This window comes from Ovis aries, chromosome X, assembly GCF_016772045.2.
Source record: "Ovis aries strain OAR_USU_Benz2616 breed Rambouillet chromosome X, ARS-UI_Ramb_v3.0, whole genome shotgun sequence".
Classification (NCBI taxonomy): Eukaryota; Metazoa; Chordata; class Mammalia; order Artiodactyla; family Bovidae; genus Ovis; species Ovis aries.
Genome location: NC_056080.1, coordinates 114,666,032 through 114,737,177, shown reverse-complemented (window position 1 = coordinate 114,737,177; position 71,146 = coordinate 114,666,032). Strand labels below are relative to the sequence as shown.

At 43.8% G+C, this 71,146-nt stretch overlaps 4 protein-coding genes and 1 non-coding gene across 9 annotated transcripts; 1 reads left to right on the top strand and 4 right to left on the bottom strand.

Moving 5' to 3' along the window:
- Window positions 1–5,681: 5,681 nt before the first annotated feature.
- SOWAHD (sosondowah ankyrin repeat domain family member D) lies at window positions 5,682–7,498 on the top strand. The gene has a single exon (XM_042241846.2). It carries the CDS (start codon window positions 5,972–5,974, stop codon window positions 6,938–6,940), a length of 969 nt encoding a protein of 322 aa, XP_042097780.1. The 5' UTR covers window positions 5,682–5,971; the 3' UTR covers window positions 6,941–7,498.
- A 26,867-nt stretch (window positions 7,499–34,365) lies between these two features.
- Window positions 34,366–37,720, bottom strand: RPL39 (ribosomal protein L39). Its single transcript, XM_042241689.1, has 3 exons — window positions 37,668–37,720; window positions 35,979–36,082; window positions 34,366–34,589 (listed from the first exon to the last, which is right to left on the bottom strand). Exons 1-3 carry the CDS (start codon window positions 37,668–37,670, stop codon window positions 34,541–34,543), a joined length of 156 nt encoding a protein of 51 aa, XP_042097623.1. The 5' UTR covers window positions 37,671–37,720; the 3' UTR covers window positions 34,366–34,540.
- LOC121818385 (small nucleolar RNA SNORA69) lies at window positions 35,037–35,168 on the bottom strand. Its single transcript, XR_006058445.1, has one exon. It is a non-coding gene; the product is annotated as a small nucleolar RNA SNORA69 (small nucleolar RNA).
- Window positions 37,721–41,108: 3,388 nt separating the features above from the next.
- On the bottom strand, window positions 41,109–42,932 carry LOC121818350 (vasculin-like protein 1). Its single transcript, XM_042242353.2, is given in 3 exon segments — window positions 41,109–41,186; window positions 41,577–42,240; window positions 42,242–42,932. Coding segments are annotated over 3 exon segments (1,176 nt in total). The 5' UTR covers window positions 42,676–42,932.
- An 8,690-nt stretch (window positions 42,933–51,622) lies between these two features.
- On the bottom strand, window positions 51,623–68,022 carry UPF3B (UPF3B regulator of nonsense mediated mRNA decay). 5 transcript variants are annotated; one of them, XM_042242450.1, is made up of 11 exons: window positions 67,767–68,022; window positions 66,799–66,905; window positions 66,530–66,636; window positions 62,712–62,810; window positions 61,102–61,212; window positions 59,612–59,655; window positions 58,998–59,180; window positions 58,577–58,615; window positions 56,589–56,749; window positions 55,960–56,254; window positions 51,623–52,724 (listed from the first exon to the last, which is right to left on the bottom strand). In XM_042242450.1, the coding sequence occupies exons 1-11, from the start codon at window positions 67,920–67,922 to the stop codon at window positions 52,575–52,577; spliced, it is 1,452 nt and encodes a 483-aa protein (XP_042098384.1). In that variant the 5' UTR covers window positions 67,923–68,022; the 3' UTR covers window positions 51,623–52,574. The 5 variants fall into 5 exon arrangements, with proteins under 5 accessions (XP_042098384.1, XP_042098389.1, XP_042098387.1 ...); XM_042242455.1 differs by lacking the exon at window positions 66,799–66,905 and adding an exon at window positions 66,960–67,009 and having other exon boundaries at window positions 67,862–68,022; XM_042242453.1 differs by having other exon boundaries at window positions 67,862–68,022.
- Between the last annotated feature and the right edge of the window lie 3,124 nt (window positions 68,023–71,146).

Here is a 71,146-nt window from a genome sequence, read left to right as displayed (position 1 = left end):
CATCTTTGCATGAAATGTTCCCTTGGTATCTCTAATTTTCTTGAAGAGATCTCTAGTCTTTCCCATTCTCTTGTTTTCCTCTATTTCTTTGCATTGATCACTGAGAAAGTCTCTTATCTCTTCTTGCTATTCTTTGGAACTCTGCATTCAGATGCTTATATCTTTCCTTTTCTCCTTTGCCTTCTGCTTCTCTTCTTTTCATAGCCATTTGTAAGGCCTCCTCAGACAGCCATTTTGCTTTTTTGCATTTCTTTTTCTTGGGGATGGTCTTGATCCCTGTCTCCTGTACAATATCATGAACCTCAGTCCATAGTTCATCAGACACTCTATCTATCAGATCTAGACCCTTAAATCTATTTCTCACTTCCACTGTATAATCATAAGGGATTTGATTTAGGTCATACTTGAATGGTCTAGTAGTTTTCCCTACTTTCTTCAATTTAAGTCTGAATTTGGCAATAAGGAGTTCACAATCTGAGCCATAGTCAGCTCCCAGTCTTGTTTTTGCTGATTGTATAGAGCTTCTCCATCTTTGGCTGCAAAGAATATAATCTGGTTTTCTTAATGTCTAATAATAGTTGGAGCGCCCTCTTGTGTCTCCACATGGTAACACCTCAGGCCTCTTCAATGAGGTGATATTTTTCTTCACCGTCAGTAAAAGATGTAACGGAAATTTTTTTTCTTCTCACACTTCATGGCCCACGCTTGACACTTGGACTCCAGTTAAGCCATTACAGCTCGAGTCTTAGGCAGGCTTCCTGCTTACACTCAGGCCTAAAGATTTCTTTCTGCTCCCTGCCCACATCTTTCTCTTCAGTTACTTTGAAAAACCGTGTTCTCATCATACACAGATTTCAGCTTGGTCTTACCACCTTCTATTATTCCAAGCTTACCCAGCTCCCAAAGTAAGATCATACTTTTTTATAAAAGGGGAAAAAAGCAAATCCAAAACACTAAAAAGAGGATGTTTTAAGTGTTTACTAAATATGATTTGTTCTATAACCTAAGGAAAAGATATTCAGAATGTTAAACCTTTCACAGGGATCCCTTCAGAGGCCCTGACACTTGGAAAGAGGCAAATGACAACCAGAGGCAGTGATGTCTGTCAGTGTGTGCACATGTGCACACACACATGAACACACATTTACACACTCACAGTCAAGCTCTTTTGCTCAGTGAGAAAGAAGCTTTCTCTCTTACTGAGAATCATGTGGTGATATCAGCACAGGTCTTTGGAGGAAAGGAGACTTATCATTGATATCTGGAACCTTAAGAATGTTCCCTGCTCCTGCCCTAGGGAACTTTACTTCTCATATTTCACACAATCTGCTCATATCTGCTCTACATTCATGGATTTCTTAATATCTATATTTATTTATTTGACTGTACTATGTCTTAGTTGTGGCATACAGGATCTAGTTCCCAGACCAGGGATCAAATCCAGGTCCCCTGCATTGAGGGTGTGGAGTCTTAGCCACTGGACCACCAGGGAAGTCCCCCCATGAATTTTTCTGAATCCATGAGCTCCATTGGCAAACTCCACTGTGAGCCAGATACACACGCTCTTGACTTCTCCTGGGGTGAATTTGTACACCTTCTCCTGTGTGCAAATTAAATTTTTGTAATTCAATTATGATTTCCCACCAGCCTCCAATAAGATTTCTGAGCTGTACTCCTCATCAAGTTTGATTTTCAATACTTCAGCTTAAAGTTTCTCTGCGTCCTTCCATCCTCTCTGACAGCTAAACCTTATCTGGAAAATGAAAACCCTGACTAAGGAAACATTAACAGTTCTTATAGTTTGAATATTCCAGGACAAATAAACAAACCCCCAGAAACACTGGAGAGGCTGCCATTTGGAAAAGATACCAAGTACCACCATTTAAGGGCTTCCCCGATGGCTCAGTGGTAAAGAAACCACCTACCAATGCAGGAGACACAAGAGACATGGGTTCGATTCCTGGGTCAGGAAGATTCCCTGGCGGAGGGGTAGGGGGTAGGGGGTGAGGGGGTTGGGGGTGGGGGGAATGGCAACTCACTTCAGTCTTCTTGCCTGGGAAATCCCATGGACAGAGGAGCCTGGTGGGGTAGTCCATGGGGTCTCAAAGAGTCAGACACAACTTAGCAACTAGAACAACAACCACTACCACCATTCGAAATCCAAACCTTCACCCTACATCCAACTTTTCAAGAGGCCATCTCCAAAGGCTTTAAGGGTTTTGCCCCATTCCCTTGGAGGGGGAGTAGCTGCCTCAGAAGATGGGCATTTTGGGCTTAGGAGGGTCTGTACTATCTCTTCTGCTTTCTGCTCTCTTCACCCCACTCCAGAGACCTGTTGATTGAAGAAAAACACACAACCTAGAAGTTGCAAGTTCCGTCTTATTCGGGGGACTTACTGAGGACTATAGCCCAGGAGATGGCCTCTCAGAGAGCGCTGAGGAACTCTTTCAAAGAGGTAAAGGAGGAGCCAGGATATATGGAGCTCTTGAAGAAAAAGTAAAAGCATGTGTTTGAATATCAAAGATTACTGCTAATCCCCCCCAAAATAGATATCTCAAACTAGTGATTTTAGCCCTTTCCTGAGTATGGCAAGATGTAAGAGCCTGGGCTTATTGAAAGTATTCCTTATATAAGCATCTAAACTCTCTGGGGCCAGTATCCTTTTTTTCTCCATCCTGAGTTTCAGTCAGAGCACACAGGGTGGAGGGATGCAGGGGGTCATCGGCTGCAGTGGCCAATGGCTTGATGGCATTTCTTTACTGGAATGACAAGCACATTCTTTGTCCACAGACCCTGTCTACTGAAACAGAGATGGGCGCTGTGGTTCTGCTGAATCGTGTATGCAATTGGTGACCTATACAAAGCACTTACTAAGTAAAGAGCTGCTAGGGCGGCACCCTGGCTTTGGTCTCTGGCAACAGTTAAGCAAGGGCACGTGCATCCTGGGTCTGTGCCTTTGCGGTCGTTGAACTGGAACCAGAGATAATGTTACTGCTGATAGGGAAGGGAACTACCTGCTTAGTGGTGAGGAAAATTAACAGTTCAAGCATTCTTCCATCCTGCATTCTCCATGCTGGCATTTTGATTAAAAAAAAACACTGTTGCAGCTGTTTGCATATTCTGGAAGTGTGTGTGGTTTGGTGTTTACAGATTTGAGGTTGTGGAGGGAAGTTTCTAGAGCAACGGAAGTAGCTGCTTGTCAGTCAGGGTTCATTTTGAAAATGAAAGCCTGAAAGCTTGGGGCCCACTCTGGGCCTGGTCTCTGAGGAATCAGCAAAGGTCACGAGGTGGCTTTGGTTAGCTTAGTGAAGCAACCACTTGTTCACCTTTTGCTTCTGTTTCACGAACTGACCAAGTCTATGAGTTGCTTTAGGTGTCCTGCAGATTCAGTCTGGGGCAGAGATGCGGGAGTGGGATCCCCCCCTCCAGGTTCTGCGGGCAGACACCTCCCCCAACACGGGTGCATACAATGGTCCCACCCCCACCCCAGCCACATATATACACAATTACATTTCCCCAGGCTGCCAAACTAAAAGGTGGTTAAAGTATTTCTCACTCACCTACTAGGTGCACAAGGGCAGCACAACAGAGTCATCAAAGAATTTAGTTTGATTGGCATGTCAGAGCTAAGGGAGAGAAATACAACCCAGGGCAGTCTCTTCTGGCTGCTGAAGGAGTAATCCAAATAGGTGGCTGGAGGACTGAAAAGGATCATTCTGGGCAGGGGTAATCAGAGGAGGCTCAGTGGAGAAGGTGGCAACTGAGACCAACCTTGAAGGGCAGGGGGAAGAACTTCACCAAATAGAAGCTATAAGGGAGGACATTTGGGTAGAGGAGGGTGAATTCAAGATATGCTCAGGTTAGGACAAATGCACTCATTTGGCTGGAATTTGGGACTTGTGTGAGTGATTTGCAGTTGATAAGCTTGGTTTCAATGCCAGGTCCTCTGTGCCAGAACAAAGGCTATGGTGTCACCCATACCTGCTCTTCTACTTCCTTCTGGGTGACCTTGGGCAAGTGGCCTAACCTCTGTGCAAAGGGAGGATAGTAACAATACTTAGCTCTTGAGATCTTTGGGAAGGTTAATAGAATAACACATATAAGCATTTGGCAGAGTGGCACATGAAAAAAATGTTCAAAAAATGGACTACAAAGGCATAGGGTGTCATGAAGGGAAGCTCCAGATATTTAGGACTGGTCTCAAATATTTGAGGGTTAAGGTGGAAAAGCCTCTGGTACCTTCCATCACTGTGAGACCCAGTAGAGGGGCCTGGCTTAGCCTCCCTTTGGCCTAGACTATTGGAACTGTCTCCTGGCTTTCTGCATCTCCCATAATCATCTTCCTTGGTGGTGGTGGTTTAGTCATTCAGTCATGTCCAACTCTTGCGACCCCATGGACTGTACCCTGCCAGGCTCTTCTGTCTATGGGATTCTCTAGGCAAGAACACTGGAGTGGGTTGTCATTTCCTTCTCCAGGGGATCTTCCCAACCCAGGAATCAAAGCCGGGTCTCCTGCATTGCAGGCAGATTCTTTATCAACTGAGCTATGAGGGAAACCCCTAATCATCTTCCTTAAACCTACCTTAATCATAGCTGTGTCTATGGCTCAAGAACCTTCTATGGCTCCCCACTGCTCACTGACTGAACTCCCTAACATGGGGGAGGGTGTGGGAGATGCAAGAACTAACGTTTATTGAGAGAAGAAAAGAACAAAGAGGAGGCTGTTAGGAGTGAAAAGGTAAAACAGCCTCCTCTTTTAAAAACCCTAAAACAATGAATTCCCAGAAATCAGCAGGTCCTTCTAGAAGAGAGCAGGATACATCTCCCAAGAGGGTAAGGCGTTCCTGGCCAATGACTGATTCACCTGCTTCTTCACGGCTAGTCAGGAAAGGTTAAAGAGGAGATGAGGACAGAGAGCTGGGTAGGGAGCCCCCGGAGGAGAAGCAGGATAATACTGTTGTTTAGTCGCTAAGTCCTGTCCAGCTCTTTTTTGACTCCATGGACTGTAGCCCACCAGGCTCCCCTGTCCATGGGACTTCGCAGGCAAGAATACTGGAGGGGGTTTTCATGCCCTCTTCCAGGGGATCTTCTCGACCCAGGGATCCAGCCCACGTCTCTTACGTCTCCTGCATAGGCAGGCGGATTCTGTACCACTGAGCCATCAGGGAAGCCCTAAGCAAGGGCTCAGTTCCCTGAAAGGGCTCCCGCCTGGACCCTTTCCCGAGTTTCTCTGCAGGAATCGGGGCAACTGCGGGAAGGGGTCAAGGCACAAAAGGGGAGTGCAAGGGAACCCTAGTCACACGGGGCAGCCAGGCCACCTCCCCGAATGCGAGGCGCGGGACAAAGGCGGCTCAAGGACAAAGTGCACGGAGACTTCTGAGGAGATAAGAGGGAAGGACGAAGGAAGGGGCGGGGAGCTAGCGCCCCGGAGCCTTAAAGATCACGCTCCCGGAGGCCTGGGCTGGAAGCCGAGCTCAGTTCGCCGGCGAGGGGGTTCCCTGGATCCTCTTCACCCCGGTAGCTCTGGGGATTCAGAGAACCCTGCGTTTGGAGCAGCCGGGCGGCTCCGGGCGGCTCTCGAACCCCGCTCGCAGCCCGCCCCCGCGCCCGCCCCAAGGTTGCCCTCGCCGGGCGGGAGGCGGGGCCGGCAGCTCACCTGGCCGTTTGGGGCGGGGACGCCCGAAACCTGGGGGGACCGAGGCGGCGGCTGCACCCCGGGCGCTGGAGAGGGGCTCGTCCTGGGGGCCGGGCCGGAGCTCCCACCCCTCCGCGTCGCCCCCACCCCCGCAACGCCCGGGCCCTCCCTCGGCTCGCTTGCGCTCTCCCTCCCTCTCCTCCCTTCCTTCGCTCCCTCCCTCCGAGCTCAATTGCTCAAGCTGCTTCCTTCCCCAAAGCCAGCGCCAGTTCCTCTCGGTGGGGCCCGGGAAGGGCAGCCGACGCTAGACATTGGGACCGCCGCGGCGGCCGGACCATGGCCGAGCCCCGAGGGGCCGCCAAGCCGGCCCCCAAGGCCTCCTTCGCACCGACCAAGCTGAGCCCGCGGAGCGCCCCGCAGCCCCGCCCCTCGAGAGTGGACGCCGGCAGCCTGAGCAGGTACCGGGGCAACGCCGCCGCCTCCAGGGAGCCCCCTTTCCTTGGCGCGCTGATGCCCTCGGGAACAGGCTCGGCGCGCCGGCGGGGAGCGCGGCTGGAGCTGCTGGGGCTGCAGGGGGCGGCTCCCGCCGGGTGGTTGTCCGAGGAGCGCCTGGAGGAGCAGTCCCCGGGCGGGCCGAACGGACTGGGCGGTAGCGGGCTGTGCCTGGAGCCCCGGGAGCACGCGTGGATACTGGCGGCCGCCGAAGGCCGCTTTGAGGCACTGCAGGAGCTGCTGGAGGCCGAGCCGGGGCTACTGCTGCGGGGAGACCCGATCACGGGCTACTCGGTGCTGCACTGGCTGGCCAAGCACGGGCGCCACGAGGAACTCATCCTAGTGCACGACTTTGCCCAGCGCCAGGGGCTGCGGCTCGACGTGAGCGCCCCGGGTAGCGGCGGCCTCACGCCCCTACACCTGGCGGCCCTGCAGGGCCACGATATGGTCATCAAGGTGCTGGTGGGCGCCTTGGGAGCTGACCCCACGCGCCGCGACCACAGCGGCCACCGGGCCTGTCACTACCTGAGGCCCGACGCGCCCTGGAGCCTGCGGGAGCTGTCGGGGGCCGAGGACTGGGAGAGGGCAGGCGGCCGAGACGGGAATCCTAACAACGCCAACAACAACAGCAGCAGCAGCGGCGCCGCCGCGTGGACGCTGAGACACGCCCCGAGTGCAGTGGGCGCGCAGGTCGTGGAGAAGACGGCCAGACCAGCGGTGGCGCCAGCCAAGGGGAAAGACTCCGTGGGCAGCCGGGTGGCGCAAATTCAAGGCTTTCTCCGCCATATGTTCCCCTTCTTCCAGGACCGTTGAAGGAGACGGAGACTGGAGAGCGTGGAGGGACCCCGACGCAGCGACGAGGCCTCTGTCCCGGGTGGTCCCGCGACCTGCCCCCCCACCCCCATGGGGAGGCGCCCGGGACTCAGCTCGAGCAGCAGCCATGGGCGCTGGGCCTGCCAGGAGCAGACCCCCTCGGTGTGGGTCTTGTACTACACCGGCCAAGAGACGCTGAAACCAGGCACCAAGCGGTCCTTGTGCCGAGTCCCCAAACTACAGGATTTAGGAGTTCGGGGCAGAAGCTTGGGACAAGGAAAGTTATGCTTCCAGTAGCCATTTCTTGGCAGGCAGAAGCTCTGGGTTTATTAGGAAACATGTGCTAGAAGAATGAGATAAGACTGTAAACCAGTGATCCAGAGGAGGTCTAACTGCAGGCCTGACTTAGCTATTAACAAGTTATTTTGGGGGATGAACCAGCCCTTGTCAACCTGCTCCGGAGACAAGCAGGGCTTACCGGTAGGGGACCCTTTCTAATATATCCCCAATGACTTCTTTAGCATATTAAAATGGAATGTTTTCCTTTCACATGATAAAGCTGTCATTTGAGTGACATTTTTTTTTTTTTTCATTAACCACCAAGGGAGAAGCTCCCTGTGTTTGCAGGGAGGAGGTCCAGAACAGACTCTGGACCTCACTCTCAAGAGAAAGTGGCCAAGCTGTACACCAAAGGAGCTACTTTCACCTTGGCTCTGAGTGGAAACACGCTGTTTACCTGTCTCCCAGACTCTTTGGCATCTAGGTCTGGCCTCCTGTGAGTCTCAGTCCAGAGGAGCTGTCTGCAGGGAGGTGTGTGTGTGTGTGTGTGTGTGTGTGTGTGTGTGTTGCTCAGTCGTGTCCAACTCTTTGCAACCCTGTGGACTATAGCCTGCCAGGCTTTCAGTCCATGGAATCCTCCAGGCCAGAATACTGGAGTGGGTTGCCATTTCCTTCTCCATGAAGGAAGCAGAGGGGAAGTAAAAGGAAAAAGCTTCCAGATATTTTTTTCTAATATTTCCTGGTGAGTCATGAATTTACCTTGACTTCTGCCCTCCAATGAGACACACCCCTTGGCACTTGTCTCCAAGAAAGGGCTTTAATCATCAGCATTGCGGATTTCTTTTAATTTTATTTAATATATAAGTTGTAGTTTGGTAAATTGCTCCCATTTAGAAATACTGTGAACTGAGTAGAATACAGGAGGGTTGCTTGATTGGAGCTGAATGGACGGAGAAGCAGTGGGTGTCTGGAAATCCATGCTGTCTTTGAGAACAGCAAATTTTTGAAATAGCACTGTATCCCTGGAGGCTTGGGTGGCCCTTGCAATGGACTGCTATGTCCTTAGCCCTCCCATCCCAGTCCTTGAAGGCCGGGAGGAACTGAGTCACCACCCCACACAGCCCAGAGACACCACCCTGAGTGCATCCGTCCAGGTTTCCATCTCTGCCTGGCAGGCCTGTTTGCCTCTTCTCAGCTCAAAACGTTCCCACCTGCCCTTAATAACCCATTAGACTCTTATCCATGAAATGATCCAAATTCTTCCTATTTATTCTCAGTCTGCCCCATGTCTCTAGTAACTATACCGTAAACATATTTACACAACGTTGCTGTTGTTCAATCACTAAGTTGTGTCCAACTCTTTGCAACCTATGGATTGCAGAACACTAGGCTTCTCTGCCCTTCACTATCTCCCAGAGATTGCTCAAACGCCTGTCTGTTGACTCGGTGATACCATCCAATCATCTCATCCCTGTCACTCCCTTCTCCTCCTGCCTTCAATCTTTCCCAGCATCAGGGTCTTTTCCAATGAGCTGACTCTTCCATCAGGTGGCCAAAGTATTGGAGCTTCAGCTTCAACATCAGTCCTTCCAATGAATTACTTCCAATGAATATTCAAGGTTGATTTCCTTTAGGATTGACTGGTTTGATCTCCTTGCTATCTAAGGGACTCTCAAGTTTTCTCCAGCACCACAATTTGCAAACATCAGTTCTTCAGTGCTCAGCCTTCTTTATGGTCCAACTCTCACATTCGTACATGACTACTGGAAAAACCATAGCTTTGACTATACGAACGTTTGTCGGCAAAGGAGCAAGTGTCTTAATTTTGTAGCTGTAGTCACCATACACAGTGATTTTGGAGCACAAGAAAATAAATTCTGTCATTTTCCACTTTTTCCCCATCTATTTGCCATGAAGTGATGGGACCAGATGCCATCATCTTGGGTTTTTGAATGTGAGTTTTAAGCCAGCTTTTTCACTCTCCTTTTTCACCCTCATCCAGAGGCTCTATAGTTCCTCTTCACTCTCTGCCATTAGAGTGGGATCATCTGCATATCTGAGGTTGCTGATATTTCTGTCAGCAATCTTGATTCCAGCTTGGAATTCATCCAGCCCGGCATTTCACATGATGTACTCTGTGTGTAAGTTAAATAAGCAGGGTGACAATATACAAGCTTGACATACTCCTTTCCCAATTTGGAACCAGTCCGTTGTTCCATGTTGGGTTCTAACTGTTGCTTCTTGTCCTGCATACAGATTTTCTAGGAGACAAGTAAGGTGGTCTGGTATTCCCACCTCTTTAAGAATTTTCCACAGTTTGTTGTGATCCACACAGTCAAAGGCTTTAGCATAATCAATGAAGCAGAAGTTTTTTTGGAGTTCGCTTGCTTTTTCTATGATCCAACAGATGTTGGCAATTTGATCTCTGCTTCCTCCGCCTTTTCTAAACCCAGCTTGTACATCTGGAAGTTCTCAGTTCATATGCTGTTGAAGCCTAACTTGGAGCATTTTGAGCATCACCTTGCTAGCATGTGAAATGAGCACAATTGTACTGTAGTTTGAACATTTTTTCACATTGCCTTTCTTTGGGATTGGAATGAAAACTGACTTTTTCCAGTCCTGTGGCCATTGCTGAGTTTTCCAATTTTGCTGGCATATTGAGTTGCAGCACTTTCACAGCATTATCTTTTAGGATTTTAAATAGCTCTGATGGAATTCTGTCACCTCCATTAGCTTTGTTCAAAATAATGCTTTCTAAGACCCGCTTGACTTCACACTACAGGATGTCTAACTCTAGGTGACTGATCACACCATTGTGGTTATCTGGGTCATTAAGACCTTTATGTATAGTTCTTCTGAATGTAGCATTTCTTTTTTAAAAGAAAATATTTATTTTTAATTGGAGGATAATATTGTGACAGTCTCTGCCATACATCAACATGAATCAGCCATAGGTATACATATGTCCCCTCCCTCTTGAACCTTCCTCTCCATCTCACCCCTCTAGGTTGTCACAGAGCACCACTTTGAGCTTCCTGAGTCACACAGCAAATCCCCACTGGCTATCTATTTCACACATGGTAGTGTCTGTTTCCATGCTACTCTCTCAGTTCTTCCCAACCCCTGCTTCCCCCTCTGTGTCCACAAGTCTGTTCTCCATGTCTGTGTCTCCACCACTGCCCTGCAAATATGCTCATTAGTATCATCTTTCTAGATTCCATATATATGTGCTAATTTTTCATCTTCTAAATGAACTTCTTTGGGACTTCCCTGGTGGTCCAGTGATTAGAACTCAGTGCTTTCACTGCAGGGTCCTAGTTTTGATCCTTGGTCGGGGTATTAAGATTTTACAAGCTGTGCGCCACAGCCAAAGAAAAAGAAAAAATGTAAAAGAACTTCTTTGATGTCCACAGTGGAAGGGCAAGCATCTCCTGCTTGTGGCATTTGGCATGGGCACCTGGTATAACCCTCCTCCACCCCCATGCCCATTTTCTAGATGCAAATTGGCTAACTGATGCAGGATGGTGGTTTCTGCTTCACAGCCTCTCCCAAGGTGGGTTGGGCTTGGTGAAGGCTGGCTGGGTGAAGGCCTTCCCTTCCTGCCACAGGGCTTAGAAAGAAGATTGGCATGTGACTTTGCCCCACATCCAAAGGACACTTCTAACAGTAGTCCGTTCTTATAGGAAAACTCTGAACCTCAGAATCTTAACTATAAGCAGATTCAGGGACCTACGACAAGCATCTGCCCTGTTCTGTCCAGAATGAAAACCAAGTCAGCTGGAAGATTTGAAAGCAGCTTTCTAGAGTTTTTTCCTGTCGTCAGCTATTCTTCCCACAAATTTTTTTCATCATGTGATGTTGCTTAGCCTACCTCCTCCATGTAAAATTGAGGTTTGGCTGCAGGGGACAAACTCCCATGCTGAAAACTCCGCATGCCGCACATCAAGCCATTGGCATTTCTGGTATGCTCACCCCAAGAGAAAGAACAAGTTCCCTGAGAAACTTCTTTCCAGGGGAGCAAAGCAGAGTTAAGCAGATGATGCAAATCTGCATTCTAGTGGGACAGATGGACAAGAAAAGGACGCTGAAGCAGGGCTGTAACCAGGTAAGCAACAGGGTTGGAGGAAGGGATCCTGCACAGAGGATGGGGCCTAACCCAGGCCAAAAGGTGCAGGAAAGGCTTTGGGGAGGAAGATCATACCTGATCTGAGGCTGGAGGGGTGAGCAGGAGTATGTCAGTGGAGACAGGGGAGCAGCCTCCTGGCAGGACCACTGGAGTATGTATCAGTGCACAGAGCGAGTACCAGGAGATGTGAGTCAGCCAGTTTGGCAGGAAGGTGGGAGCTGGGGAGTAATTAACAGCAACTCTGGAGAAGAAGTAGACGGGGGTCCAGATCACAAAGGGTCTTCAAGGCCATGCTAAAAGAGGAACAGAGAATTTTAACCTCGAGGTAGCTGGGAGCCATAGGTTTCTAAGCAGGGGAGAAACAGGATGGGATTTTAGAAAAATCACTCTTACAGTCCTGTGGAGGATAGATGTGTCAGGAGAGACAAGTGGGGGAAAACACATCATTCAAGCAGTGTCTTTCAGGAGAAATGCTTCAAGGAAAGCCAGGCTTCTGCTGGGAAGTTCAGAGACCCCTGTGGAAGGCAGTGGCCTTCAGACTTTGTTTTTTTTCTTCTCCATAGCCTTAGCTTGGGGCTTCCCAGGTGGCACTACCGGTAAAGAACCCGCCTGCCAATGCAAGAGATGCAGGAGGCGTAGGTTCAATCCTGGGGTGGGGAAGATCCCCCGGAGAAGGCAATGGCAACCCACTCCAGTATTCTTACCTGGAGAATCCCATGGACAGAGGAGCCTGGCGGGCTACAGTCCGTGCGGTCCCTAAGAGTCGGACACAATTGAAGAGACTTAGCACACACGCAGCCTTTGCTCAAATGAAGCTCACCTCAGAGCCCCAGATGTAAAACTGACAAGTGAGGAGCTAGTGAGGTGAATCTGGGTTGGACCTCGCCTCCCTACCCTGTGCATCCATCTTAGACCAGCGGAGGGCGCACAGTGGCCCTTGGAGCAAAATCGCCAAAAGAGCTGGAGTGGTCGAAAGCACTCAGTCTAACCTGGCTTCCAAACCTGCTACTGATTAGTGACGTTGAGCAAATCATTCACCTCTCTGAGCTGCAGTTTCCTCAGCAGTAACATGGGACCAATACAAGCTCCCTTGCAGGGATGTTCCGATGATTCGAGAAAACACAATGCACAACACCTAGCAATCCGCAGGACACATAGGAAATAAGAAATAACAGTAAATGTATTCATTAACAAATGTATTCAAGAATTTATTAGGAGACTTCCTTGGTGGTCCAGTGGTTAAGAATATGCCTTTCAATGCAGGGAACACAGGTTCAGTCCTTAGTTGGGGAACTAAGATCCCACATGGTGCCACTAAGACCAGATGCAGCCATATCAATCAATATTTTTTAAAAAGGAAAAAAAAAAAAGAATTTACTAACAAATTCTCATTTGGAAAAATTGAAAGGTACACAGCAGGTTCTAGTGGTTACCTGCATTGTCCCACCACCAAAATGTGTCCATGATTGCAGATTATTTTCCTTTTGTACTAGATGAGTGGCTGCTCCACAAAGGAGGTATTGGTTCCTCTGCTGATGTTGTTCACCGCCTACCCATTTTTACTTTAGACACAATCGAAACAAGCTCACTTACCTTGTTCTCAGCCCATAGAAGTCAAAGCAGCAACTAAGTAATTGCCCACCAGCTATTAAACAGGTTAGCTATTATTTCCAGAGAAAGTCATAAACTGGACTTAGAGCTGAACCTGAAATCCTCTGAAGAGAATAAAAGCATACAAGTTGCTCATCTCCTGATCCTGTTATCTACAGAAATGCCCCCTCCTATCCCAGCCAACATACCCTGCATTCCACACCCAGCCTCCGTCTTCGCTCTTTCCGTTCATTTTAATGAAGGGAAGGAGCATGCCTGTCTCCTTTCAAGAGGTAATACATGCTCTCAAGCCTGCCTCCTCCCACAGCCTAATTCCGTCATTTGTCCCTCTTCTGTATCTTGGAGAGCACCCTCAGTTTAGCTTAGTGCAATAAACACTTGTTGACCACCTACTAGGAGCCAGGCTTTTTGGGTGACAAACACTTCCCAGCCAAACTTTTTCAAAGGAAGGCAGTTCCCTTCACATCTCCGTTTCCTTACCTCTCTCTCTTTCTCTCTCTCTTTTTTTGCTGCCTTACAGCTGCAGGCTCCAGAGCACATGGGCTCAGTAGTTACTGTGCATGGGCTTAGTTGCTCCGCGGCATGTGGGATCTTAGTTCCCCGACCAGGAATCCCATGCATTGCAAGGCAGATTCTTAACCACTGGACCAGCAGGGAAGTCCCTCCATTTCCTCACCTCTTAATCACTCCTCTGCATTCTGGTTTCTGCCTCCGCCACAAAGGTCTCCCAGAATGACCTGAAGTGAAGTGAAAGTCGCTCAGTCGTGTCCTACTCTTTGCGATCCCATGAACTATACAGTCCATGGACTTCTCCGGGCTAGAATACTGGAGTGGGTAGCCTCTCCCTTCTCCAGGGGATCTTCCCGAGCCAGGGTCTCCTTCTGCACTCCGGGCAGATTCTTTACCAACTGAGCTATCAGGGCCCAGCTGCCAAAGAGAAGTCCTCACCTTTGTTCACTTCTTGGCAAGCATGCACGTGTGTGTTTGTGTTCAGTTGCTCAGCTGTGTCCAACTTCTTGTGACCCCATGGACTGTAGCCCACCAGGCTTCTCTGTCCATAGGATTTCCCAGGCAAGAATCCTGGAGTGGGTTGCCATTTCCTTCTCCAGGGGATCTTCCAGACCCAGGGATCAAACTCGCATCTCCTGCATTGGCAGGTGGATTCTTTACCACCCATCATTTCTTGACACCACTGGCCAGTGTGGACTACTTCCTCCTCCTTGAAACTCTCTTCTCTAGTCTTCCATGACTTCCTATGGCTTCAGTTGCTGGCACTTACCAGGCTAAAGTCCTGGAAAGTTCTCTTTACTTTACATTCTCTCCCTAAGACATTTCATTCTTTCCCCACTCAACCCACCCCCACTCTGCTCCAGCCACACAGTCCTCACTGTTCCTCAAAAGAGCTGTGTTCTCCTGAGCTCTGGGATTCCTATATGCTATTCCCTGTTTAGAAACACTCTCCCTCTATTCCTTGCCCCCTTTTCCCTGGTCTACTCTTACCCTTCAAATGTCAGTTTAAATGTCACCTCCTTGGGGAAGTCTTCTCTGACCCTCAGGCTATGTTTGAACTGCACCTTTGCTAATCCTTATCACACCTGAGACGTTATCCACGCAGTTATTAGACTGATATCTCCCCTGCTCCATGTATATGTGCATGCTCAGTCGTTCAGTTGTGTCCAACTCTTTGTGACCCTGAGGGCTGCAGCCTGCCAGGTACCTCTGACCGTGAAATTTTCCAGGCAAGAATACTGGAGCGGGTTGCCATGCTCTTCTCCATGGGAGTCTTCCTGACCAAGGGATCGAACCTGCGCCTCCTGTAGCTCCTGCATTGCAGGTAGATTCTTTACCCCTGAGCCACCAGGGAAGCCTAGTATCCAGAATATATACAGAACTCCTACAATTCAACAAAAATATAAACAGCCTGATATAAAAAGTGGCAAACACTTGAATAGACACTTCTCAGAGACATGCAAATTGCCAACAAGCACAGGAAAATGTGCTCAATGTCATGGCTGGTAGGAATGTAAAATGGTACAGTCACTTTGGAAAATAGTATGCCATTTCCTCAAAAGTTAAACATGGGATTATTATATGTAATACTGTGATTTATGGGGCTATCCAGGTGGTGCAAGTGGTAAAGAACCCGCCTGCCAATGCAAGTAGATGTGAGACTTGGGTTCAATCCCTGAGTCAGGAAGATCCCCTAGAGAAGGAAATGGCAGCCCACTCCAGTATTGCCTGGAGAATCCCATTGACAGAAAAGTCTGGTGGGCTACAGCCTATGGGGTTGCAAGCAGTAGGACATGACTGAAGTGACTTAGCATGCACTCATGCAATGGGTTGCCATTTCCTTCTCCAATGCATGAAAGTGAAAAGTGAAAGTGAAGTCGCTCAGTCGTGTCCGATTCCTAGGGACCCCAAGGACTGCAGCCCACCAGGCCCCTCCGTCCATGGGATTTTCCAGGCAAGAGTACTGGAGTGGGGTGCCATTGCCTTCTCTGAAAATTTATGATAAAAAACATGTATTTAGTCTTCAACCCCATTCCTGGTGCAGAGCTGCTCCTAAAACCCTTGGAATTTCCTACGATAAGAGTGATAAAGGTGGCTTTTGTATGTTAAAAGATGACTTTGGGGAAAGCCCTTAGGTAACCTAAAGTTAGGGGCTGGTTGCCAGGGGAACCAAAGGTGCGAGGAGGGGGTGGAATTTTCAGTACCACCCCTCCCACCAACCTCCAGGAGGAGAGAGGGGCTGGAGGTTGAATCAGTTATTGGCCAGTGATTTAATCAGTTGTGCTTATCTAATGAAGCTTCTGTTAGTGCGTGTGTGCTACGTCATTTCAGTCATGTCTGACTCTTTGTGACACTATGAACTGTAGCCCACCAGGCTCCTCAGTCCATGGGAATTCTCCAGGCAAGGATACCGGAGTGCCATGCTCTCCTCCAGGGGATCTTCCCCTGGATCTTACCTGCCCAGGGATTGAACCTGGGTCTCCTGCATTGCAAGCAGATTCTTTACTGCTGAGCCACCAGGGAAGCCCAATGGAGGACAGGGTTTGGAGAGTTTCCAGGTTGGTTAAACACATGGTGATTTGGGGAACATGGCACGTTCAGATTGGGCATGGAAGCGCTTAACCTGTTCTTCATACCTTGCCCTTTGCGTCTCTTCCATCTGGCTGTTTCTGGGTTACATCATTTTATAATAAACCAGTGATCTAGTACACAGGATGTTTCTCAGAGTTCTGTGAGCCTCTCTAGCAAATGAATCGATCCCAAGCAGGGGATCTCTGATTTATAGCCAGTCGATCAGTACAGGTAACAACCTGCACTTGCAACTGGCCTGTGAAACCCAAGGGGTGTGGTAGTTGGAAGCTCCCATCTGTAGCCTGTCAGTCAGAAGCACAGGTGAGAGTCTGGGGTTGTGACAAGCATCTGAAGGGGTGGGGCCAGGGACAGTCTTGTGGGATTGAACCTTGGACCTATGGAAACTGATGCTGTCTATGTGTAGTGTCAGAAATGAGTTGCATTGTAGAACACTCAGCTGGTGTTGGAAAATTGTTCGTTGTTCAGTTCAGTCAGTTCAGGTTGCTCAGCTGTGTCTGACTCTTTGCGACCCCATGGATTGCAGCATGCCAGACTTCCCTGTCCATCACCAACTCCTGGAGCTTACTCAAACTCATGTCCATCGAGTTGGTACCAGAACCTATTTACCATATGACTGAGCAACTCCACTCCTAGGTATCTACCCAAGAGACATGAAAATATAAACATATGTGAATGTTCATAGCAGTATTATTCATAATAACCAAAAGATGGAAACAATGCTGTTTTCTATCAACAGAGGAAAGGACAAACAAAATGTGATGTAGCCATACAATGGAATCTTATCCAGTCATGAAAAGTGATGAAGTACTGATTCATGCCAGCTTCCCTGGTGGCTCAGTGGTAAAGAATCCGCCTGCCAATGCAGGAGACACGGTTTTGATCCCTGGGTTGGGAAGAGTCCCTGGAGAAGGAAATGGCAACCCACTCCAGGATTCTTGCCTGGAAAATTCCATGGAGAGAAGGAGCCTGGCAGGCTACAGTCCATGGGGTCAATAAAGAGTCTGACATGACTTGGCGACTAAACCACAATTGATTCTTGCTATAATATGAATGATCCTTGAAAATATTTGCTAAGTGAAATAAGCTAGTCACAAAATTCCACATATTATATAGTTCCATTAATATGAAATGTCCAGAATAGGCAAATCCATAGGGACAGAAAGAAGACTAATGGTTGCCTAGCATTGAAGAGGATGAGGGATGGGAGGGGGGTGATAGCTAAAGGGTAGGACATTTTTTTAATCATTTTTTTTAATTGGGACTTCCCTGGGCCCAGTGGTTAAGACTCTGCACCTCCACTATGGGAGGCAAGGATTCAATCCCTGGTTGGGGAAATCAGATCCTGCATTCAGATTCTTTCCCATTATAGGTTATTACACGATTGCATATCGTTCCCTGTGCTGTACAGTAGGTCCTTGTTGTTTATCTATTTTATATATAGTAGTATGTATATGTTTATCCCAAGCTTCTAATTTCTCTCCATCTAATCCTCTTTTTTTCCCTAATTCTTTTTGGTTTGTTTTCTATGTCTGTGACTATTTTTGTTTTGTAAATAAATTCATTTGTGTCTTTTTTTAGATTCCACATATAAGCAATATATTTGTCTTTCTCTGTCTGATATACTTAATATGATAATCTCTAGGTCATGTTGCTGCAAATGGCATTATTTAGTTCTTTTTTATAGCTAATTTTCCAATATATATCTGTACTACTTCTTTATCCATTCCTCCGTTGATGGACATTTAGATTGCTTTATTATTACAAATAATGCTGCAATGAACATTGGGGTGCATGTATCTATTCGAATTAGAGTTTTCTCTGGATGTATGCTCAGGAGTGGGACTGCAGGATCATATGGTAGCTCTAGTTTTACTTTTTTAATGAACCTCCATACTGTTTTCCACAGTGGCTGCACCAGTTTGCATTCCTACCAGGGAATGCAGGGAGTGCAGGAAGATTCCCTTTTCTCCACACCCTCTCCAGCATTTAGTGTTTGTAGACTTTTTTTTTTTTTTGTAGACTTTTTAATGATGGCCATTCTGACTGGTGTGAGGTGATACCTCATTGTAGTTTTGGTTTACAAACTACAATGAAAAATTGAGTGATATTGAGCATCTTTTCATGTGCTTGTTGGTCATCTGTATGTCTTCTTTGGAGAAATGTCTATTTAGGTCTTCTGCCCATTTTTTGGTTGGGTTAGGTTTTTAAATATTTTTATTCATTTATTTGGCTGTGCCAGGTCTTAGTTATGGCACTTGGGATCTTCAATCTTTGTAGCAGCATGTGGAATCTTTAGTTGCATGTGGGATCTAGTTCCCTGACCAAGAACTGAACCAAGACGTCCTGCATTGGGACCATGAAGTCTTAACCACTGGACCAGCAGGGAAGTCTGACATTGGTTTTTTTTATATTAAACTATATGAGTTGTTAGCATTTTTGGGAAAATTAATCTCTTGTCAGTAGCATCATTTGCAAATATTTTCTCCCAGCCGATAGGTTGTCTTTTCTTTTTGTTTATGGGTTCCTTTGCTATGCAAAAGCTTTTAAGTTTAATTGGATCTCATTTGTTTATTTTTGGTTTTAATTTATTTCCATTACTCTAGGAGGCAGATCCAAAAATATTGCTGTGATTTATGTCAAAGAATGTTCTGTGTATGTTTTCCTCTAGGAGTTTTAAAGTATCCGGTCTTACATTTATGTCTTTAATCCATTTTGAATTTTTTTTTAATTTTGGGTTTATTTTTTGTATATGATGTTAGAGAATGCTCTAATTTAATTTGTTTGCATGTAGCTACCTAGTAGTCCCAGCATCACTTATTGAAGAGACTGTATTTTCCCCATTGTATTTTCTTGCTTCCTTTGTCATAGATTAATTGACCATAAGTACATGGGTTTGTTTCTGGGCTTTCTATTGGAAATTTCTTTTTAAGGTGACAAAAATGTTCTAAAATTGACTGTGGTAATGGTTACACATATCTGTAAATATACTAAAAACCACTGAACTCTACACTTTAAATGAGTGAATTGTATAGTCTGAATTGTACTTTAATAAAGCTGTTATTTAAAAAATAATTTTAAAAAAAAAGAAAGAAAGAGAAAGAACCAGAGACAAATATCCTCTTAGATTTGAGAGCAGTGAGAACACACACGGAGTTATTGAATTAATGCAAGAGAAGTGAGGAGGGGCAGCTTTCAGAAAGGGAAAGAGGAAAAAGTATATAAATAGAAAGCTGACAGAGGAACTAAAAGAGCTAGAGCAATGAATCCCCGGATGTGGAGATAAGGCTCCTTCCAGGCCTCATAGTCCCTGAAGCATCCCTGTAAGCTCAGTTCAGTGTGATAAACGGTGTTCACATAGGGGCCCTGGGTCATTACAACCAGACTAAATTGTTTAGTATCTCCACTGAAGAAGGCAGAGAAGTTTATGATGCTTCCTAAATAAGTAACAGTCTAAAAGCTGGGGTTCATCAGGGTATACTTCTCAGTCATCAAGAAAATGTACTTTATGGAACACACTCAACAGATAAGGTCCTCCTGGATTGATGGTCTTTTGATATGTCAACTTGGCAAGGCTACCAGTCATCAAACACTAATCTAGGTGTTTCAGTCAAGGTATTTTCGAGATGTAATTAAAGTCCATAGTTAGCTCACTTGAAGTAAAGGAGATTATTATTGATAATCTGAATGGGCCTGATTTAATCAGTTGCAAAGCCTCAAGAGAAATTCTTCTGTTAGACAGCAACTTCAGCCAGTGGATGGCTGGTGCCCATGAAGTCCTGTCTGCTTTCTTGAAGGCCTGCCCTGGGAATTCCCAGTTTGCCTCTTTGGTCCTCATAATTGCAGAAGCCAATTTCTTGCAATAAATCCCTTAACATATATCTCCTACTGGTCCTGCTTCTCTGGGTGAACCTTGACTCATACCAAAAGCAACTATGTTACTCCGGGATAATAAATTTGTGATCAAATTAAAGTTTATTCAGATAGAACACGTCTAATGCCTGGATAGTGGTTTCTAAATACCATTCTTCAATAAAAGGAATCAAGGTTTCTTGTTTTGCTTGAAGAAATGGCTGATTCTGGGCTGGGGGAGTATTGGATTATATCATAAGTATAAAATAAGCATCCACAAGTCCATCTTGATATAAAGAAATGATAGGATAAATAAATAGGGAATAAGAAACAAATCTCCCATGCAGAAAAATTTCAGATAATTTATGGAGATACTCAACCCTTGAAGAGTTAAAGAAGGGGAGCATAACTCCCCACTTCTTAAGAGACCTGCATGTGCTGACTTCCTTTCAAAGAGTACAGTTGGAAAGGGGGAAAATAGAGTAACTGTACAGTGGAGAAACCTGATCAACACTGCTTCAGCCAGTTGATCAAGGTTAATATCAACAGTGATAAATCATGGTGAGAGTACATACCCTTGAAATGACCTGATAAGAACAGCCCTTTACCTCTGTGATCTTCCTTCCCCAAAACTTATAACCAGTCTCATAATGAGAAACGCATCAAACAAAATCCAATAGAAGGGCATCCTACAAAATATTTGACCAGTATGCCTCAAAACTGTCAAGGTTGGGGATTTCCCTGGTGGTCCAGTGGTTAAGAATACACCTGTCAGTGCAGGGGACATGGGTTCAATCCCTGGTCTGGGAAGATTCCAAATGCCATGGAGCAACTATGCCTGTTTGCAGCTCTATAGCCCATGCTCAGCAACAAGCGAAGTCCTCGCACAGCAACAAAGACCCTATGTGCAACCAAAAATAGTCACATACTTAAACAAAACAACAACCTGTCAAGGTCGTGTTGTTGAACCCAAGTTCATGAGCCTGATACATAGGCCAAACCAAGCAAAGCATCAGTGTTTGGAACAGAGAAAGGTTTATTGCCAAGCAAGCAGTTCTGCTTTAAACTCAGATGTTTCGGCTTGTTAGGCCTCCCTGTGCATTGGGCCCACACACTTGGGTTCAACAACAGTCATCAAAAACAAGGAGAGTCTGAGACACTGTCACAGCCAAGAGGAGCCTAAGTGTGGAGCCCTATACCAAAGTTACAGGTGTGGAGCCCTATACCAAGGTCATAGGACAAAAATCTCAGGGAACTGCCCAGTTTAGATCTGGAGGATCGTGGCAACAGTTGCTATGGGACTTGGTCAGTTCCAGAGATTTTTGTCCTGTGAACTTGGAACAGGGATCCATGCTGAGACATAACTACCATATGCAAGTGGTGTCCTGGATAGGATCTTGGAGCAGAAAAGGGCAATTAGGTAAAAACTAAAAAAAATCTGAATAAACTATGAACTTTATATTATCCTCTCAGCTTTTCTGTAAATCTAAAACTATTGTAAAAATAAAGCTTATTAAAAAATATTAGATCAGGAAAAAATCAGATAAATACTTCTGAATATGTACTCTACAAGATTTTTTTTTTATGATAACTGAGTTAAATTTATTTTAGTTTTTGCTCACACTGTACTGCTTGCAGGATCTTAGTTCCCTAACCAGGGATTGAACTCAAGCCCACAGCAGTGAAAGTGCCAAGTCCTAACCACTAGCGTGTGTGTGTGCTGTCCCTTCAGTCGTGTCTGACTCTTGGTGATCCTATGGACCATAGCCCACCAGGCTCCTCTGTCCATGGGATTCTCCAGGCAAGAATACTGGAGTGGGTTGCCATTTCCCCTTCCAGGGGATCTTCCCGACCCGGGGAACCCACATCTCTTAAGTCTCCCACATTGGCAGGTAGCTTCTTTACCACTAGCACCACCTGGGAAGCCCTCTGACCACTGGACCGTCATGGAATTCCCTGTACTCTACAAGTTTTAGTACTAGGCTACAAAATGAGGAGTCATTCTGCTGTTTTCATTTTTACTTTAATTTAAAAGCAAGTCTTAATTGGTAACAGTGTGTACATGTCCACCCCAAACTCCTTAGCTATCACTTCCCCTCAACCCAACAAGGACCTACTGTCCAGCCCAGGGAATTGCTCAATGTTATGTGGCAGCTTGGCTGGGAGGGGAGTTTGAGGTAAATGGATACATGTATATGTATGGCTGAGTCCCTTTGCTGTTCATCTGAAACTATCACAATATTGTTCATTGGCTATACCCCAATACAAAATAAAAAGTTTTTTTAAAAATAAAAGCAAGTCTTGATGATTTAAGTGGCTGGTAGTCTGTTGACCCTCTGTTGATAGTGACTGTCCTGTATCCTATTCAATGCCAAAAGAGTGGCTTTTCTACCCCCCAGAAATGTTAGCAAGTAGCCCCCCAGTAGATAACCTCATTTTCTATTTCATCAAAAAGATAAAAACCACCTAAAAAGAATTTGTTCAACTTCGTGCAATCAAATCTATGAACTGACCTTCATGTGCACTCATTTTTCCCTTCCTGTGCTTTGATATAGTAATGACAGTTACCACTGATGCAGTGTTAACTGTGTGCCAGGCACTACAGTAATGTGGACCAAAAAAAATGTTGCCTGATGTTTTAGTAAATAAAATGTCGCCTGCCATCAAACCAGCAGCCACTGCAAACGCCTTGACGGCAAGGCGAATTCTCCCAAGGAGAATTCTGGAGAGAGAGAAACTGGATACTGGCCCTAGATAGTTAAGATGCATATCTAAGAAATGACTTCTATAGCCCACACCCGAATTTTCCCATACAGAGAAAAGCACTAAAATCATTAACTTGAGATGTTTTTGTGTGATTAGCAGTAATCTTTTCATGTTTGACTACATTTTCCCCCATTTTTTCTCCTATATATCCTGCTGCTGCTGCGTCACTTCCGTCATGTCCGACTCTGTGTGACCCCACAGACGGCAGCCTACCAGGCTCCCCCATCCATGGGATTTTCCAGTTAAGAGTACTGGAGTGGGGTGCCATTGCCTTCTCTGATATATCCTGGCTCCTCCTTTATTTCTCTGAAACATTTCCTCAGAGCTCTCTGAGAGGCTGTCTCCTGGGCTATAGTTCTCAGTCAGGTCCCCAAATAAAACATAATTCACATATTTTAGATTGTGGGAGGGTTTTTTTTCTGGAGGGAGGCATTTTTTAGTTGACAGCAAACATATTGCCATCACTTCATGGGAAATAGATGGGGAAACAGTGGAAACAGTGTCAGACTTTATTTTTGGGGGCTCCAAAATCACTGTAGATGGTGATTGCAGCCATGAAATTAAGACGCTTACTCCTTGGAAGAAGTTATGACCAACCTAGATAGCATATTCAAAAACAGAGACATTACTTTGCCGACTAAGGTCCATCTAGTCAAGGCTATGGTTTTTCCTGTGGTCATGTACAGATGTGAGAGTTGGACTGTGAAGAAGGCTGAGCACCAAAGAATTGATGCTTTTGAACTGTGGTGTTGGAGAAGACTCTTGAGAGTCTCTTGGACTGCAAGGAGATCCAACCAGTCCATTCTGAAGGAGATCAGCCCTGGAATTTCTTTGGAAGGAATGATGCTAAAGCTGAAACTCCAGTACTTTGGCCACCTCATGCGAAGAGTTGACTCATTGGAAAAGACTCTGATGCTGGGAGGGATTGGGGGCAGGAGAAGAAGGGGACGACAGAGGATGACATGGCTGGATGGCATCACGGACTCGATGGACGTGAGTCTGAGTGAACTCCGGGAGTTGGTGATGGACAGGGAGGCCTGGCGTGCTGCGATTCATGGGGTCGCAAAGAGTCGGAGACGACTGAGCGACTGAACTGAACTGAACTGAAACATATTGCATGCATTATCTCCTTTAATCATCATGCTCAAAATTCTGAGGTAGGTTCTCATAATTTCCCCATTTTGTAGTCAAGGAAAACTGAGGCTCAAGGAAAGCAAGTGACTTGTCCAAAAGTCTCACAGTCAGAAGGTAATAGAATGAAGTGTTCCAACCCAGACTCGGGAGTCTGACCTCTTAACTCCTGGGGTCTCTTTGTCTGTGAGACAAATCCCGAATCCTGAGTTCTGAGTCATTACTTCTCAGCCCTTGGGAGCTTTGGTTCAGTGACTGCATACAGTCCCCTCAGTCTTCCTACTTCTTCCCTTCTGGGCCCTTCAAATCATGATTCAAACAAGCTGTCACTCGGGTCAAAAAAAACCCAGCAGCTTTCTCCATTTCTCTCTTGACTCGCATTTTCACTCTCCAGCTGTCTATGGAATACCTTCACCTGAAAGGCTTACAGCCATCCCAAGCTAGATATAGACCCCAAACTGAACCAGCTTGATTACTCACTCTACTTTCCCACCAGAACAGTATTCTCATGGCCTTTCCCTCTCAGCAAATGACGCTACCATCCACCTTCTTAAGCCAGAAATTTGGGCATCATCCTTGCCACCTCCCTCTTCCTCTTCCACTTATACTCAGTCACAAGTCTTGTTGCTTCTAGGAAATCTCTCCTCTGCCCATGTAACTCTGTCTCCACTGCCTCTGCCCTAATGCTGGTCACCATCCTTTTTCACCCAGATGACAAACCACAGCCTCTCACTAGTCTCTACTAGCCAGTCCTGCCCCATCCCCAGCCAGTCTGATCTCAGCACTCCACACACTAATCTCAGTAGCTTCTTAAACCCAAACCAGATAGGCATCTGTCAAGTTTCAAGCCCTTCAATGTTTTTCTGGGTCTCAAGACGCAATCCAATCTCTCTCAAGGCGTCGGTCTCCTAGTGATCTGGCCTCTGCTTATTCTCCAGCTTCCTCATTCATCGCTACTTCCACTTGGCACCCTCTCCCACCACCCCCAAGGATGTCCCCTTTCCATACTTCTGCCACACAGAGTGACTTTCAAGTCCCTAAAATAGTTCTTTTTTTATTATTTATTATTATTATTATTTTTACTTTACAATATTGTATTGTTTTTGCCACACATCAACATGAATCTGCCACGGGTGTACACGTGTTCCCAATCCCGAACCCCCCTCCCACCTCCCCCACCACACACCATCCCTCCGGGTCATCCCAGTGCACCAGCCCCAAGCATCCTGCACCCTGCATCGAACCTAGACTGGCGATTCATTTCTTATATGATACTATACATGTTTCAATGCCATTCTCCCAAATCATCGCATCCTCTCCCTCTCCCACAGAGTTCAAAATACTGTTCTATACATCTGTGTCTCTTGACTGGGCCTTTTCACCGTCTGTCTCCTCTGTGTAGGATATGAACACACCACACTCCACCCACCAGATCTAATTCCTCTTTGGCCTTGGGGACTCAGCTTGCTCTTCCTCAGCCCCTCCTTCCCTCCCATGTTCGGGGTAGGTTCCCAAGGACCCAGTGCCCTCCTCACCACAGCACTTAGCATCAGGGTCCCTGGCGGTCGGCACACTCGCCCGCCCCCTGCAGACTGTTAGCCTGTGAAGATGGGGACCTGTTAATACGGCTCACCGCTGCAGCCCAGCACCCAGAACCCTGTGTCTGCTTCTGCATTAGGTATTTGCAGAATGAACAAGTGGAGACTGGAGGCTTGAGTTTAGATCTGCAGACTTTCCCCCCCCCCCTTTGGAGCTCATTTCTCTTCTGTTCCCATGCTCCTTTTGGTGAGCACTGTGGAAACACTTTTTCTAATGAATCAGATATACATTTTGAGTGGCACAAAACTGAAGTCCCCAAGGTGACTTGGTTTGTCAGTAACAGGCTCATTGTAGCTGTAAAACTGGGACTAGGCCTCAGATTTATTTTTTTTCCTTAAGATTTATTAATTTTTTTTAAGCTGTGGTGGGTCTTCATTGCCACACATGGGCTTTCTCTAGTTGTGGAGCTTTAGGGTTTTAAGCTTCAGCAGTTGCAGTGCATGGGCTCAGTCACTGCAGCTCTTGGGCTCTAGAGTGCTGGTTCAGTTGTTGTGATTTATGGGTTTAGCTGCTCCAAGGCATGTGGGACCTTCCCAGACCAGGAATCAAACCAGTGTCCCTTGCATTGCAAGGCAGATTCTTAACCACTGGACCACCAGGGAAAGCCCTCAGATTTCTTGATTCCAGTATTCCCATGCTCTCTCTCCTACCATGCGGTGACTGATTAAAGACAAATACGAGTTCTGTGATACTCTTCCCAATGACAGGTGGGATCTCTATCCCCCTTCCTTGAATCCAGGTAGGCTCCATGCTTAGACCAGCAAAATACAGCCAGAGAGATATACTGGTCAGAGCCCACAATGAACATGAAAGATCCCACCAAAAAATGTATTAAGAATTTCAAGATCACAAAAGCAGAGCATCAAACTAAGCACAGGGTCCCGTGTGACTGTGTGGGTCAGAAGCCGTGAAGCTGGTCCTCCTGTCAGTTTCTGGGTCCTTGGAGACTGGCAACAGCTTCCTGTTCCTGTCTCTTGGAACAGTCAGTCAAGCCAGCTGCAACCTAAGCAATCGACTACCTTGAGATCACCACACTGAGAAGCCCAAGCCACACAGAGAGGCCTGGTGGCTGAGATGCCATGTGGAGAGAAAGGCCAAGCAACACCCAGGCAGCCAACATGTGAGTGTAAAAGCCAGCTTGGGAGCATAGCTTCCAGTTCCCAACCCAGGAAGTAAAAATGATTACAGAAACAAAATGTTCCTTTTAGGTCACTGTTTGGGGAGTTTGTTACCCGAAAATTGATAATGGAAAAACATACTATCTCTAGTGTTTTTCAAAATGTGAAAAGGTGTCTTTTAAAACACAAAGCTTTTGTTTGTATAAAATGTTGTCATTCTGGGGTCCACAAATTACAGGCTAAATATATGCATATGCATATTACAAACATATGAGTGTCACTTTGGTGATTTCAAGATGCAAAAATGTATCTCACACTAGGGACATATACTGTTTTGGCATCGGCCTTAACCAAAGTTTTTAAAAATATTTGAGTTCAGAATACTTCCCTTGACCCCGAGGAATACTTCTCTATCATTGCACTTATAACACTGTCTATGTGTCTACTTCCCAGTTCACATCAGCGTTTTTAAAACTGCAGATGCAACCTATTAGTGGGTCATGACATTCATTTTTAAAATGCATTTATTATATTAAAAAAAACACACAAGCATGAGTCACACACAAGTATTAAATCAATAAACTTGCAAGGGTATATGTGTCGCCCCTGGACTAGACTATGAGATCCTTCAGGAGCGGCCACGTGTCACTTATTCACCACTGTAACCCCAGCAGCTGGCACACTCTTTGGCACATGTAAATGTTCTATAAATATTTGTTAAATGAATGAAGGTTATTCTTCCCTGTTCCTATTTGGAGATGAACATCCTCACATTCTTGGGACTGTTTACTGTTTTCTTAGCACTGGACTCCAGACTTCAACTTTCTCCCTAATTTAACAAGTCTTATAGCAGCTTATTTTTTATCCATTCACTTTCAGTTTTCAGTTTGCCCCTGAATGTCTACACCAGTGTCAGCTTTCTGTTATTTCCTGCTGCAACAGATATTGTCCATCCCCTCCCCAATCTGGTCAAAAAATAAAAAAGGAAGGAGAGGGGCAGGGAGGGAGGACAGAAACAAGGAAGGATGGATGGAAGGGAGGAAAGAACGAAAAAGAAAAAAAGAAGACAAAATATTGGTTATAGGTTTATACCAGGAGGGGCTTCTGCCTGCAATGAGGGAGACCTGGGTTCGATCCCTAGGTCAGGAAGATCCTCTGGAGAAAGGAATGGCTACCCACTCCAGTATCTTGCCTGAAGAATCCCATGGACAGAGGAACCTGGTGGGCTACAGTCCATGAGATTGCAAAGAGTAGGACGTGACTGAGCCACTAATACTAACTTACATCAGAAACTCTGAAACATGATTGCTACCATTTACTAAGTCCTGGCAATAGACTAGACACTTTAGACATGCCATCTCATGTAATTTTCACAGCAAGTCTGTGGCACTGTATTATTCACTTCTATTTTATACATGCTCAGGGAGCTTAAGGAACTCCCCAAAGTAGTGAATGAAAGGTACATGATATAAACCCAGACCTGCCCAGCTGCAATGCTCTGTGAGCTTTCCCTGTCACTCTGCAGTCTCCATGCAATTAACCAAAGCACAACCCAGAGGGTTGTGAAAAAAACAGCAAAGTGCATTTCCTCTGCCAACAAATGGGGAACTAACTTGAGTAGTCACTGCCTTAAGGTAGTTGTTTATGATGTAGACATCATTGGTGGAGCTCGACAGCCTTGGTGATTTATAAACATACCAGGGACTCACTCGCCGATCAGCATGTCTCCTTGAGCGCTTTAAAATGCATGCTTAATCAATCAATTTCACCCCTAGGTTTAGATGTATGGTTGGTCATTTTATTTTAAAATCAATAGTCTATTTTCAAATAGTTTTAGGTTTATAGAAAAGTTGCAAAAATATTATAGAAAGTTCCTATATACCTTGCATTCAGTTTCCCCTACAGTTATTTTTTTAAACATTTTTTATTCCAGCAACTTCCTTGGCAGTCCAGTGGTTAAGACTCCATGCTTCCACTGCCAGGGGCTCAGGTTTGATCTCTGGACCAGGAACTAAGATTCTGCATGCTGTATAGTGTGACCAAAAATTACACAAAAAATTTTTATTACAACCACAATAACGAATTGATAACAACAGAAAAAGTTACCTCTACCCTTTGCTGTTTGGAACCCACCCAAATAAGTGACTCAGAGAACTCTCAGAAAGAGGTGCCAGGGTGTGTGTAAGAAAGCTACAAAGGCTCCCACAGAACAAGCAGCTCCAGATAAGAACCTGGGACTCGTCCCTGAGTGTCTTGAGAGAGGAAACATTAGACTCTAGCTTGAACTCCTTGCAACCCAAACCAAAAAATTTGGTCTCAGGTCAAAAAGGTATGTCTTTTTCAGATCCCACAGCTCAGAGATTAATGTTTCAGGATTATCCCTGGTGTCCTTGACATGTCTCAGTATTCCTGAAGCCTCTGAAAACACCCACAGAAAACAGCAAACTGAAACAATGTGTGTGGTGGTGACACAGCTAGATTCACGCTGTGAAAACTCACCGAGGTGCACACTTAGGGAAAGGGCACTTTTCTGTGTATATTTCAAGAGAATTTTTTAAATGGCCTGTAATTCCAGTATTGATAGTAGTGGGAGTTTTGGTGTTTTGTTAAGAGGAGAGAGTTGTTAACTTTGAAACTTTTTCTTTGCTTCTTCTAGAAAATGCCTCTGGCCTTGCCTGTGCTGTTGGTGTTGGCTTTTTTGGTGTGTTTTTTCTATCATTTCTCTCACTCAAAGATAGGCATCTTTGTCTTTATGGGACATTTCTAAAACATCTGTAGTATCAACTCTGCTGGACTCTAAATTATTCAAATTGGTCCAGAGAACACAGTTCCATTTAGGATCAGGGTGAGACACGAGTCCTGTCCTGCTGCTTCTAGGCAGCTGCAGGTGGCCTCGTCAGTGACCAGAATTCAAGGGCAGGCGTCGGCCCCGCAGTGTGGTGACAAGGTACCCCAACAGAGGGTGAGTGCTGGGAAGTTCTCACCTTTCCCTACCAGTTATGCCTGAGCTTCCATGATGTGCCTGAGTCTCCAATTTTCCCCCTAGCACCTTAAACCCCAGTTGCCTAGCGACCATGCATGCATGTGCACACACACCACTGGCCTCGTGAACCTGGGTGAGGCCTTCCCAACTCCCCAGGCAAGTCATTCGTCCTTCACTCCTTGTAAACACACATCAAGGCACACATTTTGTACTGCTCTTGCTCCCGTATGTATCCCTTTCCTCATTTATTCAACAAATTTATTGAGTGCCTGCTTTCCTCACTCAACAAATGTATCTATTGGGCAGCTCTGTTATGCCAGATGCTGGTACATAAAAGCAATCAGCAATGAGCAAGACTGACCTATCCTTGCGGAGCTCAGTCAAGTGAGGGAGACAGACATCAATTAACTAACCACATATAGACCTTTACAGTTACAATCAGGACGGAAACTCAAGGGGTGATTTAAGAGGTGCTAAGCAGCAGGCCCTGACTAGATTGAGGGGAGAGGGGCAGTGAAGGAAGGTCACCGCCAGAAGGTGCAAAGTAGCTTGAGAACTGAAGGATGAATGGGAGTTCACCAGGTGAAGGGGGTCAAGGGAGTAACAGTGGGAAGGCTGAGGTTGGGTGGAGCTGTGCTTTGAGAGACCTGGAGCCTGGTGTGGCTGGATCCAACTTTGAGTGAAGAGAGGGTGGGAGCCACCCCTACTCCTTTGGGGCCATGTTAAGAGTGAGATTTTTCCCAAGAGTAGTGTGAAGGGTTGGAGGGGGGAGTGGTGAGCCCAGCACATCTGTCTCAAGAAGCTGACTCTGGCTGGTTTCAGTGCTATTAAACCATGATTTCGCAACTTCAGCATTACTGACATCTTCAGCCAGATAATTCTTTGTTGTGGGCTTCCCAGGTGGTGAAGTGGTAAAGAGTCCACCTGCCAATGTAGGAGACGCAGTTCGACCCCTGGGTGGGGAAGATCCCCTGGAGAAGGAAATGGCAACCCACTCCAGTCCAGTATTCTTGCCTGGAAAATTCCACGGACTAAGGAGCCTGGCAAGCTACAGTCCATGGGGTCCAAAGAGTCAGACACGACTGAGTGTGTGTGAACACATACACAAACACACACACACTTCTCTGTTTGTAGAGGACTGTCCTACGGATGTAAGGATGTTTAGCAACATGTGTGTGTGCTAAGTCACCTCAGTTGTGTCCGACTCTGCAGAATCCTTGGCTAAACATCCTCTAGCTGCCACTGACACCTCCCCTCCCCCCATTTTTTGCAACCAAATATGTCTCCAGACAGTGCCAAACGTCCCCTGGGGGGGGAAAAGTTGCTCCCAATGAACGATCGATTCATTTCCTGAGGGTTTGCCACCTTCCCTTCCTGCCTTCCTAGATGGGCATATGTGACTTGCACAGGCATAGACTCACGGCATGCTCTCGATTGCAACACCCAGCAGGTCATACTTGCCTCTGGCTCCTCAAATACTCAACATTTTACATAAGCATGGGCTTCATGTTTGCTTCTCTGGGGTAAAATACCCTCAGGGAAGTGTAAATGGTTAATATTTCACCCCGCTCTTTCCAAGAAAAATCAATTCCCTGTTCAACCTGGTTCTCATTGACATTCCTGTTGAGAGCAGTCACCTGCCATTGTAAGTTACTCAAACTGTTAGTGGCTGTTAGCAGGAATGAGGATTGTGTAACTTTTTTTCTTTATCCCTGGTCACAATGAAAACGGTGTCCTAACCACTGGACTGCCAGGGAATTTGCTTTTTTTAAAAAAAAAATTTTGTTTGAGAACTGTTTCACTTTTTTTCAATCTGTAAAATGGGAGGATTATCTGGTAGAACTGATCCTTTACAGACATTATCATTCAATCCTTAAAGCGCAAGTTGCTCAGTCATATCCGACTCTTTGCGACCCCATGGACTATACAGTCCATGGAATTCTCCAGGCCAGAATAGTGGTGTGGGTAGCCCTTCCCTTCTACAGGGGATTTTCCCAACCCACGTCTCCTGAATTGCAGGCAGATTCTTTACCAGCTGAGCCACAAAGGAAGCCCAAGAGTACTGGAGTGGGTAGCCTATCCCTTCTCCAGTGGATCTCTGGTTCAGGAACAGAGCTGGGATTCAACTAGAGGCAAGTGTAAGGCCCAGGATTTTAGCTCTTAAGTCACCCTATTCCTTTCTTTCCAAGTCCTCAAGGGATTACTCTACTCCAAATGCAAACCCTGGAAATAGGGAACGGCTATCTATCTAAAGGCTAATATTGAGCATCAATTCCACACCAGCTCTGCCTGATCCCCCCATGCGAACCTGCCCCTTCCCACCATCTTCAGTCCCTGTGTCTATTTTTGCTTTATCCAGGCTTCCCAGGTGACTCAGTGGTAAAGGTGAAGGTGAAGGTGAAGGTGAAGACGCTCAGTCGTGCCCGACTCTTTGCAATCCCATGGACTGTAGCCTATCAGTCTTCTCCATCCATGGGATTCTCCAGGGAAGAATACTGGAGTGGGTTACCATTTCCTTCTCAGGGGATCTTCCCAACCCAGGGATCGAACCCGGGTCTCTCGCATTGGAGGCAGACACTTTAACCTCTGAGCCACCAGGGAAGCTAAAGCAGGAGACACAGGTTTGATCTCTGCCACTGCAGTACTTTTGCCTGGGAAATCCCAGAGAAACCTGGGACAGAGAAACCTGGTGGGCTACAGTTCATGGGGTCCCAAGAGTTAGACTGAGTAACTGACCACGAGTACAGCCCACACCAAAACTTTTATTTCTGCTCACTCCCCTTTATTCTCCCTTTTCCTAGTCATTGAATCAACTGCTTCTGTGCATTATTTACTTCATCCTCAAAGCCCTTTGAGGGAAGTCCCATTGGCCCCATGTTGCAGATGACACTGAGGCTCACAGCTGATGCACCAACAGAACTGGAATACAGAGACTCTGTAGTCCTGTTCCTCCAGACTGCCAACTCTTGGCCAGACTCTGCTGCCTGCTTCTTAGGTCACCATGGGGTTGACTGTCTTTCAAAAGCTGATCTTACACTGTACCTCTTATGTTAAGTCCTACACGTCTCAAAGCTCCTATTCCTCCCTTCAGGAAGTAAGGGATCTAGTCCATGGAGCAAACAAATACTGGTAGCCTGGCACTGCAGTCCATGGGGTCGCAGAGTCCAGTATGACTTATCGACTAAACAAGGTGCGGTGTGGAGCCACTGGATCCAGGACCTGGCCAACCCCAGGCTCGAAAGAAACAAACCCCTTTTACATGGCCAACCAACCCACTCAAAATGTCTATCATTTTCTCTTTCAATTTTAACCCTCCTTTTTAAGGTCTGTAGAGAAAGCTCCCTCTGCCATGTGACCTTAGCTTTTTCATAAATTCCCTAGGCTCAAGAATTCCCACCTACCCTGAATAAGGCTGAGGTATCCCTAGGACTCCAAAGTGAAAGTGAAGTAGCTCAGTTGCAACCCCGTGGACTGTAGCCTACCAGACTCCTCCCTTCATGGGATTCTCCAGGCAAGAATACTGGAATGGGTTGCCATTTCCTTCTCCAGGGATCTTCTCAACCCAGGTCTCCTGCATTGCAGGGAGGTGCTTTAACCTCTGAGCCACCAGAGAAGCCCAAATGGTTAGTAATTTCCATCACATGACTGTCAATTGTTATAAAGTCCCTCTGCCTTGCTGTTCACACAGTGACAGCTGTCTTTGAATATAAAGCAAAGATTGATGCACTAAGAAGAAATATTTGAAATCTGGGATTCGTAAACTAGAAAATGTGCTTCCAAGATCTGTTGGTAGCGCCCACATTCCTAGGCTGGTTATTTGGCAGCCACTCTAAAACTTCTGGTGAGTACAGTGGTCCTTGTGGTCATGTGTCTCCTAGTGTGGTTACAAGTCAGGGACCCCTTGGCTATGTATGGCCACTACCCCCACTTGCTGCACTGACAGCTCCTGTCACTTGCTTTCTTGGCTTGCTCCAGCAGAGGTGGTGTACAAACTGGGTAGGCAGATAACACCAAACAGGATCCCCCCTGCCCTGCTGCAGTTCCAACCTAACTCCACAGGTAACTAGGGCATTTTAGCTCCCTCCAGTGATTAAAGAATCTGCCTGCCAATGCAGGAGATTTGATCCTTTGGTGGGGAAGATCCCCCGGAGTGGGAAATGGCAACCCTGTCTATTACTCTTGCCTGCAAAATCCCACAGACAGAGGCACCTGTGGTCCAAAGAGTCAGACATGACTGAGTAATTGAGCATGCATCTTTCCCAGACATTAGCTATGGCCTGTGTATTGGCCTATTACTAGCCTAACATACATTTGTCTATCCATCCATTGGTTAATCCCAAGTACCTAGGAATAATGCCTGGTAGGTAAACTTGAACTTATTAAATGTCAAAAATACTTGATTTTTTCAACCATTTAAAAATGCATAACTTTAGTACACAGACCGTACAAAAACAGGCGGGAGACCACTTTGCCAAACCCTGGTTCACACCATAGAACAGCATATAAACATGCTTTTTATGGGACTTTCCTGGCAGCCAAGTGGGTTCAACCCCTGGTAGGGTAACTAAGATCCTGCATGTCTTGTGGCAAGCATCCCTCCCCCCACAGTTTATTTTTTAAAAGTGCTGCCTTCAGGTACAAGGATGACACATACGTGTACTTCCTATTACAGTAGGTGTTAAGAGCTGCTAGTTATAGGGAACAATAAGACAACAAAATTTTTAAAAGCCAGTTCCTAATTTACTAGCTGTACTTCTAAGTACTCGGTAGCTAAAGAACATTTCTATCATTGGACAGCCCCGTATCCTAACTGACAGGAATATTTATTCAGTACGTCATCACAAACCATATAATACAACAGTTCCAACGTTTCATATTTATTACTGAGTCTCAGACTGATAATTAGGAAATAAGATACATCAGGAGCCAAGCATTACAGTAGTGATGTTCTCACTGTGATTTGGCTGCTTAAAAAAGTGGTCTTCACATGTGTGGCACACATGTGAAGACCACTTCTTATAGACCCAGCTTGCTTCTTATAGACCCAGCTTGGTTCTTCTCCAATGTCTTCTCTTGGAGTTGTACCTACACAGAAGGAAATACCAAGTTACAAAGGCAGTCTGACCTCAAATTAGTTGCTCTTACTCACCATAAACTTCGCCTTAAAAGTACCATAAAAAAAAAATCTTTGAAAGCAAAGGGTTCCATTTTCCCTTCTTTAGCAAGTTTGGAGTTCTTTTTGGAGAGTAAAAAATGATTTGCTAGATGTGTTAAAGAACTAGTCAAATCAATTTTTTACCTCTCAAAATGACTCCAGGCTAAGGAAAACACACTCGTTCTTTACTGGGAGTAAGTAGTAGAGAAGCTCACTTACTTTTGATTCAACAGAACTGGAGCAGACCCAGACGGAGATATTTAACCCCAACTACTAAACTAGATCAAACCAGTCATTCTACATAATGGCTTACATGTACATACAAGCTCTTGCATAATGTTAATACATTAATATCCTCAGTCACTTCAAAGGCCATCAACTGTTCATGTCAATCTGTCATGATTTTACCCCCATAAATGGCAAAATCAAAAAACGATCAACAGACTTTCTGTCAGCAGGATAATGTCAGTACTTCCACAAAAGAAAGCACTGTAATTGCAACCTGCTTTCTCTGCATTTTAAAAGTTAGACCACAGAGCAAAAGACCAGCATCTGATAATTGCAGGTACCCTCTACTGAGCTATGCACTGAGCTTTACATACATTTCTTTCATTTCTCACAACTACACAGGCAGGTCCTACCATCACTGATGGGATACAATAAATCAAAGGTTGCAATTGGCCTATAAAGCTACAGTGGGTTGCGATTTCCACATGTCTAACTGGCTAAATGAACTAAGGAAATGGGCCTTCATTTTAGCCCTGACAATTCACATCTCAACCTTGGTCTTCACATCAGCAAACTAATCCCACGTCTATTTGCCATACAACCAAATCAGACTTCTACACTAGCTTCACAATCTTGCACTCCTGAGCTTCAGTGTTTATTTTGGCAAGGACTCACTTGCTAGGCCCAACCTACAGTGTCAGCTTAAAAATGCTCTGAAAATACTTTGGTTGAAAGGCATGCAGGAGAGTCTTAGATCCAGCTTCGTCTAGAGTTAACCTAAATGACCTCAGAGGTCCTTTGGAGAAATTCTAGTAATGTCTTTCTCCTAAAACCATCAGCTCAATTCTGCAGGGGAAAGCAAGTCTTTCAATCTTCAGAAAAAATAAACAGTTTCTGGTCTTCCCACTGGGATGTGTAATGAGAGAGCCACCTTATGTTCTGGCTCAGAGGGAAAGCAACCAGGAAATAAAAAAAAGAATTTCAGAATGGTGGCACAAGATTAATTAATTAAACTGCATATAACTTTCAACTGTGCACCCAAAGTAATCCTAAATTTAACAAAACACATGGGTGGGGGAGTGTGTCCTTACCTGATTTTATTGCCAGTTTTCATTCGAATCCATTGAGGAATGGGACGATTCTGCTTTTGTTTCTTGGCCAGGAATCGCTTGATCCTGAAAGTCTTGTGAGAAGACTGGGAAGGAAACGCAATCAATTTAACGGCAATACCAGAACTTATTCAAAAGTTGGGAACTCTCTAAATCCAACAAATACTCAAATGCTTAATATATGCCCCAAACCTTTTCAATGCTAAACCCATCACTGCCCCTTGCTTTGTTCCTCACTTTCCCCAAGCCAGATACAAGGCTAGGGTGTGATCCAGTCTTCCCTGCTGTCACCCTAGGACTGAGAGGACCACAATCACTGAAGACTGGGACTAGAGCACATGGTTTCCACTAACAACTTGCAAGTCAACCAGCTTCAGTGCACTGTTTTGTACACCAGGGTACTGGGAATCCCCTGGCAGGCCAGTGGTTAGGGAATCTGTGTTTACACTGCAGGGGGCCACCTTCGATCCCCGGTCGGGAACTAAGATTCCTGCAAGCCATGCGGTGCATTCAAAAAAGAGAAAAAACACCTTACACAAAGTCCTTGACATTTGGCAGACCTGTTCCAGCTCACCGACCATCTTGGTATTAAATCTAACTCTACTTAAAATGTCACTTTCCCAAGTTCCCGCTGTTTTTTGGCTTTCATAAAGAACTTGGGTCATCTAGTTAGTGTTAGTCGCTCAGTCGTGTCCGACTCTTTGCGACCCCATGGACTGCAGCCCACCAGGCTCCTCTGTCCATGAGATTTTCCAGGCAAGGATACTGGAGTGGGTTGCCATTTCCTTTTCCATTGGTCATCTAATCCAAACCCAAACACCTCCCTCCCCGGTGTGCAGTAGAGTTCAGAGAAATGGCCTGAGTGCTGGTTTAAAGTCTGACCGATGTGGCTCAACACACCCTTGCATAACAGGAGTTATTACAAAGGAAAAGACTACACTCCTCTCTCCCAGCTCATAGCAGCAACTGTAAATTTCTGCTAATAAAACCGTATAACACCAGATACCGATCTTCTCCACATCTAAAAGCATATACACAGTTAAAATTTTCCAGGGTACTATCACAGGAAAAACCCAGTTTTTCCCACAGGAAAAATCCGCACGCAGCTAGCATTTTACGAAGAACGCCCGAATGACACACAGATTCACACTACATCACCCCTTGTCCCTCAAGTTTAAACGGGGTAACGTTCAAGTTCCCGAACAAAGGGCTAAAAAATCCTATAATCTCATCAAGTGGAAGGATTCTGGCCCCCAAGTTAATAAGTCTTCGAAAACCAGCAGTCCACATTCCCTTGACCGAAACATCCCGCGTCTCACTGACAACATCCCGAAGTCGGCCCAGTTTCTGGGACGCCCACTCGACGTCTTGCCCCAGAAACACAGTTCGCTCTGGGAAAAACGGGAATCCCCGCCCGCCTGAGTAACGGCCTGCAACACAGAGAGCCCTCTCGGACCTTGCGGGGCCGGCACAGCCCGCCCTTTCCTAGGCGCTAGCTCGCTCGCTTCCCGCCAGGCCCTCGGGCTGGAGCCGAGGCCAAACTCCCATCTCCTCTGGAAAAGGCCTTAAAAAGGATCCCGCACCTCGACGCAGCCCGCGGCGCTGGGGAGCTAGCAGAGATCTCAGGTCTCGGAAAGCCACCCCAGAACCGATGGTAACGGATGGACTTACCATGGTGAGGAGAGAACTCAACCGCACATACGATGGCGGAGAAGAGAAAAGAGGAGGAAGTGAGCGGAAGGACGTGTTTAGAAGGCGCCGCTGGGGGCGGGGCTTGGGGAGGTCACACTGTGCGCCAACCAACGCCCTCTGGCGGTCCCTCTCTGCCCACGCTCCCGTTAGACCGTGGGAAAGAGCGCTTGTTCGTGTGAAATGGAATTTGGTTTGCTTCAGTTACGTAACTGGGTTCCTCTGGAGCCTGTTAGTGTGCCAGGGGCACCTTGTGTCATGGGTGAGGCAGAAGGTCCATGATAAATGCCAAGGCAGAAACCCTTCCGAAGGCGGGAGGAGCAAGGGGGCGGGGCTATCTCCAAAGAGGGCGGGGGAGACGTCATGTTCCAGCGCAAGGGACTTCGGTCCTCGGCTAGGGAGGGAGCACGCGAAGGGGCGGGGGCGGGGGGGGGGGGGGGGGGGGGGGGGGGGCGGGGGCCGCCCAACCCGGGAGGGCCAGTGGGATTTGCACCCACACCTGCTTCTCTGCGGGGCTACCCTGGTGGTTAAATGGCAAAGAACACGCCTGCCAATACAGGAGATGAGGGTTGGATCCCTGCGTGGGGAAGATCCCTTGGAGAATCAAATGACAAACCACTCCAGTATTCCTGCCTGGAAAATCCCATGGACAGAGGAGCCTGGCAGACTAAGGTCCCTGGGGTCGCACGGAGTCGTGTTAGCGACTAAACAACAGTTCTTTCTTGGCAGTCGCTTCTTTTTCTTCTCCACATTTAAAAACAAAGACCTCTATCTTTTCAATCACTTCAAGCATTTTTACAGTAATAGATTTAGGTAAGGATTTTTAACAGCAGAAGTTTAGTTACTTTAATCCCACTTAGTGTTTAGGTTCAGACCCTCATCCAAACTTACATTTGATTCAAGTGAGACCTCAGGCTTCTTACCTTGGATTTTTATTATTTATTTAAGAGCCAGTATTTTATTTTTGGTGGCCAGAAGGAGCAACAGATAAATAAGCCTTTAATAGATGAATTTTAATTGTCATCATCATCATCATAGCTACCATTTCCTCAGGTTTAGAGTGTGACTGACACTGCTAAGAGCTTATATAAATCATTCTTTTAATTCTTACAGCTTCATAGGGCACTTGTTCTGCCTGGTTTTCCTTCTACCTTGCATGTCACCCTTTCTGAGTTTCTTTTGCTGATTCTTCCTTATCTCACTTCCTTATCTCTCTCTTTTTTTAAACATTGTAGAGCCCTGAGGTTCAGATTTGGACTTCTTCTCTTTCCTATATACACTCTCTCCTTTGGTGACCTCACCCAATATCATGGCTTTAAATTCTCTCTTGGACTTCTTCCTTGGAAGTCCGGTGGTAAAGACTCTGCGCTTCCAATGCAGGGCACATGGGTTCGATCCCTGGTCGGGGAACTGGGATCCCCCATGCTGCACAGTGCGGCCAAAAAATAAAAAGGAGTTGGTGGTTTCTGGTAGATCTTGGAGAGAAAGGCAGGAAGGAGAGACATTAAAGATGCAGGGAAACCCAGGTTTAATAGTGTGGGGGTCTCAGCGGACACAGTGGGCAGGCTGAAGAGCATCAGGAAAGAAATTTGCCTTGAAAAGGACAACAGTCGTTTCCCAAGTTAGGAGGGAAAAAAGATGGATGAAGAGAGAATTTGTTTTTGTAAATTTAATTTTGTTTTTTAATCATGTAAATATTTTTCATGGTTCCACTTACATTCTATATGGCCCTACATTTCCTCTCCTAGATGTTTCTCCAACAGAAAGGTGAACAAATATGCATCAAAAAGTATGTACTGGGACTTTCCTGGTGGTCCAGTGGTTAAGACTCTGTGCTCCCAATGCAGGGGGCACAGGTTCCATCCCTGGTCAAGGAACTAAGGTTCCACGTGTCATAGGGTGTGGCTTTAAAAAGTAAATATATATATATTTTTTAATTTGAAAAAAGGCATGTACTAAATTGTTTATAGCAAAATTATTTCTAACAACCCCAAACAGGAAACTGTCTGTCTTCAACTGAACATGTAAAGTGTGGTATATTTACAGGGCTATTGTACAACAGCAGTTTTCAAAGTGTGATCCAGGGAACTCTGGGAGATCCTCAAGACCCCTTTCAAAGGGCCTGCAGGATCAAAGTATTTTTATAATAATACAAAGAAGTCATCTGCTTCTTTTACTCTTGTCCTCTCACAGGTGTACCGTGGGGTTTCAGAGACTCGGTTCGGTTCAGTTCAGTTCAGTTCAGTTGATAGACATAATCCACACGAAGGCCCTTTGTGAAAGTGTTAGTTGCTCAGTCATGTCTGATTCTTTGCGACCCCATGGACTCTAGCCCACTAGGCTCCTCTGTACATGGAATTCTCCAGGCAAGAATACTGGAGTGGGTTGTCATTTCCTTCTCCAGGGGATCTTCCCCATCCAGGTATCAAACCTGGGTCTCCTGAATTGGCAGGCGGATTCTTTACCATCTGAGTCACCAGGGAAGCCCTAAAGGCCCTTTGGAGTCCTTAATAATTTTTTTTCTGGTTTTATTACTGGTAGTTTATTGCACATGTTTTTCTGCATCAAAAATGTATCTGCTAAAAGGAGAAATGGGTGTGTCTGAATTCAGATCTTCCTCAGACCTCTAAATCCACTCATCTAATTTTAAAGTAAATATACTTTTTACACAAGACAATCCAAACTGATGCAAAATATTTATTCCAAGTTAGTTATTTTATGCAGTAGTTTTCCCCCTCAACAGACTTGTGATAACTACATCTTTTAAATCTATAAATAATGTTATCAAAATAATCTTAATCTTTGAAATCTCACAAAAATTTATATTTTACAATCCACCCTGAATATCAAGGCTGCAAGAATAACACAATATTTCCTATATCCAAATATTTTACAGCTGTACCCAGAAAGGGAAGAAAACCACATATGCTTGGTTAAGGGCTAACGTGACCCGAGCAGCCAGAAATAAAATAAAATATCCAAATTGTTAGCATTAATTTAATACAATTATAACTTCAATAGGTACTTTGTCATTGACAGTGATTGCTTGAGCAATGGGCTGAGTGCCCCAAGGGCTGGTAGTAGAAGCTGTTGCTGCAAACCAGTGTTTCCTCCTCACTCAGGACTGCCAGCTCCCACCTGTGCATTGCCCCATATATGCTTTGTGTATGTGTGTGTGTGTTTTTAAAGTTCTTCCCACCACACAAAGTTCTCTCTATTAAGCAGATAACAGGGAAGAACAACAACAAAAGCTGAACAAGCCAATTGCTCACTTTCTCTTTGGGATATGATTATTTCCCTTGTGCGTGAAGTATTCAACAATAACATAGAAAAGGAAAAGAACGATTTCTTCTGTGTAATCCCTAAACACACAAGCTGAGTTTACTGGGTCAGATTTAACTGTGAGCACTTATATGCCTATTTTCAGGCATTGTCATCAGATGTCTCACTGCTACTTGTCTCCTTGGCCGAGTCCTTAAACTCTGCTCTGCAAATGCTTCTCTTAGGGGAGAATAGGCTGGAACTTCGACCCTGCAGAAGCCATTCTTTCCAAAGCCATTTCTTCTCAGCTGCTCTGTCTTCATGTGGAACTCTCTGAGCTCATCCTCTGTGAAGGGAAGGCAATTCTCATCATTTTCAGGATACTCCTGCCATCCCATTGCTTTCAGTAACCTGTGCTCTGCTTCCAAAGAGTGAGAGGGGGCCTTCCCTTCCTCTTCTACAGGGAAGTGAAGTGAAGTGAAGTGAAGTGAATTGAAGTGAAGTCACTCAGTCGTGTCCGACTCTTTGCGACCCTGTGGACTGCAGCCCACCAGGCTCCTCTGTCCATGGGATTGTCCAGGCAAGAATACTGGAGTGGGGTGCCATTTCCTTCTCCAGGGAAAACGAGACCATTCTGATGACAGCCTTCCTCTCATTTTCCTTTGGTTCAGATGTGCTGTTGTCCTCCAAATCTTCCAACTTCTTACCCTCTCTGCTCTCTGAGAAACCCCCATTCCGGTCATCCTTCAGAGTCTTCAGGAAGTCGCTCTTCCTGTCAGTAGTTCTGTGGGTCAACTTGGTCAGACGAGAGGCGCTGATCTCAATCAGAGGAGTGGTGCTGGCGGGGCTCTCTTTGGGAGAGGCTAAAACTACACCACCAGCCAGTACTACTGGTTTGGTAACAGAGATTGGACTGGTAAAAACAGACTCTCGGCTAGAGGAAAGGGATCCTGATTTGTGTTCCATTCTGTTAGCTTTCCATGCACTGGCCTTGGATGGAGGTGGTACAGCCTTAGGAACCAGGTTCTTATAGACACTTGGAACCATGGTTGACGATTTGTTTCCATTTGCATGGTGAGATCCTGGTGAGGTGAATGCAGCAGAGAAGGCAGCAGCAGGATCCTCTCTGGAAAGTTTTTTGATGACTAGCATTTTGGAGGGCTGCTTGGCACTAGGTGGGTTTTCCCACACTCCAGAAGGGGTCCCAATAGGTCTGCATGGCTGATTCTGTTTGCCAGCTTCTGGATTCAAAGAAGGAAAGTCTTCCTCTTCAAACTGCAACTTTTCCACCTTCTTTCTTCTCTTCCCTAATATCTGCAGGTGGCTTTTCCTGAAAGGCACGGCCTTTCTGGGAGTGGAAGCTGCCATTCCAGCGGCAGTGGTTTCCTGTGCCACCCCTACTATGCTGGCTCATGCCATCACGACCTCGTGAAGAGCCATGCCAACCAGATAGGTTCCCTATGATTCCAGCATATGCTCCCTTAGAGACACCAGAGTCCACAGAATCATGGCGGAACAGGGAGGGCTGGTGCCAAGAACCTCCTGTCGTTCGAAGAGATCCATTGTTGAAAAAGCCATCAGAGGAATTATGTCTACAATGGCTTACTCCAAATCTACCATTTCCTTGGGGTAGGTGCTCTCCGTGTTTTTCAAAAGTCACTGTAGGTGACTTAGCTGACTGTGGCGTTAAGAAATTTAGCCAAGCAGGAACAAAGTCATGCTGCACCATTTAGGTCCAGTGTCTCTTTTCAACAAGGTGAGGCATCCAAGCTCATGACCAGGATCCCAGAGTATAACCTCTGTGGTCCTGCTTCCTGAACTTCTTGAGTTGCCAGCTGGATTTCCATAAGGTTCTCTTGTTAAAAGGGTACTTAATTAGGCTGGCCAGCAGAATGCCTTACGATGAAGCACAAAGAAGCCAGGCTCTTTGTGGATCAATCTCTCAGTCCCTTCAATTGCTCGTCTTAAACTATCTAGTTCCTGACATGTTTCCCAAAGGGGAAGGGGAAAGGGGAAAGGAAAGGGGAACATAAAAAGTATTTGTTACATTTAAAAAATGGGGGGGAAGGGGAAAGAGCTATATCAATGTTTACCTCATTCAACTTCCTTGAGTGATGGCACTACGATGTTGCTTACATAGATAATACATGGACATTTGCACAGTGAATGCAGATACTGTTCACAAGGTCATAGCTTAAGAAGACAGAATGACTTCTGTTTGGTCAAATAATGTCATTGAAGTGATAGATCAAAAATAAAACATTGAAGAGCTATAAAAGATTTTCTGAGTAGTCAACTCTAGTAGCAAAACATCTACATTACAAAGCCTTTAATTTACAAATCTCATTATTCTTACACAGCTGTAAAAATAGTCTGCAGGTATGAATTTATATGTCCTATCCTTCAAAATCTAAGGACATAAGAAACCTTGTTAAAAAGAAAAAAGAGAGGAACTTGATATGCTTTTCCCTCCAAGAATAGCAGCTTTCTAGGCAAATTTCTTGGTATAAAGCTCCCAAATGTTTTTTCTATTTCTTTGGTCCTCACTATTTATAAATTTACAGCAAAATTAAAACAAGTAGAAAGGCAGGGTTTAAGAATAGTCATGGAGAAAGTTCCAAAGTGAGGTTTTCTTCTCTTCAGTTTTCTGTACTTCACTCATTCTGCCCGTTCCCGAAGACTAAATTGAGTTAATGGAAGATAATAAGAATCTTCTGCTTCAGTAGAGAAGTCACTTTGGATCCATTTTTATCGTTATTAAATCATTTAAAAGGCCACAGGAATCTATCATGAGTAGCGGAGGGGCTACAGTTAGGGACCAGTCGCGGCATCTGAGGGTGTGTCCCCAGCTTCCTGATCCGGCAGAGGTGGAGAGCCCACAACCATAACAAAGGTCTTCCCACTTAATAATTTTTAACTGTAAAGGGGTCCTAAAGACTAAAATGTTTGTGAACCGCTCCTATACAGCAATGAGAATAAACAAACTACAGCTACCCACAATGGCATGGGTGGATCTCACAAACATCCACTAATGTGGAACAAAGGAAGCCAGACACAGAAACATGCTTACTGTATGATTCCATTTATGTCAAAAAACAAAAACTGGGCGAGGCTAATCTATGCCTTTAGAAGTCAGCATAGTGGTTGTCCTTGTTGGGGGAGGAGACACTGGTCACATTCTATTTCGTGATCTGGGTGCTAGTTCTATGGGTGTGTTCCCTTTGTGAAAATTCATCTAGCTGAACACTTTGGGTTTGTGTGCTTTTCTGTATGGGTGTTATATTTCAACATAAAGATACTTTTACTTGGATCCAAAGGTAAAACTATAGATGAAATGTAACTCAGTCCCCTGCATTGGACTCGAGGAGTCTTTTTTTTTTTTTTTAGTATTTATTATTTGGGACTTCCCTGGTGGTTAAGAATCCACCTTCCCATGCAGGGGATGTGGGTTCAATCCCTGGTTGGGGAACTAGGATCCCATATGGTGCAGAGCAGATTAGCCCTGCATGCCCACGTGCCACAACTAAGACCCAATGCAGCCAAATGAATATTTTTAATATTTATTATTTTTATTTATTTGGATGCACTGGGTCTTAGTTGACTAAGCACGTGGATTCTTTTTGTTGCAGCATTCGAGATCTTAATTGCGGCATGTGGGATCTAGTTCCCGGATCAGGGATCGAAACCGAGTGCCCTGCATTGGGAGCATGGAGTCTTAGCCACTGTACCACCAGGGAAGTCCTTTTTTTCTTTCTTTATTGCCTAACTCCCTCCCTAGAAAGTAAATTTCATGAGGTCATAGATTATGTATTTTGTTCACTGCTGTCTTCCCCAAGCCTAGAATAGTGCCTCACACATGGTAGGTGCTCAGTAAACATTTGATGAATGAATGACCTTGGTTTGGTGGTTTAGTCGCTAAGTTGTGTCTGACTCTTGCGACTCCATGGACTGTAGCCCACCAGGCTCCTCTGTGCATGGGATTCTCCAGGCAAGAATACTGGAGTGGGTTGCCATTTCCTTCTCCAGGGGATCTTCCTGACCCTGGAATTGAACCCAGTCTCCTGCATTGCAGGCAGATTCTTTACCAACTGAGCTACAAGGGAAGCTTAATGAATGGCTAAAGACCTCAGACAGACAAAACAGAACAGGCCCCTCAGGGCAGTGGACAGCTTCAGTGTTTGGCCTGGACACTTCTTGTTTGAGGAACCCCTAAAGCACTTCTGCCTAGCCAAGAGGGTTCCTCAGAGTAGAGCTTCAAAAAGAGTGGAAACAAGGAGACCCACAGGGGCCGCTGCTGCAAGTCCCAGCACAACCATGCGCTCTTTCATTGTAGTGTCCCCCAGCCTCTCCCACCATTCCTTGCAGACTTAACTCCTGGCTCACTGCTGCTCTCTCCAGCACTGTTCCTGTCATGATTTCGGGTGAATTCAGCATCCACTTGTAGCCTCTTGTTCCTTTGCCCTGCCTTCAACCTTACGACGATCCCACTCTCGGCTCTCCTTGCAGCTAACTTCCTGTAGGACCCCAATACTGATGATGCTCCCACCTCACTAGGACCACCCAGCCTTTGAACCTATACCCTTTCCCTATTCCCTCTGCTGCCCCGCCATGTCTCCTCTTCCCTCCTTATTTCACTTAAATTGTATCAGCCACTCAGTGGTCCACACCCTGCCCTTTTTTGTACTTGCTTGGAGAAACCGTAACCCTGGTAAATCCAGTTCACCTCCTTGACAGCCTGTGCCTCTGGCAGCTGAATGAGGCTGAAGAAGACTGACGGGCCTCCCTTGAGGTTCATAACCTCTGGCTTCCAGTGGTCTCTCAGTGCTGCCCTGCAGCTCTGAACTCCCCCAGTGTAGCCACCCTCTGGTCCTCTTAGAGCAGTGCTCTTCAAAATTCACCGTGCACACGAGTCACCTGGGAAATTTGTTGGACATGGACGACAGGTTCTCTCTTTTTTTTTTCTTTTGGTTAAGCTGGGTCCTCGTTTCTGCACTTGGGCTTTGTCTAGTTTCAGTGAGCGGGGGCTACTCTCTAGTTGCAGTGTACAGGCTTTTCATCACAGTGTCTTCTCTTGTTGCGGAGCACAGGCTCTAGGCATGCAGGCTTTGGTAGTTGTGGCACACAGGCTTAGTTGCTCCATTGCATATGGAATCTTCCCAGATCAGGAATTGAACCGGTGTCCCCTGCGTTGGCGGGCGGATTCTTACACACTGTACCACCAGGGAAGTCCAAGATGAGAGGTTCTGAGTCTGCATTTCTGACAGCTTCCCAGGTGACCCCTGGTCCCAGAAAGGGCCTTAATCAGGGGGCTGGCACACTGTTTCTGATAGCAAATATTTTAGGCTTTGCAGGTGACATATGATGTTTCTTATAGCTAGTCAACTCTGCTGCTGTAGCTACTGTACATAAACTAATGGGTGCGATCAGGTTCCAACAAAATTTTAGTTACAGAGACTAAAATTTTAATTCATAGAATTATTTAATATCACAAAATATTATTCTCTTTATTTTTTCCCCATTAGTTATAAATACAAACCAGTCAATCCTAAAGGAAATCAGTCCTGAATATTCATTGGAAGGACTGAAACTGAAGCTGAAGTTCCAATACTTTGGCCACCTGATGTGAAGAGCCGACTTCATTGGGAAAGACCCTGATGCTTGGAAAGATTGAAGGCAGGAGAAGGGTAGTTGGATGGCATCACCAACTCAATGGACATGCGTCTGAGCAAGCTCTGGGAGATGGTGAATGACAGGGATGTCTGGCATGCTGCAGTCCATGGGGTCACAAAGAACTGGACACGACTGAGTGACTGAAAAATAATCACATAAATACAAAAGCCATTCTTAGCTTGCAGGCTGTATACAAATAGGCAATGACCAGGCTTGGTCCGCAGTTTGCCCACTGTTGGCCTGGATGGCTGTCTCAGCCCTGCTTCCTCCCTTCTCACTCTCAGCGACAGCCTTGCTTCCTAATCACTGAGAAAACTTCAGCAATTACAGGAGAACTCCACAACTCACCTACCATATGCCAGCTACCAACACTGTACTCCAATCCTCTCTACCTTTGTCCTGTTCCTACAATGGATCCTAACCCCTGTTACCTATTCAGAAACCTGTCTCTGGCTGTTTCTCCCTTTCTGTCCCTGCTTTTCCCTGGATTGTTCCCATCAATGCACAGATAAATACGTGGTCGTTTCTCCCATCTTAAAAATCCACTCAAAACAAAAACCTGGTCTTTATTTAATTTATTTATTTATTGTTTATTTAAATATAAATTTATTTATTTTAATTGGAGGTTAATTACTTTACAATATTGTATTGGTTTCACCATACATCAACATGAATCCGCCACAGGTATACATGTGTTCCCCATCCTGAACCCTCCTCCCTCCACCCTCCCTGTACCATCCCTCTGGGTCGTCCCAGTGCACCAGCCCCAAGCCTTCAGTATCATGCATCGGACCTGGACTGGTGATTCGTTTCATATATGATATTATACATGTTTCAATGCCATTCTCCCAAATCATCCCACCCTCTCCCTCTCCCACAGAGTCCGAAAGACTGTTCTCTACATCTGTGTCTCTTTTGCTGTCTTGCATACAGAGTTATCATTACCATCTTTCTAAATTCAATATATATGCGTTAGTATACTGTATTGGTGTTTTTCTTTCTGACTTACTATCATTCTATATGTACTTTTCAGTTACTCTCCCCATCCTTTTTTTTTGAGCTATAGTTCATATACCATAAACATCACCATTTTTAAGTGTATAATTCAGTGGGTTTTAGTATGTGCACAACCATCACCAGTATCTAAGTCCAGAACATTTTGATTACCCCAAGAAGAAACCTGTGCCCATTAGCAGTCACTCTGCAGTCCCCTTCTCCTCCCAGGCCTGGGCAACCATGTTCTGTTTTTATGGATTTGCATATTCTGGACATTTCATATAAATGGAATCATACATTATGTGACCATTTGTGTCTGGCTTCTTTTACATAATGTAATTTTTCAGGGTTCTTTCATATTGTGGTATGTGTCAGTACTTCTTTCCTTCTATGGCTAAATAATATTCCACTGTGTGGACATATCATTTTGTTTATCCATTTATCAGTTGATGGACAGTAGGGTTGCTTCTGTGTTTGGGGCTACTATGAATAGTGCTATAAACACTGGTGTGCAATTATGTTTGAGTTGTTTAGTTGCTAAGTCGTGTCCAACTGTTTTTACTACCCCATGGACTGTAATCTTCCAGGTTCCTCTGTCCATGGAATTTCCCAGGCAGAATACTGGAGTGGGTTGCCATATTCCCAACCCAGGGATCAAACCGCATCTCCTGCATTGGCCAGAGGATTCTTTACCACTGAGCCACTGGGGAAGCCAGTATGTTTGACTACGGTGTTTTCAGTTATTTTGTATATATATCTAGGAGTGGAATTGCTGGGTCATATGGTAACTGTTTAACCTTTTGAGCAACTAGTGGGGTATTTTCCACAATGGCTGTACCATTTTACATTCCCTGTAACACTGTATAATTGTTCAAATTTTTCTACAACCTCCCAAGTGCTTGTTATTTTCTATTAAAAAAATTATAGCCATCCTAGTGGGTACCCGTACTCTCAGGAGCCCACTCCAATTAGGTTTTCACCTAGCACTCAAGCTGAAATTGTCCTAAGATTATCAGTGACCCCTGTGTTGTGAAATACTCATTTCTCTGATCTGATCTGACCTGTCAACATTTGTCTTAGCTGACCTCTCCTTAGAATGCTTTATTTACTTGACTTCTAGGACAGCACATTTGGCTTGGTTTTCTTCCTATCTTACTGACTGCTCCATCAGAATCTTTTTTTCTGGTTTTTATCTCATTTCCTTCTCTTTATTCAAAAGTCATCTTCTCATGGAAGTCTTTCAGCCCCCATCCACGACCATCATACTCCTTTTCCCCTGATTTATTTTTCCCCCTAAGTGCCTGTCACTTTCTAACCATAAGTAGTTTGCTTATTTTCTCTCTCTACTTTAATGTAAGCTCCATGAAGGCAGGAAGTTTGTGTTTTGTTCACTGATGTAATTCCAGAATCTAGAACATGAATGGCATACGGTGTGTGCTCAGAAAATGGTGAATCTTGACTAAATGGCTGCATGAATGATGGCAGCCTGAACCTGGGCTATGAAGGGCTGGAGAGGAGGGAGATGAATGGGCAGAATGATTGAGTGGCCATGGGGAGTGAGGATGGAGTCAGACCTGATCCTCAGTGCTGAGTGAGTAGGTGGTTCACATCCTCTGTAAAACCGGATGGGAGGAACCTGAGTTCAGTTTGCGGCCAGAGATACTTGGGGTCTTTGGATGATGTCCAGGGGATGGATTAGTCAGGGCTGGAGATGTGGAGGAGAGTCTTAAAGTCTGGAAATGTGGATAATACATCAGGTACCACAGTAGCAATGAACTGTTATGCATTTACCCATGTCTCCAGAGTAGGAGCTGAAATCAGTATTTGGTAGATGAACAAATGAACTCTGTGAGATTTTGAAGGATGGCCGATCCTATATATTGTCAGTATACACTTTCCAAGAATTCACCAAATGGCAGCTTATCTGCTCCTTGCTTCCTTTCTAAGGATATAAATGGTCATAATACATTGTTACAGTGTAGAGGACAGTCCCAGAGATAGTAAATTCTGGACTACTCCATAAAAACATGTACACTGAGCTTCTATATACCCAGAAAAGGCCACAAAACTAATTAATCTCCTATGGAACTAAAGATAAGGTCAAGTTAGATCTTAATTTATAATCAGTTAAATGACTGCCTCAGGACTACTTTGTATATGCCTGCTGGGCAAGGGGATATGGTTTCTGATTTTGAAGGCATGAAAGCCTCATGAATGTATAGGCCACCCCCTTTCCACTGCCCTGTAGGTACCTATTCTCACTACCCTCGCTCCTTGAACTTTTCCTGCCTATTTTCCCTTAGCATCACTTCTCTCCACCAGAGCAGCAAACTCTGCAAGGCTGTCAGCCTCAGGAGGGCAGGGACCTTATTCACAACTATGGCCTTAGTGCCAACATACAGGAGGTGCTAGATGAATATTCAGATATCCAGTGTTTGAACTGTCTCCATCCTGTCTTTATTTCCAAAGAAATCAAATCTGTATCTGAAGAAGGCAAAAATGCCATCAGTTGCTTTGCAGGAGGGAGGGCCCTCCTGTAGTCTCAGCAGTTGGCCTGGTTTAGGGATTTTCTTCAGCAACACTTGGCAGCCTAGGGGCAGATCCCCACTCCTTCTCACATGGTGCACTGTGCTCTGGTTATTTCTGGTTGTCTCTTGACACCACTGGCTGATGGTTCCTCAAGGACAAGGGCTTGTTTGAGTCTTTGAATCCCAGGGCTTAGCACACAGTCAGAGACTAGTAAATGTTTGTTAAAGGGAGTACATCAATGGATGGAAATTTAACAGGGGATAGGTAAGTATGGTTTAACGAGTTGGACTGGCAAGGCCAGCAGAAGAGAAGAGGGAGGTAGTGACACAAAAACAGCCATGAGGGCTGGAAACAGGCCCCAGGCTGGGTACAAAGGCAAGTGATGCCAACTCATGACTGATAGTTTTGGCCCCAATACCCTTTATCTATCACCATTTTTTTTTTTATTTCTCTGAAGAGCTGTCTATGCTGTTTCCATTCTCAGGGCAGTCTGGCTTTCATTCCTTATCATTCCAGGTCATCAGTGATTTGTTAAGTCACTGAATTCCATGGCCTTTTTTCAGGCATCACACTGACCTTCCAGCAGCATCTAACCCTGATGGCCACTCCCCTTTCCTTCTTCATTCTTTTCTCTTGGGTTAGGTAATACTGGTCTTCTGGTTTTTCACCTACTTTCTGGCTACTCCTTTTCTGTCTTTATAGATACATTCCCTTACCTGTTTAGCATCCTTAAGAGTTCTTTAAGGCTGGGCTCTAGGTCTATTTCTGTTTTTTCCCTACTCTTTCCCTCTAAGTGATTAAATCCAGGTCCATGGCTTCAATGATCACCTAAAAATAGATGAATTCCAAACTGGTATCTACAGTGCAAATCTCTCCTCTGAGCTCCAAGACCTGTATGTCCATCTGCCCCCATCTCCACTTCCCACCTGCCACTCACCCCTCACTATAACATGGTTTCTTTCTCACCAGTTCACACATGCTTCAATAGTGCCAAATCCAGTGAACACTGCATGTTTGTCTTCCTTAATCTCCTCTCCCTGTGGCATGGGACACTGCCAGACATTCTTCTTGAAAATTCCTCTTCCTTTGTGTCAGCTGAGGAGCATTCTCTTTCAATCACCTTCAATGTCTCTTCCTCTTTACCTGCCTTTTGGGATTCTGGTTTCTAAAAGCTGAGTAAACATAAAGCAGTGACTTATTAAGTAAACGCAAACTGACGCCATCATAGGAGAAGCTGGCAAGATGGAAATGAAGCAGTAGCTCGAGGATGTCGTCCAGACGAATTCTAGTTCTCATGGAACAAGAATGGTGAACCATGATTTGGTCTTCTTTGGGGGTAAAATAAAAGCACGGTGCTCGTGAAGGCAGAAACAAATAGCATTCATCCACTTTCAAAATTCCCAAAAGATAAGTATCAAAAGTTTAATTTCTCAAAAGTAATAGCTATTTTGTAAGGTTAATAAACACACTTAGCTTCATACTTGAGTGATGTTGATATTTATTGACATCAATGCAAAACAAGCTAAGTTGCTATTTAACAGGAACAAATATTGGTGCAGTTTCCTTCCTGGAGAGGGTAGGCACTCAGCTCATGAGACCTAAAGTCAAACAAAGACTGGATTGTCAAGAATCAACTAAGGGTTAAACTTTACAAATATAAAAATTACTAAAGGCAAAAGGAGATGTTTAAAAACAATTTTTTTACACTAATCTCACGTAAGCAAACAAAGAACTAAACTGAAAGTGAAAGTTGCTGAGTTGTGTCTGACTCTTTGCAACCCCATGGACTACATAGTCCATGGAATTCTCCAGGCCAGAATACTGGAGTGGGTAGCTGTTCCCAAACTAATCCTAAAACTTTAGGACATAAGATATCGACATGACATGACTATTTAAATTTCTGCATAAGTGAAAATGTGTTATATCCTTCACTGTACTTGTATTACAATTACATGCTTCTTGCTTCTACACTACACAAAGTCAACAGTTATCACCAACAATGACTATAACTAGATCTGAACGAGACTTCACAGTGACTCTGCTCCATTGAAATTTAAGAAAATTCAATCCAGGATTAAGAAAACCTTTTGATTTTAAAGCCACTTCTATCTTCTTCTCGTGTCATACCTAAATAAGTCCTCTCGTGATACTTCTTGCCTGCAAACTGCAATGCGTGTCCTCTCCCCCTCAGCTTTGTCTGACACTTTAAATTTGTAGGAACTGCATGAAAAATGAAAATTGTACTTCCAATCTGAACCTGCAATCGGGTTCCTGCTTTAACGCAAAACATACTCCTCTGCAGTGTACCCCACCAGCACAGCGACCCCCTTTCTCTCTCTCTCTATTCCTTTGCCCTGAAGGCACTTCTGGATTGCTTAATTCGTGCTCTTTGGCTGCCTAGACAGTCAGGACACCTAAGGCCATTTGGACCTATCACTCCTCGCTTCCTTCTTTTCTATGGCTAATACCACTTTCCTGCTTTTTTTCTATGGCTGAATCTCCGGACTTGGTGCTGTCATCAGGGGGACAGAGTCGATTTCGGCTTCGAGCTCCTGGCTGGTAAAGCTGCATCGCTGGGCGATCCTAAAGTAAAATGAAATGCTCATGTTACAAAACTGCTACTAAGCATGTCCAGGGGAATATATATACCAGTGAGAGCCCACACGAGATCAAAATTTGAGGGCACAGTACATGACAGTAAGTGTTGATGGTTACTTGGCTTCAAACTGCCTGCTTCCTTTCCCCTACCTACAAAGAAAAACAACTATTTCACAACTATTTATTTTTATAAATAAAAAACAACTATTTATAAGCAATAGTTATCAAGTATTATTTTATATGCCCAGAGTAAATTTTGATAAGTTTACTGCCTAATTTTCTTTACTATCTCAAGATGTTCTGAATCAGCTTGAATAGTTTTTATTTAGAAACTGTGGTTGTTGTCTACCTCTCCTCCCCATCAGTAAATGGATTTTAAAATGCACCGCCACTTAAGAAAATTTTAGGAGTGAAAACAATAATAAAGAATGCCAATTCTTAATACTGCAAAGTCCCTGAAGTTATGAGCTCAGACACTAGTAACTTAGCACAAATATGACTCTCTCTTAATTCAGATTTGACAAGGTGACAACCCAGCTTGAGAATCTCTAGGTAACACTTTACATCTCAGGTTCCTAAATAGGCCTCAATATCATCACCAGGTACCTCTCAGTTCAAGTAATGTGTTTGGTTTATCACAATATGACCCTGGAAAACTTAAATGTATAGGCCTTTTTTCCCCTAATTCAACAAAAGACAACATGAGCCTTCCTTGTCCTTTCTCCCTGACATATGAAAGAGCCTTAAAGCATTATTCTCAAGCGAGTAATTCCAGCAAAACATTTCACTGTTTTAACAAGAAGAAACATTAAAACAGATGAGACTGCCACATAGTATTTAGAGAAGCTGATGATGGGGCTGCCAGTGTGCAAAGATAGTACAAGTTAAACGTCAACAAGGGCAATAACTGATAATAACAAGTTGGAGTTCACCAAGTATTTCTAAATCCACAAGTTATTTAAAGACTAAGCAGAACAAAACTCATTGATAACCCCTACAAGTTGCTGGGACACCAACGCATTACTCTGAATACTGTAAATAAAAGGAATGGATCAAGTGCTATTTTTGCCTTTCCTGTGTGAACTGAATTTCAAGACTAACCAAATAGTTGATAAGGGAAAACAACTCTCTGTGGAAGAATTTCAGATCATAAATGCAACAGGAAAGGCAGAATTTGTATATATATCAACATTTTCCAATCTCTCCCTATGAAATAATGAATCTAAACAACATCATTAGGAGAAAGGCTGACAAAATCTTACATGGATCAGGCTTACAATACCTGAGCTAACTGATCAGCCATTTTTCCAACTTTTTATCTCAAAAAATTTTAAATCTATAGAAATGTTGCCAAACTTGTACAATGAATACCTAATACCCTTCTCCTAGATTCATGATGATTAACATTTTGTCAAAAATGCCTTTGCTGTCTCTAGTGTGTATGCAGGCACACACATACATAGATACATTATTATTTTTGCAGAACCACTGGAGAATAAGTGCTTGTGTATCAGCTTGTATATCCTCGGAGCAAGGACATCCTATCACATAACCATAATACCATTATTATTGATCATATGATTCTTCATTGGTAATATTTCAGCTTGTGTATCCTAAGAGCAAGAACATCTTATCACATAACCATAGTACCATTACTATTGGTCAATCTTAACATCACAATAAACGGATACCAAGACATTGTATGCTTCCTGATACAATGCAGTAGGAACTGCACACCACCACCTATCAAGTATTCTTGCCAACAATTGGGTCTGAATATATTAAGGCCTCTAGATGAGGGGGCCACCCACCTCTTTCTGTGAAAAAAGTTTGGCTCTCAGCCATGCTTATTCTTTTACATGCTGTTTATGCCTACTTTCCTACAAAGCTTACTGGTTTTGACAGAGACCACGTGGCCCACAAAAGCCTAAAATATTTACCATCTGGCCCTTGAACGAAAAAAAATTTCTGACCCTGCTCTAGATATGACTACTGGTTTTCAAGGAAACATAGAAGGTAGCGGAACATGTTCAGTGTTACCACAGGGATATAATTAGCCACTCTGGACTATTAGACGCTCTAGAGGGCAAACTGGTTTCTGCAACAAAGAAATGGTAGAAAACGAAAGGAGGAGGAATTACTTAGATTAAAAGAGACTTAAAATCGGATCAGTTTCCGGAAAGACTGATAAAAAAAAAAAAATAAAAATAAAAGAGACTTAAGGGAACATTTCAAGCAAATACAATTTGTGGACCTTGTTTAGAGCCTATAAAAAAGATGTTAATGAAAAGAGATGTTAATGAGACAATTGGGAAAATCTATACATTGGGTAGATAGGATGCTAAGGAGTTATTGTCAGAAATTCTTCTGTCTGGTGTGAAAATGCTATTAGGGTTATTTTATTAAGAAAAATAATATTAGGGTTATTTTATTAAGAAAAAACCCTGGCAATCCAATGGTTAAGGCTCCACACTCCCACTGTAGAGAGCATGGGTTTCGTCCCTGGTTGGGGAACTAAGATCCCATATCCCATTTGCCTCACAGTGTGACCAAACTTTTTTAAAAAAAGTCTTTACTCTTTACATATTTACATATGTCTTTACATATTTAAAGAAGAAATTATCTGTCTAGGTTTTGCTTGAAAATAATCCCATAGGAGTAAGATGGGGTAGAGTAGAAAGAAAATTGGCCACAAGGTGATAATTGCCAAAGCTGGGTGATAAGTACATCCTACTACTCCTCTGTTCTCTCTACTTTTGTGTATGTTTGAAAAGTACTGCTACTGCTGCTGCTAAATTGCTTCAGTCGCGTCCGACTCTGTGTGACCCCATAGATGGCAGCCCACCAGGCTCCCCTGTCCCTGGGATTCTCCAGGCAAGAACACTGGAGTGGGTTGCCATTTCCTTCTCCAATGCATGAAAGTGAAACCTGAAAGTGAAGTCGCTCAGTCATATCCGACTCATAGTGACCCCATGGACTGCAGCCCACCAGCCTCCTCCGTCCATGGGATTCTCCAGGCAAGAGTACTGGAGTGGGTTGCCATTGCCTTCTCCGTTGAAAAGTATACACAAACTTTAATAAAAGGACCCCACCAAGACTGAAAAAAGATACAGATAAAGTTCCCCTAAAATTCCATAACAATGAGCTAGCCCTCTCCTTTATACTTGCAGGAAAAGACAAAGAAAATCCTCATGAAAAGAAGTTTAATGAAATGCAGCACCTTGTTTCTTATGCGATCTCTCTTAACCACTTCTTCTTTCTTTTCAGTTTTTTCTGAGCTGCCTACTGGCTCTGTACTTTCAGGCTTCTTTCCTTTATCCCGAAGTGTTTCTTTCTCCTTCTTCATTTCTTCTTCCTTTCTCTTGAAAGCCTTCTCTTTCTCATAGCGCTCCTTCTGCCTCCGGCGCTCTTCTTCCTGCCGCTTCAGCCTCTCTCTCTCCCGCAGGATGCGCTCTTGGTCTCGATCATAATCCCGCTCCCTCTCCCTGTATTCTCTGCCACTCTCATCTTCAGGTCTGCACGAAAAACAAATCTGAGAATGCACCCTTGAAGCTCTTCTAATCACAAGGAACACTCTGATCCTGCCTTGGCCACTCCAACGAGGCTGAACTTTCGGAGCAGCATTGAAAAAAACAAAAAAACTACTATTTTGAAAAGCAATTTGGAAAAAAACCCCAAGTCATTCAACCAGATTAAGATACTAAAATACTTGAAACCTGTCCTCCTCATCCCCATACCCCTCATAAAACCCAGTATCTTGATTCAGGTACAAGTCCAGAATGCAGCAGTAAAACTAGCAGCCAGAAACAGGTCGAAAACAAATGTACCCAAGAGCCCTCGACTACCGACCTCTTAGGCTTTTCATCTTTAAATTCACCCTCAGAACGCTTGGGCAATGTACAACTTTGCCCACTGGCTCTTTCATCACTCAGATTCTCTTTGTCCAATTTCTTGAGCTTTTCTCTTTTGTCCAATTCTTTTTCATCTCCTTTTTCTGGCTTCTTGAGCAGCTTTAAAGAGAACAAACTTAGGTTTATTTTGAAGGATGGGATTGTCTTCTGATTCTCGCAAAGAAAACAATATACTAAATATTTTCAATGCAGGCTACTGAAGGCCCCGTCTCTGCAGTACTCAAACTTTCAGGTGAACAAACAGTGCACAAAGAGCAGTAATTTGCTAAAAGGGTGCTATTAATGTGAAAGTGTTATGCACTCCAGTGAAGTGGTTTAATCACTTTGTGGCAATAGGATCAAGACTCCTTTGGCTTTAAATGGGTCAACCTTTGAGTAGATCAACCCTTACTTTCAAGTATGCCTTCTGTAGCAAGCCAGCATATCGGTATAACTTGATAGGAAAATATGGTACAAATTTAAAATGCTAGCCAGGTCATTATTGCTGGACTATTTTTACACAGTTATTAGAACAACAAATACCTTGTCACCAAAGGAGAGATCCATTGCAGGAATAATTTTGCCTTGAGTCTGAGAGTAGCTACATACTTATGATGGTACAATCATACTATCATTAGAGATGATAAGCAAGAATTATTTGGCATTTGATTTAAAAATCCAAATATCTCATACAACAGAACTGTGAAGTTCCATCTCTACTGAATAGGAACTGTTCAATGTCATATGTATATATGACAGAATGCAATTCTAAAAAAAGTGGTTTATAAAGTTCAGATTGTTAACAGAAGTTTATTATGCCGCTTCTACAAATCTCTCTAGAATACACCCCCAAGTGTTGGATATTCAGAGAGATTTTTAGGAATTTCAAGTCTCAGAGTGAAGGCATCATACAGAGTTTCATCTCAGTGTGAAGGCATCATACAAGCCACGAAGCTAAAGGCAAAGCATCGCGCATGAGACTTAAGCATGAAGTATTTCAGCACACAGACAGCCACTGAAAACAGTGAGTCCAGAGTGGACACTATAGAGGCACCAGTGCAAAGTGAGGATAACATGTGCAGGTTTCATTGCAAGTGTTCTTATTTCTCTAATGAACATCTTCGTCAGGAGCCAAGATGTTCATTATTCTAATAAGACTATTAACGAACGTCTCTAGCATAGCCGGCTTGACCTTCTGCCTTGCTGACAGAAATAGCGAGTCAGGTTGCTTGTAGCAGGGCAGACACAGAGATTGATAGAAGGAATTAAGACGAGAACCTCCCCACCCTGCCACCGCCAAGCCCCTTATCACCAGTGAGTCCTGGAGAGCCTCGGGGTGCCCTAGCGACTTGACCGGCTGAATTCTGAGGAGGTAAAAGGAGACTCAGCCATCATCTCTGTGAGATTTTCTCTGACTTTCTCTGCCATACTATGTACAAGTACTTCCCTGGGCAGTTTGCTGGAGCAAGGGCTGCCCAAGCCAGGCCCCTGGAAGGGAAGCAGCTAGGCTGGAGTCTTTCCACAGGTTTTCCTCTTCCTACATGCACTGTGTTAATCAGAATCTGCTGCTCACAGATTCCCAGGGAGACCCAAGAAGGTAACGTGGGGAATCATGTGAGAGGGGAGAGGATGTATATTCCAAAAACTCCCACAAGGCAGCCAGGTATGAGAGGTGTATAAAGGAAGGGGAAAGAGCTCTTAAGGCATGGCTGTCCTCTCACTGCACATTGTTGAAGCTTCTGGGTACACAGCAGAGCATCAGGAAATCATCTGGGTTTCTTTCTAAATCAGGAATTTAAAACGGTTCAGCTTTTAAGACTCAAGTCAGCCTGAGGGCATTTTCTACAGGTAACACTACCACCACCGCCACCAAAAGGACTTATTAACTAAGACCTGTGTGTGTGTGACATGATACTAGGTGCTCTGTATCATGTACTTGGTCCTTACATTTTTCTGATTCACAGCTTGTAACAGAAACCTGTGTACCTGAAGACAGTGGAAAACAAACAGATGAGGCAACTTCATGTATCAAATATGAAGGAAAAGCTGAATAAAACCCATAATTCATGCCAGCCAGCCCTACGCCCTTATATATGAACTGAGAGAATAATAATCCAAAATCGAACATTTTCAATGATTATAAATAACACTGCACTAAAGAAATCCCATGTAAACTACTTAATCTTTTAAATTATCTTAAATTAAGAGTAATACATGAATATTACAGGAAAGATTCACTCCCTCCCAAAAAAGACAAAAACAAAACTAAAATAGTTTACACCAATACAAGATGCATGCATATTTGAAGAAGTAGATATAGTACATGCAATTTTCAGCAACATGCAGTCGGTTTAACTTATGTTCATACCTTAATCTTTGGTTCATCCTTTAATTTGTCCCTTTCTGGAACTCTGTCTATCTTCTTTAGCTTTTCTATATCTTTGCGTTTTCGTTTCTCTTCTTCTTTCCACTTTCTCCTCTCTTCTTCTCTTTGTCTTTTTCTTTCTATTTCTCGCCGCCTCCTTTCTTCTCTCTTTTCTTCTCTCATCCTCTGCAAAGAAACATCAACAGTCTTCAGACAAGGTAATTACCACCAAAAACATAGTTCAGAAAGTACGGTGGGCACCCACTTAACTGTATCATCTTTCCTTCCCACTTTCCACTTCCTTAACCCCCTCCCGACTCCATTCAGAATATGAGAGAGAAAAAGACCACAGCCTGCTCATCAGTTTCCCACTGCTGCCTTGCTACAGTATCCAATTCAAGAATGCCACTGGAACAAGCTAAGGAACCCCTAGCTCTGCAGAGTGAATCTATGGTCCAACAACCAGAGTGAAGGAGCAGGTCAGAGAGCCAAATATTTAAAGAACAGTGGTAGAGAAAGCAGCTATCCCTACTGTACGATCCCAATGCTCTTAAATTTACAGAATGCGAACCAATGAAATAGAAGTATTGTGAGAACCAGAAAAACAAAAGGTTTACCTGCTTGTTTTTCAGGAAGCTCAAAAGTGGAGTTGTCTTTTTAGCTACACAAATGTAAACAGATTATTAATAATACTTAATCAAACCCTAGAAAGGAGTCCATTTTCTGACATTCCCTGCCAACCACCCGAGGTGGGAAAACTACACCCCTCAAACAGTAAGTTCACAACTATCTTATTGGAAAGAAGTTTTATAATAGTCTACTTAAATTAGGAAGGTTTAAAATATTAAAAGTTAAGAAATTTAAATTAAAACAATAAAACAATTTTTAAAAAGAGCAATTCCTGGTGTCAGTGAGAATAAGGTGTGAAGGACATTCTCTTGTTTTACAGATGGGAGTATAAATCTGTTCAACCAGGAAGAAACTGGGATAAGGGGCTAAAAATATCTAATACTTTTGACCCCGTAATTCCACTTCTGGGAATTTATTTTATGGAAACTATCAGAGGTGGGCTTATATTATGAAAGTGAAAGTCGCTCAGTCGTGTCTGACTCTTTGCAACCCCATGGACTATATGGTCCATGGAATTCTCCAGGCCAGAATACTGGGGTGGGTAGCCTTTCCCTTCTCCAGGGGATCTTCCCAACCCGGGGATGAACCCCAGGTCTCCCGCACTGCGGGTGGATTCTTTACCAGCTGAGCCACCAGGGAAGCATCCATTAATAAAAACCAAGTTTTAAAAGAATATTTAATTCATTTTTCAATATTCTGAACAATGCTATCTAATCTTACAGCTAGCTTTTTGAAAAGCATACTTCCTTTGGAGAAATTCCTAGGAGTGGAAATCCTGTGCAGGTTGGAGGCTATGCTTATGTTTAGAGCCGATGCAGTAGTGACAACTTAATACCAAAACCAACATCCAAGCTAGAATTTCTCAAGAGGTTTTCAATTCTGCAGTAACCAATGTCATTTTTTTTAATATTTTCAAGTCAAAATTTTTTTTTACGAATATGAACTTATTAGTAGAAAACATCAACTGATCTTCAAAGACTCATTAACATCTTAAGGTCCCATATAGCTCTTCAAAGTTTTATACTAACATTTGTGTGGCACTAAATAAGTCAGAGGGGGCTTCCCAGGTGGCTCTTCTGGTAAAGAACCCGCCTGCCAATGCAAGAGATATAAGAGACCCAGGTTCTATCCCTGGGTGGGGAAGATTCCCTGGAGGGCATGGCAACCCACTCCGGTATTCTTGCCTGGAGAATCCCATGGACAGAGGAGCCTGGCAGGCTATAGTCCATGTGGTCACAAAGAGTTGGACATGACTTAATTGCATATGTGCAATTAAGTCAGAGAATATTTCCCATCTTATTGATGGATTCTTATAATCCTGTGAGTCAGCTATTATCTGCACTTTATAGTAGAATGAACAGTCTCAGAGAAGTTAGTGCCTTTACTATGGTCACATAGCTAGCAAATGATGGAAGTGGGAGTCTGACAGGTCTTCTGATGAAAAAACCATAATGCTTAATTTCTTTTGCCCACTTACCTATTAGTTCTCTATTTTTTGCTTCTATTTCCTCTAGCAGTGTCTCTGGAGTAGATGTCATTTTCTCATTATCTGCAGCATAGCTCTCCAAAAATTTTCTATATTCTGGATCTAAATAATTATTTAAGTAAATAGAAAATATAGCAGACTTTAAACAAAATAAGAAATATTATCCAGGATATTTACTTATCAAAGAAGATAATTTTCTGCTTCATGGAAGATTGAAAATAAACCCAACTATACCCATAAGATAGACTATTTGGGGCTTTATTGGTCACTTACTCTGAGAACTCCTATTAGATATACCGACAGAGTCAGGCAAAGTGAGACACCATGCATTGTAACACAACCTCCAGGGATGTTAAGTAGTTTGCTTTTAAAAACCACCACTCCTATTAATCCAGAGTCATACTTATGGGAGAACTGTAAGCTATAGCTATGGGACCCTCAGAGAGTATCATGTAGAGCATGTAAGCAGTTCCTACATGGGTACACCTCACTTTAAAGAAACTCAGAATATCAAAATTGGGTGTTCTAAACACCCAATAAATGAGGGGGGATGTCCTAGATGTGGCACTAGAGGTGATGGTAATATCTGGAATTCTTTCCTACATGCCTCCGACATCAGAAGGGGTAGCACATCTGAGTCATTATATTCTATGTGGAGAATGCACTGTGGAGCATGTCACCTGATCTAGTCTTCAACATCTGAGTCTATGATACAGTCAATAAGCAGCTGTGTGTTGAGTCTTGCCTGCGTTTTCTTTATAAAATACACATTATAGTAATAAATAATAATGGAAACCAAACTAGGTGATTCTGAAATACCAATCTGATATAAAATATTATGGCTAAGTCCTTAACCAACAACCACATTACTGAGATCTCAAAACCTGGATCCAGTTTACCATAAATGGCAATTATTTGTTTTTTAGTTCCAGTATTTCAGTTCAATGTGTGCAGTTAACTGCATATTCAAAGCCTAGAAACAGGATTGGCCACTTCAGTTACTTTATGTTGTTACTCAAGCACAGAAATTTTTCCATCACAGTTCTCAATGATAACTCTTCCTCTTTATACAAATGGAAACCAAAAGTCAAATAAATAATCATAAAAATGGTAAGGGGCCTTAAGGAGTTGTATTTTGAAACATCTGACTTTTTCCATTGTCTTCTAATGAATATACCTAAGGTGATTTACTACTCAACAGTCAACAATATATTGTTTAATGGTGAAGGAATGAAAAGCCATTAGCCAAAGAGAGTGATAACTAGAGGAAACCCATCTCCATTCTAACAAGCAAAGCTTTCATCAGTGAATTACATTTCTCATGAACTTTATTTCGTATGTTTTCTTAATTTAAAAGATTGGAGTCCACTCAATTCCCACAAAGGTAATATATTCTTCTAAAAATCTATGGCCCTACTATATAGCACAGGGAACTCTATTCAGTATTTGGTAATAATCCATATGGGAAAAGAATCTGAAAAAGAATGGATATATGTATAACTGAATCACTTTAACACAACATTGTAAGTCAATTATTAATCGAAGATTAAATTTAAAAACACATGGCATTAGCGCATTAAGTAACTAGAGCTATACTATACCATCATCAATAGTTCCAACTTTAGTATCTCTTTTCTTAGTCTTCTTTTTTGCAGCTTTTTGAAAAGGTGCAAATTCTACGATGGCAGGATATTCCTGACCTGTTTAGAAAAAATAGCACACTTGCTAAAAGAAAGAAAATGTCAAAAATGGATACAAGAGACTCAACCTCCTGCTCTCTAGGCTTCCTTTGATGACAGTGATCTGAATAGGGTCTCCCAAAAGACATAAATCTTATTGGCACAACTAAAATCAACATGGTACCAAAGCAGTCCCCAATTCATACCGAAAAAACAACAAAAATATATGGGAGGGAATTAAAATATTCATTTAAATTCAACCTCTAAACTCTGATATTGTGATATGCGGGGGGAAAAAAATCTACAAACTAATTTTCATTTAAAAAATATATCAAAGGGAATCCTTGGTGGTCCAGTGCTTAATACTTGGCACTTTCACTTCAGGGTCCAGACTGGATTCCTGGTGGGGGAACTAAGATCCTGCAAACTGCATGGCACAGCCAAAAAGCAAACAAACAAAAAACAAAACAAGATCACAATACTGACTATACAGGGGTATAAATATGTCAAAAGTCACCAAATGCACATGTAAAATGGATGCATTTTAAAATGAAAATTATACCTTAATTGATTTTTCTACAAAACCAGAAATCTCTACAATAAGTAAGGCTAGAGACAGAAGGCAGGTTAGTGCTTGTCTAGAGATGGGGTGTAACAACTAATGGGTACATGGTGTGATGAATGTGTTCTAAAATTAGATTGTAGTGATAGCTGCACAACTTTGTGAATATACTAAAAAAACACTGAACTGTAATTATTTAAAAGGGTGAATTTTATGGCATGTGCATTATATCTCAGTAAAGCTGTTATTAGAAAATACAGCAGGAGACACCAAAAGCACAGGCAACAAAAGTGAAAAACAGATAAACTGTGCTGCATCAAAATTAAGAACTTCTGTGCATCTAGGGACACAATCAACAGAGTGAAAAGGAAGCCTACAGAACTGGAGAAAATATTTTCAAATCATATATCTGATAAGGGGTCAATATACAGAATATGTAAAGAACTGTAACTCAACAACAACAAAACCCCCAAATAATCTGATTTTTAAATGTTCAAAGGACTTGAATAGGCATTTCTCCAGAGATGATATATAAATGGCCAATAAGCAAATGAAAAGATGCTATGTGCTTAAGAATGTGAAGAGATTAAAATATTACCTCACTAATCATTAGGGAAATGTAAATCAAAACCACAATGCAATATCACCTTATACCTGTCAGAATGGTTACTATTAAAGGGGGGAAAAAAAAACAGAAAATAGCAAGTGTTGGCAAGGACATGGAGAAATTAGAACCCTCAGGCATTACTGGTGGGAATATAAAATGGTGCAGCCACTATGGCAAACAGTATGGTGGTTCCTCAAAGAATTAAAAATAGAATTACCACATGACCCAGCAATTCCACTTTGGGGTATATATTCAAAAGAAGTGAAAGCAGAAATTTGAACAGATGTTTGTACATTTCCAGCAGCAGCATTCACAATAGCCAAATGTCTCTCAAAGGATGAAAGGATAAAGAAAATGAAGTATATACATACAATGGAAAAGGAAATTCTGACACATGCTATAACATGGATTAACCTTGAGGACAATATGCTAATTAAAATAAGCCAGTCACTAAAAGTCAAATACTATTATTCCATTTATATGAGACACCTAGAATGGTCAACTTAATAAGAATAGTGGTTCAAAGAGGCAGAATGTATTAACAGCTAGCTGTCAGAGGCTTGGGGCAGGGAGAAATGGGGAGTTGTTTAATGGGCAGAGTTTCAGTCTTACAAGATGAAGAAGTTCTAGAGATTAGCTGCAGAACAATGTGAATGTACTCAGCACTACTGAACTGCACACTTAAAAATGGTTAAGATGATAAATTTTATTTATGTGTATTTTACCATAATTTTTAATAATGTCAAAAACCAAAAAAAAGCAATGAGATAATGATACATACTATAACATGGATGAATCTTGAAAACATGCTAAGTAAAAGAGGTAGTCACAAAAGGCCATATATTATATGATTTAGTTCATATGAAATGTTCAGAATAAGGAAATCCATAGTTAGTAGATTAGCCGTTGCCAGGGGCTGGGGGAGAGGAGAATGGTAGATGACTGCTAATGAATACAGGATTCTTTTTGAAGTGATGAAAACATTCTGGAATTACCCAGTGGTGATAGTTATAAACCTCTGTGAATATACTAAAAACCACTGAATTTTATGGTATGAGTTATATCTCAATAATAATTTTTTAAAAACCTAAGTGACTACTGGAAAAATACATCAAATCCTTGCTATAGAATAATGTAATAGAAGGTATAAAATACCATCTTTACACCTTTGGTGTGTAAACATAAGCCAGGATAAATTACTAGAACTGACCATTAGATATCACAAAGCAGTCACAGAGGAAACAAGATTTTAGAAATCCTAGTGAGTGCAGAATCATATTACCTTAATAACTGATATACCTGAAAAGGAATAGATAAACCAGACCGAAGCAAAAGGAAATTGTGGAATATAGGCAAAAAAAAAAAAAATTAGAAGTGAGGCCAAACAATGGGAGATGACTGCTAATGAATACAGGATTCTTTCTGAAGTGATGAAAACATTTTGTCTACCTAAGGAATTTGGACTTTTTTCCCACAACTGCTGTCTTAAGTCACTATCTTCAAAAAGATTATTTTCATGGCAAAGTAAGACTAAATTATACAGAAAATGGAAAATTCTATAAGTTTAGAGAGAGTGGTTGTCTAAGCATTAGGTGATGAGGACATGTGAAAGTATCAGTAAGTCTAACGTCCTCAGTCTAGATGAACAAGATATTAAAAAGCAATAAATTGACAAAATCCATCACTTGTTTAAATGTAAGGGATAAAGAGAGGAAAAAGTTAAACACAACTCAGATTTTCAGGAAACCATTTGCTATCTACTGGAATAAATTTGTGGAGCAGAAAAGTAGCTGGTTTGGGGGGATTAATAAAAACTGGACAAACATAGAGGCAATTCTTCAACTTTTACTGGCATATTCCCTGACAAAGATTTCATTTTTTACCAACTCTGAAGTAATATTGAAAAAATATAATCTAACAAAAACACACATCATTCAATATTGCATAGCCAAAAGAAAAGTAGCAAACTTAGTAGCAAAAGTAGCCAGACTTGGACATTCTCTGGCTAAATGTTGCAAGCAACAAATAATAAAATGAGGGTTAATGCAGAAGTTTTTCTTCCCTATAAACTCCTGGATAGGAAGTGGGAAATCATCAAGCTCAGTGGTTTAATTACATACAACTTAGAATGTTAAACAGTACTCCAACTGGCAACTATTGACATAAAGGATCTGAATTAAATAAGTATTGGTCCTTGAAGCAAGATGAGAAGTAAATATTTAAAACTTGTCATACAAGTTTAAAGAGTCACTTGTCAGTATCACTTAAAACTAGTAAATACTCAAGACAACGGATCACCTAAAACAGGGCAAAAGAACTGTCACAGGAGGAGAAAACAGTGGCAATTTCCTTTGGTTGACAAACTAGAGAAATAATAGGTTAATACAAATACCTGTAAAACCTCATATTATCTATTTATAAGGCTGTCATAAGCTTATCAAATGCATAAAACTCTTTAAATGTTGCTCATCTTATCACTCAGGATTTCAGAAACACTATGAAGGCATCAAGAGAACAGGGATACACTGTCTTAAACAAATGACAAACTCCCCTTCAGTTAAAAGGACTCACCTTTATTGTCAAGGAATACATAACCATCAAAACGATCCCTGAACAAAATAATGTCCTCTTGGTTTTTAAAGTTGATGTATGCTCTTGCATACATATGAGGATACAAACTGCAGGAAGGAAAGCAATTATGTGAATGTGCTTGCAGGTGTCTGGCTGAATTACAAGTATGCATATATTAAAAAGGCTCAAAAATAAAATAGAAATCATGAGTAGGATTAAAAAAAAGAATGGAAGAAACCTTTTTCATTTACCCCTCCCTCTTATTTTACCTAGTATCATTAGAAAAAAACTCAAAATAATCATGCTCAGGCATAGGCTGAAGATGTTCCTGAAGCTGCTCCTTGGTCAAAGTGGGCGGTAATCTCCGAATTACCACCTTAAGAAATGAATAAGGAAAATAAAATTAGTACAAATCAATTTTCTGTCATACCTGAATCACTGTTCCTGAAGAAAGTTGGCCTTTAAAAGATGAGATCACTTCTAAAAACCCAAGAGAATGTTCAGAACGCTCAGAACGATTAGTCAAACGTTAACAGTAACATAGTTTAAAAAAAAAAAAAAAAAAAAACTCTCAGAAACGAGAACTGCCTGGAGCAAGGAAATCTTAGGTTCTGTTAACCCGAAGCCCCACGGTTTACTAGGTTTTCGCCTCATTTTCTGTCACCCATTTTTCAGTAGTGGTAAGAAATTTGTAAACCAACCCTGGTCTTTTGTGGGTGCCAGGAATTCTTGATTGATAAAGTCCTTATTCAGTCAGCATAAAGAATTCAAAATTCTAAGAAATACCCCCAATTCCCTCACTGCTCCCCGAACAGAATGTACCCGATTTGGCCCAAGACCATTAATAGCCGCCACCCACCCATTCCCTCAACTAACCTGTTAATATTCCTATCACGTACTACTCCCGCTGGTGATAGCACCTTTCTGTTTAATAATTCCCCCTCAATTCCTCATCCTTTTCGCTATCGCCCCCCCCTCCCATCATCATCTCACGGCTCTGACCTAAACCCTTCCAGTCAGGGAATCCCCCCGCCCTCCCTCACTCCCATCCCGGAGCTCTGCCGGGAAGGGAACCCCCATTTTGGGAGAGTGGATGAGACAGGGTGATGCGATTTTCACTCAAGTGAAGAAACAGAGGAAGAGATTGGGAGAGGAAGAGGGCAGCCCCATTCCCAACCATCTTTCTCGGGTGGTGGAACCGTCCCGCCCTCTCCTGGGCCAACAGCCGGCCAGACACCTTGCTCAACGCCTCTTTCTTCTCCTTGTTCCGATCCTGCTTATCTTCCCCTTTGGTGCTGTCTCCCGAAGCCCCACCGCCGCTGCCTGTAGCACCTGGAGGAGTCAAGAGGGTTACTCGCTTCTCCTTAGGCCTGTGCTCCTTCTCCTCCTTCATGGCCACAGCTTCGCTCCTCACCGCGGTAGCTCGGCCTAAACGCCGCTACGCCGGGCACCTACGCCTCCCGGCCCGCTCAGGGCAGAGCTCCGCCCCCAACAAGCTCTCCTAGTGATAAGCCGACCCCAACGCTCCATTGGGCCCCGGCAGGATCTCGCGAGACTTCAGGGCATCCGGCTTCCTTCGCTGGAAAGGTTGTAACACCTGGTCTTAGCTTCCCTCCCGCGGAATCCCCGCATCGCCCAATCCCCTCGCGGCCCAGACTCCCTCGGGGCCGCTCATTAGCATATCCGCCATCTTGGTTAGGACGAGTATTTCACGGACTACAAATCCCGGCATTCAAAGCGGTTACCCGCTTCTGGCTGAGTTCTGAAGTCGTAGTATTTCAGGTTCCCTGTTTATAAGTAAATGGAAAGTTTAATCTTGAAAGGTTAATGTTTTTCAGATCGAAAGATACACTCTAAAAAAAAAAAAGAAAGATACACTCTGTGGGCTTCGTTTTCCAGAGATAAAATCGATGTTATCCAAAGTTTACCTCACGAACGACTTGTATTTTCTATTATTGGTTGTAAAGTGAGCTTTCAGAACCTTTAGAATTTCTTTTCCTTATATTTTTTAGGATTCACAGACACTCAATGCACAAAACACTGACATTTAAAGGAGTATTATGACCAAAATGTGTGAGATTTGTTTTCACCGCTCTTTTTAAAAGTTAATAGGAATCTATCATGGTACTGATGCCCTGTAGGTAGGAGAAAATAAAATCCAACTCACTTTAGATAGGATTGACCTCCTTCCAGCTTTTAAAAAGGCCAGTTATGCATTATTTATAATATCTCCAAACTGGAACAACCCAAATGTCTGTCAATCCACTAATGCATAAACAAAATGTGGCACATCCATAGAATGAAATACTGCTGCTGCTGCTGCTAAGTCGCTTCAGTCGTGTCCGACTCTGTGCGACCCCATGGATGGCAGCCCACCAGGCTCCCCCGTCCCTGGGATTCTCCCGGCAAGAACACTGGAGTGGGTTGCCATTTCCTTCTCCAATGCATGAAAGTGAAAAGGGAAAGTGAAGTCACTCAGTGGTGTCTGACTCTTCCTGACCCCATGGACTGCCGCCCACCAGGCTCCTCCGTCCATGGGACTTTCCAGGCAAGAGTACTGGAGTGGGGTGCCATTGCCTTCTCTGGAATGAAATACTACTTAATTACAAATGAACCCATCCATCCATCCACATGAATGAATCTCAAAATGGTCATGCTGAGTGAAAGAAACAGAACACAAAGAGTACATGCTGTATGATCTCATTGATACGAAATTCCAGACAAGGTAAAACTAGTGAGAGAAAATTCTTAAAGAGATAGGAATACCAGACCACCTGACCTGCCTCTTGAGAAATCTGCATGCGGGTCAGGAAGCAACAATTAGAACTGGAATCGAACAACAGACTGGTTCCAAATTGGGAAAGGAGTAGTCAAAGCTGTATATTGTCACCTTGCTTATTTAACTTATATGAAAACTACATCATGAGAAACACTGGGCTGGATGAACCACAAGCTGGAATCAAGATTGCCGGGAGAAATATCAATAACCTCAGATATGCAGATGACACAACCCTTATGCCAGAAAGCAAAGAAAGAGCCTCTTGACTGATGAAAGTGAAAGAAGAGAGTGAAAAAGTTGGCTTAAAACTCAACATTTAGAAAACTAAGATCATGGCATCTGGTCCCATCACTTCATGGTAAATAGATGGGGAAACAATGGAAACAGTGACAGGCTTTATTTTGGGGGGCTCCAAAATCACTGCAGATGGTGACTACAGCCATGAAATTAAAAGACACTTGCTCCTTGGAAGAAAAGCTATGACCAACCTAGACAGCATATTAAAAAGCAGAGACATTACTTTGCCCACAAAGGTCCATCTAGTCAAGGCTATGTTTTTTCCAGTAGGCATGTGTGGATATGAGAGTTGGACTATACAGAAACCTGAGCTCTGAAGAATTGATGCTTTTGAACTGTGGTGTTGGAGAAGACTCTTGAGAGTCCCTTGGACTGCAAGGAGATCCAACCAGTCCATCCTAAAGGAGATCAGTCCTGAATACTCATTGGAAGAACTGATGCTGAAGCTGAAACTCCAATACTTTGGCCACCTGATGTGAAGAACTGACTCACTGGAAAAGACCCTGATGCTGGGAAAGATTGAAGGTGGGAGGAGACAGGGACGGCAGAGGATGAGATGGTTGGATGGTATTACCGACTCAATGGACATGAGTTTGAGTAAACTCTGGGAGTTGGTGATGGACAGGGAGGCCTGGTGTGCTGCAGTTCATGAGGTCGCAAAGAGTGGGACACGACTGACCAACTGAACTGAACTGAGTGAGAGAAGGGCTTCCCAGGTGGCGCTAGTGGTAAAGAACCCATCTGCCAATGCAGGAGATTGAAGAGATGGGGTTCAGTCCCGGGAAGATCCTCTGGAGGAGGACATGGCAACCCACTCCAGTATTCTTGCCTGGAGAATTCCTTGTACAGAGGAGCCTGGCAGGCTACAGTCCATGGGGTTTCAGAGTCCTGACTCGACCGAAGCCATTTTAGCATGCACACAAGCAGATCAGTGATAGCCAGGGGCAGGGTTGGGGAGAAGGGAGGGACTGCAGAGGGGCTTCAGGAAACATTTCGGAATAATAAAAAATATATTTTTTTATCATGACTGTGGTGGTGGTTGCATTTGTGTAAACTCATTGAATTGTACACAAAATTGCCAAATGTTATTTTATGTAAATTATTTTTCGAAGATCAGCCCCTGAAATGAAAAGAAATGCAAAATTTGAAAAATGTTGCTCTGCAAAAGTCCCAGAAGGCTCCTTAGGAGAACGGAATGGAAGACCCATGTGTCTCCTCCCAACCCAAGAAAAAGAAATCTTTTTGCATGGAGGAGCTAGTTAGTAGTGATCTTGAAGAGACAGCTGATGGTGGAAGTTGTTCCAAGAGGAAGAACTCTTTCCCCAAAGAGGAAGCAGTTAGTGACCCTGAGGAGTCAGGAAAGAAGAGAGTCCCCAAGATAAAGAGGAAATTCTCTTTCAAGGAGGAGCCACTCAACCATGGACCTGCTGCTCAGCAAGAGCAGCAGCTCCAAGAAAAAGCTCCAAAAAGCTATTGCAGGAAGATTATTAATAGAATGGTGAGGAATAATTTGCAGACCCCTATATCCCAATAACGGAGAA

Coding starts and splice junctions, on each gene's coding strand:
- UPF3B (XM_042242450.1), bottom strand. CDS start 67,922: ATGAAGGAGGAGAAGGAGCACAGGCCTAAGGAGAAGCGAGTAACCCTC. Junction 66,637..66,798: donor TTTTTTTCTAATGATACTAG/GTAAAATAAGAG, acceptor TCCTTCCTGCAG/TTTGTATCCTCATATGTATG. Junction 59,656..61,101: donor AAAAAATAGAGAACTAATAG/GTAAGTGGGCAA, acceptor ACATTTGTGTAG/CTAAAAAGACAACTCCACTT.
- SOWAHD (XM_042241846.2), top strand. CDS start 5,972: ATGGCCGAGCCCCGAGGGGCCGCCAAGCCGGCCCCCAAGGCCTCCTTC.
- RPL39 (XM_042241689.1), bottom strand. Junction 34,590..35,978: donor AAAACTGGCAATAAAATCAG/GTAAGGACACAC, acceptor CCTTCTGTGTAG/GTACAACTCCAAGAGAAGAC.